This window comes from Arachis hypogaea, chromosome 3, assembly GCF_003086295.3.
Source record: "Arachis hypogaea cultivar Tifrunner chromosome 3, arahy.Tifrunner.gnm2.J5K5, whole genome shotgun sequence".
Taxonomy (NCBI): Eukaryota; Viridiplantae; Streptophyta; class Magnoliopsida; order Fabales; family Fabaceae; genus Arachis; species Arachis hypogaea.
In genome coordinates this window covers 114,712,928-114,785,016 of record NC_092038.1, presented here as the reverse complement: position 1 = coordinate 114,785,016, position 72,089 = coordinate 114,712,928, and the positions used below count along the sequence as shown (strand labels likewise).

Sequence of the window (72,089 nt, the reverse complement as noted above, 5' to 3'; positions counted from 1 at the left end):
AAGTTGTCTCTAACATTTTAATCGTCCTATTTAAGTCCCTAACGTTTCAAAATTGACTCAATGTTGTCTTGCCGTTAGAGATCCGTTAACAGAATTGATGGAGGGACAATATTGAGAAGATTTAAAACGTTAGGGGCTTAAATAGGACGAAAACGTTGGGGACAAAAATGATACATAGAAATAAATTTTAGTTTTATCCTTCAATAATATCAATTTTTTAATGTACATAGTATTCAATTATTTTTTAATCACATCTAAGTAAATTACACTTAATCACATTACTTTCATTCTAAATAAATTTTTTTTATAATTTTACACTTAAAATTATAAGTTAATATAAAAATATAAAAATATTAGTAATCCTAATTAGTAATCCTAATTTTTGTCTCTAATTCGAACCCTTTTTTTTCTTCTAAACTCATTAGTAGTCTCGATTTTGCATCTCTTTCTCTAACTCACTTTCTCTATCTCTTAAATCTGTCACCATGTCATTCAGTCTTATCCCAAAAATTTATGTTATATTATTATGTATGTTAAAAAATGTTTTTATATTTTTTAAAATATTATTTTTTATAATAAATATATTATAAATTGTGTTATTTCTATGAAAATGATTACTTTATGATTATTATATTATGGTTTCTTTATTAATTTTTTTCAAAAAGTTTTAAAGAATATCCATACATAACCATATGTATCTGCATTTCTTAAGAGGATAATTAAATAAAGACTTGCGATGAAGATGGAGAGAAGACGAGGGATATTTAAAAAAAAAAGAGTGAGGATCAGAACACGAAAAGGGGTCTGCCGAACCTAAACGAGTATCTTACCATTTCTAATTAACAATGAAAATTTAGGTTCAGCCAATTTGAAATAGGATACATAGACTTCTTCTGCATTAGGTGTAACACCCTATCACGTAGAGCCTTACGCTTAAATCGTAAAGCAGGTCATGAAGAATTATGACCTCTAAAAGAAAAGACGTATATAAATATAGTTGAAAGAATTTTGTAACTAGGAGCCTTGAAGCAAAAGCTAAGCAAAAGTGAAAAACAGAAAATCGTGTATTCGTAAAATTGATAGGTAAGATCAAAAGAAGGCTAAAAACATAATATACAGATCAGTGTTTCAAAATACGGATATCAAGCTCCACACTCGTCCTGCGAAGCTAAGGCCGGCTAGAGTATGTAATTATATATATATATATATATATATATATATATATATATATATATATATATATATATATTTATACAGCCCAAAATAAAACTCAAACAACAGAATAAACACCTGTTTCTCCAAGTCAACCTCCAGAAGGGACAAAATACAAAATATACATGCGGAGATTCTATATACATATATCTATAGCCTAAAACAAAATATAATAGCTCAAGAGACAGTTCTTCGCTTGTAAGGAGGGTCTCCAGACGCTCAATGAGGTGCTTCTCAACCTGCATCTGAAAATCAACAAAAATATGTATGGAATGAGAACCGGGGTTCTCAGCATGGTAAAGGAGCCTATATAGTTAATATATAAGGTCCCGAAAAAGCCAGAGGCATTCCTAAAACTCTGACACTCAGATTTTTAGCTTAAAGATCCAACTAAACCAAAAATTAAGTAAGTTATCTGAGGTATTTCAAGTTCTGAATTTAACTTTAACCTAATACTTCACTTTCTATCTCCTCCAATCCTCCGAATCACCGGTGGAATAACTCCCCCCTACACCTCCACCAAAAGGAATCTCTCAGAAAATATACCCATACAATTCAAACAAGGAAAATACAGGTAGAGGTGTAATTACAGCAAGTAGAACAAGTAGCAGATAAGTAGAGTTAAGAAATTAAGCAAACTAAAACAATGCACACTCAAGCAAAACATACAAATGCACATCATGTATGCCTATCCTATGGCTAATGAGTCTCATCTGTCGGTTATACAGCCAATCCAACATGTCCTGGTAGCTAACCATTAGACAATCCCTCTTTACGCGCATCCCCAAGCTCAAAAATATCCATGGGAGAACTCAGAAAGTTAAAGTGTCTGGTCAAATCTTGTGACAGATGGTCAACAATTAGTCTCAAATATGCAAGCCATATAATAATCTTTTTCTTTTTAAAATAACACTTTAAATCAAAACTCCAATTTTTATAAAAATTTCAGCGGCATCTCCTCTAAACCTCGAATTTCTACCACCCTTCAAGGGTCCCAACCACCAAACCTGTAACACCCTCACTATCCGAATGTCACGCTTCCGGCTACGCCACTCTGATAGCTTGGGTATTACGATAACTCTAAACATATTTAATACTAAAGTAGGAACCTGTTTAAAACTTAAAACCGCATAACCTTTCAAAAACACTTTTTTGTTGAAAACATAAACATACATGTTCATACAAACCAAATACAATACCTTAAGTTATATATATATATATATATATATATATATATATATATATATATATATATATATATATATATATATATATATATATATATATATATATATAACACTAGCTTACAAATATGCATATCATAATTTCATATCCCTCTTACAAACTTATTAAAGCTAAAGGCGAGGGAAAATAATAACTAAGATAATACAAAATTACCAAATAAACATAACTCTTCTGAAGCTTCGTCGTCCATATCCTGAAAAGGAATAACCTGTAGGGGAGTGAGAACGTCGTCCTCGCTTGTTCTCACTATAGGATTTACAAAAATTTCTATAACAAGATACGCAAAAAAAATATTCTTAGAGTACAGTGATCATTGCTTGTCTTATGAGTCTTTCCAAAAACCTTGGGTACACATTCGAAATCCAGAAAATCCCTTTTTGAAGACTTGATAAATTTCTCAAATATTTTAAAACAAAACCTTTTTCGTTTCTTGCAAAAATCTGAAAAGTTTTTCCTAGACAGTATGAATGACCAACATGTCCCAAACATAGGTTCAATTAAGTCTATGCTGTAAGAGTTTAATTTTTCATACTTTTCTAGACCGCAACCATGAAAGCAGTTACCTACGTGGTATAAATGATCATCCCGTTCCAAACATAGGTTCATTAAGTATATGCTGAACCGGTCAGATACTTTATACAGAAGAACTCAATATACCAATCATGGCCTCAAGCCCATCCAATCTGACATGGCCCCCGACCCAAACAACTCAATCATCAACCAATTCGTCACAAACCAACCAATCAAACACAATCACAATTAATAGCAATTACGACAATTATAGCCGTTAGCAGTTAACATGAGTATTCACAAAGACAAACCAATTACAATATTCACACCCAAATAATGTCACATAAATGCATACGATTTATGCCTGTCCTACTGGTCATGAGCTCACGCATCGGTTACGTTGCCAAACCTGACTCGAATAAGTGGGATCCAACCACCGTCCTTACCCGTAGGTCCCACAGACAAGCGGGATTAAACCACCGTCCTTTCCTGGAACACACAAGCGAGATTAAACCACCGTCCTTGCTTCCACCGTAAGTGGGATCAAACCACCGTCCTTACGCGGGTGCTGCACCATTGACAAGCGGGATTAAACCACCGTCCCTGCAAGGTGCCAGCGACTTATCAACAATCTCATCTCAGCATAAGCGGGACGAACCCGGCCCTTATGCCTACCAAATAATAACTCATCAATCTTGAGGACATCCATAATCAATCAGGCTCAATAACTCATTTCAAATTCATTCTTGGCCCATTTTCTGTTAAATAACAAACGTATTCAATTCACATCTTGCCAAGAATCACTTTTCAAAATGGAGCCACTTTCCACATCTTTCCAACACTTCCAAACAATCACAAAACCATGCCAAATTCAAAATCTCTTTGAAAGACTCAAAATCATTCATTTCTAAATCAAGATTTGGTCGTAAAATTCCTCAGCAGAGTCTCAAGAATTCAGAGGAGAATAACCTAACTCATTTCTTAAATTCATTGAAAACCGCCGAAACTTTAACTTCTTGATTTGAATAAATAGAAAGAATTTAAACCGAAACCAAATCGTGTTTCCAATTATTCCGAACCAATTTCAAAACTAACTAAACTTAAGCCAAAACCAAATCATTTTTAAACCGAAAATCAATTTCAGATTCATTCTTAAATCTGTCTCCAAAGGCTCAGAAAGTGTTTCAATTTTACTAAGTCAAAGTTTCAGAAGATATTTCAAACTCTTCCTAAAATGTCGTAAAGTGAAATTAGTTAATCGAACTCCATTAAAACTCCTTCAAATTTTCTTATTCAATCAAATTCCAAAACTTGATTCTTTTTGTCTTTAAATCGACTTTAAAACATGATTCTTTTCTAAAATAGTTTACATTCAAAATATAACAATTTTTTTAATAAAAGGGTTCAATCTAATTCTTTTATCGGTAATACAGTTCAAGGCATAATCCGTTCCTTCTTAAAATACCGTTTCAAATAAAGTCTCAGATTTTATAGAAATTTCAGCAGCATCTCCCCTACAACTTGGACTTTGCCACCCTATCCAGGTCCCAACCAAACCAATTCTTAACTCTTTCCAATAGGTTCAAGACCAAATCAGTTTCCAATAAAACAAAAACTCAAACTTTCAGATTATAAAAAAAACCATTTAAAATCAACCAAATCCAGAAATCTCCAATTTATCAAAGCAGACATTATTTCAATCAAATAGGCAACCATATCCATTCAAGACAAAATCAGACAATTCATAAGACTCACATAATCACCAGAAATACATTCCGTACACCATATCTATTTATAACAATTTCTAATTTAAAATAAAATAGTTTGTATAAAAAACCCCTACCTCGACCCGTCGAAACCATAACCCAAAATGCGTCAGAAACCTTTTCTCTTAACCAAATTCAACAGCAATCTACAAACTCAATCTTTGATCACTTCCATAGCACTCAGGCAACTTAAAAGCGACATTCAACATACAGAACTCGAATCTACGTTCTCAAACCTCAGAGTTTATAACCAAACATGATAGGATACTAACGCAGGGGTTTTCGAAACACAAATACTTACCAAACTAAGAAAACGGAACAGCGGCGGTAGCTGAACCAGCTTAGCGGCAGCCCCGGCAACCACCCAAACGACAGCGACGACCAGAACTTCGATGACGGCGGCTGTAACAAACAGGCAGTGATGATAAAGCTCCCAAAAACTCAAAAGGAATGAAGACCAACTTAAACCCTTGCTGGCAGTGACGTTCCCAGTGGCAGAAGCTCGGCCAAAAGCTCTGGCAGTGGTGGATCTGGCAGCGATGGCTTCTTAACGGCGACTGGACAGGTCGTGGCCCTTCCTTCTTTGCAGATTTCTTTCTCCTCTGCTTCACCCATGGACGACGGCAATGTTGGCTCCCTGCGGCAACGTTGGCGACGCGGATAGCTACAGCAACGATGACGGGCTTCATGGCGGCAGCTCCCACGCAGCGCATCTCTCTCTCTCTCTCTCTCTTCTCGTGAAAGACGGCGATGGCGTCTTCTCTCTGCGTGACTCCCTCTCCATCGTTTCTAGTCTTCCTCGCGATGGTGATAGGTTGGGATGGATGGATTGGCGGTGACGGGTCAGAGAAGCGGCCTTCCTCCAAGGACTGACAACAGCGCGACAGCGGTAGCAAGTCCCCACGACTCCCCCCTCTCTTCTTCTCCCTCTCCGGGTCTTCTTCTCCACGGCCTCCCCCCTTTCCAGCTTCCTTTCTTTCTTTCTTTCTTTCTTTCTTTCCTTCTTTCTTTCTTTCTTTTCCCAGCAGTAGCTGCTGTGTTGTGTGTATGTGCATTACTGAAGGAGAAAGGGGTGGCTAGGGTTTCTTTTGGGGTAAAGGGAAAAATTAGTTTAAATAGGGTTAGGATTTGTGTATTAAATTAGGGATTTTGGGACTTAATTTGAAAACTAATTGAAACCTTAAAATTACTCTAAAAATATATTATTTGTTGCATCAAATTGCTATTTGATTTTTACTCATACTCGAATTGAAAATACATAGTAATATAATTACTTTTTTTATCCTTAAAACTTAAAGTATTGAATGATATAAATATAATCGATATAAAATCAAATCATATAAAATTATTATTATTTCATAACTACCAACTTCGTAACTTAATTATGGAAAATAATCCAATAATCATAAATTAGATGAAATTCTTATTTAAATAGCCAAACCTCCTTATTTTCGAATTTCTAAAACTTTAAATCATAAATAGAAAAATAATTCATAAGTATAGAATTTGGATAAATACCTTAATTTATTTCAAAATCCAATTAACCAAAATTACCTTTAATTATTTTCAATAAAATGACTTCCTGAAAATAAAACTGTGAATAATTATATGGTTTGAGATTTGTTCAAAATATCACTCTTCAAAAATTTTGGATCTTGCAAAACCAAATACCTCTCGGTCATTCAAATCATTTCCAGTATCAAATCATTTCAAAATCAAATCAATTCCAATATTAAATCTTTTCCCAAGACTAACCAACTCCAGTAGCAAATCGTTTACAAAATCAAACCACGCATTTCTCAATCAATCCATTCAATTCAATTTCACAAACCTACCACAACCCTCAATACATCAACAATCATCATTAATTTATATTACCCCAATGTTAAGTAAGTGAATAAGGGGATAAAATTATCCCAATGTTAAGCTTTATTAAATATCAATGCACATGTGATAAAAGTAAAGAAATATCAAAAATTTGGTACATGAGTATGGAAATTATACAAAAGTGGAAATTATGGGTAGCTGGGTGTGATTTTTAGAACTACATAGAATGTGTGTGTGTGTGTGTATGTTAGGTGAAAACTTAGGTTAGTCAAAGATTCATATTATAGCTCACTTGGCCATACATATATCCTCACCCTTACCTTAGCCCCATTACAACCCTGAAAAGACCTCATGATGTTTGCATTGGTATGCTAAATATTTGTTGATTGGTTAGATGAAGAACAAGGTTGAGAAAGCATGACTAGGGAAGAGTAGAGTGATTGATCCTAGACACTTGAGAGTTAGAGTAATATACACTACCAGTAAGGGTTCAGTGCTTGATTCTATGTTCCCTGCTTTCATGAGCTATCTTCTTACAAGTTTACTTGTTTTCACTGTATAATTTGAATTAGTGAAATTTGGTTTGTATTTGTCTTAGAGAACTTGTTTGCTTTTAACCAAGTAGGTAGAAACATTTTGCATGTAGTTGCATTCACATTCATAGGTTGCATTGCATGAGTCTTGCCTTTTCCCTACCCATTTATTTTATCTCCTTAAAGTAAGCATGAGGACATGCTAATGTTTAAGTGTGGGGAGGTTGATAAACCACTATTTTATGGTTTATATTGTGTTTAATTGAGTGGTTTTTATCAAATTCTTGTCCACTTATTCATATGATTTGCATGATTTTACAATTCCTTCCTAGTTTAGTTCTATGGTTGAAAAACTTGCTTCCTAGAGATCTTTTAATTACGTATTTTAATTCCCCTTTATACCATTCGATGCCGTGATCCATGTGTTAAGTGTTTCAGGCTTCATAGGGCAAGAATGGCTTAGAGAATGGAGAGGAAGCTTGCAAAAATGGAAGGAACACAAGAAATTGAGGAGATGACCAGCGAGAAGCGACGCGGACGCATGGCTCACGCGACTGTGCGAAATGGAGAAAATCACAGCGACGCGCTCACGTGTCTGATGCGAACGCGTGGATTGGAGTTCGCGCAAACGACACGAGCGCATGCCTGACGCGCACGCATGGAGAGGAAAATCGCTGAATGACGCGTACGTGTGACCGACGCGTACGCGTGACATGCGCGATCTGCAGAAATTACAGAATACGTTGAAGATGATTTTGGGCCGCATTTTGACCCAGATTTTGGCCCAGAAACACAGATTAAAGTCAGAAAACATGCAGAGACTCAGGATATCAGATCATACACACAATTTTAGGTTTAGATGTAGTTTTTAGAGAGAGAGGTTCTCTCCTCTCTCTTAGGATTTAGGATTAGGATTCCTCTGGAATTAGGATTTCATCTTCTTCAATCACAGGTTCAATGTTCTTTTTATTTATTTCCCCAATTTAGTTTATGAACTCTTTATGTTGGATTTGATTTCTCTTATTAATATTTGAGGTATTTCAGACATATGACTTTTATTTAGTTTCTTATGTTCTTGGTTCTGGTTGATTAATTGGTAACTCTTGAGTTGTCAAACTCATTGTGATTGATAATTGATATCTTTGCTGATTGATTTAGATTCCTATAACTCTAGTCTTTCCTGAGGAGTTGACTAGGACTTTAGGTGTTAATTTAATTTAACCACTTGACTTAGTGGGAGAAAAAAATATAATTCTCATCACCATTGATAAGGATAACTAGGATAGGAATTCTGATTTTCATACCTTGCCAAGAGTTTTATAATTATTAATTTATTTTTCCTGCCATTTATTCTCCTTGTTCAACCTTTCAAAAATCCAAAAGTATTGTTTTTACATAACGAATAATAAACCATACTTCCCTGCAATTCCTTGAGAAGACGACCCGAGGTTTGAATACTTCGGTTTATAAATTTATTGGGTTTGTTACTTGTGACAACCAAACATTTGTACGAAGGGATTTTCTGTTGGTTTAGAAGCTATACTTACAACGCGATTATATTTTTAAATTTCTTTACCGATAGAAATCCGATCGTCAAAATGACGCGTTGCTGGGGAATTGCAAACGTGTGCCTTATTATTGGTTATTGTAAATATTTTTTAAATTTTTATCTTATCTCATCTTTTTTTTCAAAAATCATATCTTTTTCAAAATCTTATCTTATCTTTTTTCAAAAATCATATTTTTTTCAAAATATTTTCTTTTTGTTAGTTTTTGTTTCTATTTTCTCCTACTACTATGAACTCTCACCCCTTTGGCTGTGAGTCTGGTTACAACCTATGAAGCACGGATTCTCTCTTGGTGCCGGCGTATCCGTGTCGGACACGAATCCGACGCCGACACGCGGTGGATACTTCAAACGAGCGTATCGGCGGCGTGTCTTCTTGCGGTGCAGAATTTTAGTGGAGCGGTTACAAATCCAAATGAGTCCGACCCGATTAAGATATTCATGAAATTGATCTTTCTGCTGGACTGCAAATCTTCAATTGATTTTGTGATTTTATGGCCCGATTAACCAATTTTTTCTTTCTAATTTTAAAATATTCTAAAATTAAAACAAATCAAAATTTAAATTTAAAAATAAAATAATTAATAAATCAAAACCTAAATCTATTTACCGTTTGTCTTTGATAGCTTACTTACTCACTAGCTTAGCCGTTCTTGATTTTCCACGTTATATTGAAGAATAAGAATAATAGAAGATACAGAGGTTGAAGACGAACTGAAGAACTACAATGTGTGGTGCGTGGTGTTTGCAGATGATGGAAGCTGTGGTGTTTGCAAATGATGGACTTAGAGGAGAAGAAATTGATACATTTTCTGTTAACGAGATGGCAAGAGTAGATTAAAATTTTTTATTTTTTTAATAATTACATAATTTTAAGACTTTTTTATGCAATTATATTTACTCTTATATTTACAATAAGATATTTTATTAATTTAATATATTATTTAAATTTAAATTCACAATGTATCCTAAACATATCGTATCTAATTTTTTATAAAAAAAAACGTGTCGGCGTATCCGTGTCATGTCGTGTCCGTATCCCGTGTCGTATTGGTGCTTCCTAGGTTACAACTATGTTACAGAAAGAGGAGATTATAATGAGAACATACACCAAGGATGGAACAATCAAAGATGGGAGGAGTCACAAGAATTTTATCAACTCTCATGGCAACAACCACCTCCAATGGACTATCAACAACCATTCTGTAATGCATATCAAGGCAATGGATATGGTGAGCACTCTTTTGATTATCAACAACCACCACCATATGCCTATGAACCCCCTCCTCAACATCATTTTAGACCACTATACTCACAAGCCCCTTACCACCAAACACCCTTATATGATCCTAATCCTTATCCACCACACCAACCACCTTATGAGCCATATGAACCATATCTAGAACCACCCCAATTTCAACCCAATCACTCCCAGGAACCACCACCTCCATATACAACATGTCCATGTCCATCTATCCAAGAGCCATATGATCCTAATCATGCAATTCAAGCGGAACAAGAATCAAAGGATCATCTCAAAGAATTAGTGGATCGATTTCATGCAACTCTATATCAACTAAATCAAGCGATAAGTCGATTAGCTTCCCAACGCTCGGACACTCAAAGTGCTCCCATGGCTACATGTGGAGAATCAATAAAAGAGCGTAGCATAAAGGAGACACTAAAAACTCTAATGGACAATGAGGAACATACCTTTGTATTGGAACAAGTGGAGGAAATCGTAATAGCTGAAGAAGAGGAAGTGGTTGAAGATTTAGGAGATGCGGAACCTCCATGGGAAATTAAAATCATAGAACCTCCTTCCAAGCCATTTGAATTTGATGTTGAAGAGGGTGTACAACCTCCAAGGCATATCATGGTTGAAGACTTGGAAGAGGTTGATCAAGAGATGGAGACTAAAGAAGCAGAAGCACAGCCTCCCATGCCCTTGGTAAGCAAAGAAGAAGAGATTAAATTAGAAGAAAGCTACCAAGAAGAAGAGGTTGATATTGAAGAAGCTTGCAAAAAGATGGAAAGTGTCAAGAAAGCACTCACGGGAGTAATGCCTGCAATTACCTTGCCAAAGTTGTTGGAGACCCCTCCCCTAAGTTGCTATCATCCTTCACAACATTCAAGTGGGTAAAATTCATATCCCTTAGCTTTGTAATTCCACTTGAATATGGGCTACTAGAGACGGATGGTCAACTTAGAGCTCTTTGTGGCATTAAGAGTAAGAGGAAGATGGTTAATGGTTGGAGTTGTAAAGCAAGGTTCAACATGGTTGTGTGCTCAAAGTTTAAACGCAAGGGTTGGTGTAGATCTCAATTGAATGGGTCTAGGATGTTGTTTGGCCGCTTTAGTGAGAATTCACACTGCTTGCCACCCGGATGGAACAATATTGCTCAACAAGAAGACGGGTGCAAAAGCAAGATTTGGGACCCCGGAATTCATTCTGGCAATCAACACTCTTGGGGCCTTGTCACTTGCTTTAACTTACTTGAAGGCTTTCTGTGCCTAGTTTGGGATCCCGGAGGTTACTGGAAGTACAAACACTGGTGGGGATTCTTGGATGAATACAAGCACAAGCCACCATAACAGGGAGCTCACCAAATGTCTAACTTAAGGACTCTAACTAAAAATACTAGGTGGGAGACAACCCACCGTGGTATGATCGTTCTATTTTCAATTTTATTTAGTTTTGTTTATTTTTAAGTTTTATTTTATTTTATTGAACTTGGAATTATTCATAACATCTGCATCAGTATTTGCATACTACATTCTGCATTTTGCATAAAAAAATGCACGCGACGCGTGAGTGTCGATGACGCGTTCGCGTCACAAGTGCATTAGGATGAAAAGAAAAGTGAACAGAAAGTCACGCGAGAGCGTGGCTGGAGGCGTGCCACAGGCACAAATACGCCCACGCGACCGCGTCGCCAACCCGTTCGCATCATTTGCGAAATAGCCTCCCCACGTGTCTGCGTCACTCAGGCGTACGCGTGGCCCTGTATGTAACACCCTACCATACAGAGTCTTATGCTTAAGTCATAATTCAGAGATGGCAAGGTATTACGACCTCTAAAATAAAAATTTAGTACGTATAGTAGTATGAATGATTGATTATAACTAGGAGCCTTTGTAGAAAAAAGGGGTAAACAAAAATCGCAGCTCAAAAGCGCAACACTCCGATCGATAACGTAACGAATAAGGGTAACCAACGCGAGATTATATATATCTACAAAGAAGTATCAAAAACAGGAATATCAAGACTCAAGATCTGGCTGCGAAGATAACCGGTCCGAGCATAGCGATATATACATATGATAAAAATAAGGAAAACCCCAAAGGAAACCCAAAAGGACACAAATACATAAAACCTAATCTCCAAAATCTCCCATAAGAGGAGTCATCATAGTTTGTATTATTTAATGGAGATAAAAGTATCTAAGCAAAACATATAAACCAAAACATAGCTCCGAGAACAAAGGATTTTTACAAATCTAGAAGTCTCCAGCATGCCTCAGCGGGAAACCTCACGTCCTGCATCTGAAAATCACAAAATCCGCATGGGTGAGAACCAGAGGTCCCCAGCATGGAAACAGCTTCCACATATATAATACATAATAATAGAGGAAAGCCGAAGGCAATCCTAGAACTTCCTCCAGATGATATTAAAGCTTATAAACAGGCTAAACCATAAAGGGCATCTGACTAAAGATTCTTCAGTCTAACTAATACTTCCCTTTCCAATTCCTTCAGACCTCCCAACCACCAGCAGGAGTATAATGTAGCAAACACAGTTATATCAAGCAAGAAATATACAATTAGGAACAAGTAAGGCATTTAGACAATTAGCAAGTAATATACAGTCAAATAAGCAATCTCAAACAATTCATATAGTATGCATATGATGAATGCATGTCCCTAGTGACTGATGATATCATCTGTCGGTTATAGAGCCAACCCGACAAGTCCTGGCAGTTAACCATTGGACTGTCCCTCTGTCGTGTCTCCCCAACTTGAGTCATGCTCATTATAACTTGATCATAATCATGATCCATATCCATCACCCTCACTGGTGAATATTTATCCATCACCATCACTGGTGAATATTTATCCATCACCATCACTGGTGAATATTTTTGGAGGTGAGCTCGTCCGAGAATTTCACAGTGCCCGGCCACCCTGACGACATAGGGTCAAAAGAGCTTCAAGTCTCGACCTGGAGCACATGGTGGCTAGCCACTGCTTTCTCCCAGGGAAACTCTCATCTCCGATAATGGAAGTGCAACATTCACAATTCATTCAACATCATATATATGCATGTATACATAGCCATAATCATGGCTCCGCCGTAACACGGCAATAATCCAGCCATCCGGCTCACGGTTAAATCCATAACCAGCCGTTTCATTAACAATTACAGCCTTTCGGCCTATGGCATAACAAGCACTTCCACCACCATCCTCCGCATCTCACATAATCATGCTTGATCCTCATTGATCATTCATTTTCCCTTGTTTCACTCGCAAGTTAACACATTCACTAGCCTTTCTTCTCATAGCTAGACATATCATAATGATTTAAGATATAAGTGGTGAGATCGGAGGCTTAGAAGTATGAAATTTGGCTTTTAAAACTCAAAAATCAACTTTGGGATGAAAACAGGTCCACGCGTACGCGCACTCCACGCGCACGCGTGGATGGCCTCGAAAACTCATCGACGCGTAAGCGTCATGCACGCTAACGCGTGGATTGAAAACTAGTCAAACGACGCGCACGCGTCAACCACGCGTACGCGTGGGTACTCTCGTGCCCCAGGCACAAAACTGGCACAGTTCTGGCATAACTCTCTGGAAAATGGCTGGGCATTGGGTGCAGCACATCGGCGCGCCCGCGCACATCACGCGCACGCGTGGATGGCGCTTTCAAGAAGAACGGCGGGTACGCGCCAAGTGCGCCTACGCGTGGGGGGTCATTCTGCTAAAAATTTTATAAGTTAAAAGCTGCAGAATTCACAGTTTCAACCCCCAATCTTCCGACGGACATAACTTCCTCATTTTAAATCGTTTTTCACCCGTTCTTCGAACGGCAGGGACATCCTGGATCCAATTTCCTTTCTAAATAGATTTGGTACAAAATAGAGATCCGTAGTCCAAGTTATATCCCGTCAAAGTATGCCCAAAAACCATGTTTTTCATACAAAACCACAACATGCCATTTTCAAAACAAGCCATATTCAACTCTTTTCAAAATCAATCAAAACATGCCAATTTCATCCCTTTTCTTTGAAATCAATCAATATATATCAAATTCAACATCAAGCCTCCTCAACTCACACATTGACACATTACCACAATTTACAAAATCACTATCTCATCATTTTAACCCACTCCACCCAAGTGGCTCAAACTCAAACATATCGACATATCATATACTCTTCCTCATGCCAATTCTCAACAACACCAATTCCAATAAATCATCATTGTACATAATCAATATCATACTCACCATCAACATGGTTCAACCCACAATTCAACCATAACCAATCATCAAGCATATATCACAATATGCATATTTCTCATACATCATACCACCAAGGCATCAATAATCATCATCACATATATGACCACATCATATATCTTAATCATTCAACAACATCAACCATTCAATGCCTATCTTAGGGCCTCTAGCCTAAGTATTTCCTACCACATTACATATTAAATACGGAAAACCGAAACCATACCTTAGCCGATTTCCCAAGCTCAACCGGAGCACTTTCAAATCACTTATCCACAAGCTCTCAAGGCCTCAACACCTCCAAGAACAGATTTTCACCACCAAATCCCTTTTTAAGCTTTTCAATATCACCAATCAAGCTCCAATATTTACACATACACAACCTAAGCCACAATCATCATACCCATACACAACATCTCAATACCCAAACATCATAGAATCAACAATTTACACTAGGGTTGAGAATCTTACCACACCCAAGGTCCAAGGAGACAAGATTAACCTTCTCCTTCAAGAGAGTTGGGTCCTATAACATCAAAGAGCCCAAAATCTCAACATTTTTGCTCATAAAACTCGAAAACAAGGCTGGAATTTCGAAGAGTAAAACGTGGCTTACCTCAAGATTAATTGTATGGGTTTTGTATAGCTCTCCGCGGTGAACGCATGGCCGCAAACGGAGCGGCAATCGGAGCTCTAGATCAAAAGTTATGGAGGTTTGAAGATCAAGAGAGAGAAAGAACTTGAGAGAGAGTTCTCCCCTCCATGGCCTCCATTTTCAGCATGTGAGTGTGTTTAGTGAGGAGAGAGAATGCTGAAAACTAGGGTTTTGGTTTAGTTATGTTGGGCCAAGGGCCCACTTTGGGTCCGGTTGGCCCGGTTTGGCCCGTTCGGTCCAATCTTGGCCCGAATTCTATAAAATTGGTACCGAAATTCTCGTCTCAATCTCCTCTATCATATTTAGCCACAAAAATCACATTTTGGGCTTTCTAGAATAAATTCTCATTTATAGGCTAATTAGCCGTTAATTAACCGGGTTTTACATTCTACCCACCTAATTGGGAATTTTGCCCACAAAATTCAAATGCAAATACCTGAGAATAAATGCGGATAATCCGTTCGCATCTCCGACTCAAGTTCCCAAGTGTGTTCCTCAACACCACCTCGACTCCATGTCACTTTGACTAATGAAACCTCTTTTCCACGCAACCGTTTGATACTAGTATCATCAATTCTGACCGGAGCCACTGGAAGCGTCAAATCTTCCCTTAACTGAACCGACTCAGGTTCTAACACATGGCTAGCATCAGGAGTGTACTTTCAAAGCTGCGACACGTGAAACACGTCGTGCAGATTCGAAAGATGAGGTGGTAGAGCCATCCGATACGCCACCGGTCCAATCCTCTCCAGGATCTGAAATGGACCAATGTATCGAGGATTCAACTTCTTTGCCTTAATCGCCCTACCTACTCCTGTAGTCGGAGTAACCTTAAGGAAAACATGATCTCCTTCCTCAAATTCTAAGGGCTTTCGCCTCTGATCGGCGTAACTCTTTTGACGACTATGCGCCATAAGCATCCTATCACGGATTTTCTTGACTTGTTCAGTAGTCTCAGCTATCATTTCCGGCCGCAACAAGCTTTTCTCTCCAGCTTCATACCAACATAGCGGAGATTGACATTTCCTCCCATACAAGGCCTCATACGGTGCCATTCCGATGCTCGCATGATAACTATTATTGTATGCAAACTCCACCAATGGCATATACCGATCCCAACTCGCCGGTTGGTCCAAAACACAAGCTCTCAACATATCCTCCAGTGTTTGGATTGTCCTCTCGGATTGACCATCTGTTTGAGGATGGTAAGCCGTGCTCAAGCTTAATCGGGTTCCAAAAGCTTTCTGAAATGCACCCCAAAACCTTGAAGTGAAACGAGGATCTCTATCAGAGATTATAGTAGCAGGTACACCATGAAGTCTCACAATCTCCTTTATGTATAATCGTGCTAGCTCCTCAAAGGTGTAAGTCATCTGAATGGGCAAAAAGTGAGCTGACTTCGTCAGTCGGTCCACAATCACCCAAATAGCATCAAAACCAGCCCTAGTCCTTGGCAATCCCGACACAAAGTCCATTGCAATACTTTCCCACTTCCATTGTGGAATCTCTAAAGGTTGCAACATCCCGGAAGGTCTTTGATGTTCAATCTTTACCTTTTGACAAGTTAAGCACTTTGAAACATATTCTGCCACATCATTCTTCATACCCGGCCACCAGAACATTGCCTTTAAATCATGGTACATCTTAGTACTTCCCGGGTGAATGGAGAATCCGCTTTTGTGTGCCTCCTTTAAAATATCTTGCCTCAAAGTGCCAACATCCGGCACAATGATCCTACCCTTGAATCTCCATAACCCATCTTTTTCTTCCGACACTCTCCATTGTTTTCCTTGCTCAATAGCCGGTAACACCTTCCATAACGCTTCATCATTTTGATGAGCCTTTAGGAGTTCAGACTTAAAATCACTTGAGATCTCTAATCGGCTCAAACACAAAGTTCCGGATACTTCTCGAGCACCAATTTTCAGACTCTCAAATCCCTTAAGCAACTTCTCCTCTTGAAGCATCATCCAAGCCGCATATAATGACTTCCGACTCAACGCATCTGCCACTATGTTCGCCTTTCCCGGATGGTAATGCAACTCAAAGTCGTAGTCCTTCAACAATTCCATCCACCTTCTCTGCCTCATATTAAGCTCTTTCTGATCAAAGAGATATTTCAAACTCTTGTGATCGGAGAAGACTTAGAATTTAACCCCATAGAGATAATGCATCCACACCTTCAAGGCAAACACAACTGCAGCGAGTTCCAAATCGTGCGTAGGGTAACTAACTTCATGAGGTCTCAACTGTCGTGAGGCATACGCCACCACATTATGATGCTGCATCAGCACGCACCCTAGACCCTTCAATGAGGCATCACAATACACCTCAAATGGCTCGTTCGGCTCAGGTAACACTAACACAGGTGCAGTGGTCAACTTTTTCTTCAATGTCTGAAAGCTCTCCTCGCACTCAGGAGTCCAAACAAACGGAGTGTCTTTGTGGGTTAACTTTGTCATTGGAAAAGCTATCTGTGAAAAGCCCTTGATAAACCTTCGGTAATAGCCAGCTAAACCCAGAAAACTCCTTATCTCTGTTACGGTGGTTGGTTGCTTCCAATCCATCACAGCCTCCACCTTAGTTGAATCTACGTCTATTCCCTTCTTACTCACCACATGGCCCAAAAACTTCACCTCACTCTTCCAAAACTCACACTTAGACAGTTTTGTATAGAGTTTCTTCTCCTTTAGAATCTGCAACACGGTCCTCAAGTGTTCCGCATGCTCCTCTTCAGTCTTGGAATAAATCAGTATGTCATCAATGAAGACAACAACGAATTTATCCAGAAATGGACGGAAAATTCTATTCCTGTAATCCATGAATACCGCAGGAGCGTTCGTCAATCCAAAAGACATTACAGTGTACTCGTAATGACCATAACGAGTCCTGAAAGCGGTCTTAGGGATATCCTCACCCCTCACCCTTATCTGGTGATAACCGGATCGCAAATCGATCTTGGAGAAAACTCCAGCTCCTTGTAACTGATCCATGAGATCATCAATTCTCGGCAATGGGTACTTATTCTTTATTGTAACCTTGTTTAGCTGCTTGTAATCCACACAGAGCCGCATACTCCCATCCTTCTTCTTCACCAGTAACACTGGAGCACCCCACGGAGAGACACTTGGTTGTATAAAATTCTTTCCCAACAAATCCTCTAATTGAGACTTTAGCTCGTTCATCTCTAACGGTGACATCCTATAAGGAGCACTTGAGATTGGTCCCGCCCTGGGCACCAATTCAATAGCAAACTCAACCTCTCGGTTAGGTGGAAACTCATCAATATCATCAGGAAACACTTCCGGAAACTCACACACAACCAGAATCTGTTCCAACCTTTGATCATCACCCGAAACGCCCACGGTTAACAACATGATACCCTGACATTCGGTTCCGAAACAGTTCACCATCATCGAATTCAAGTAATAATTATTCACCACGACCGGCCCTTCAGTATCTTCCGACATAAAGTACACCGACTTTGTAGAACAATCTAGCAGAACATGGTTCTTAGATAACCAGTCCAATCCCAAGATAAGATCAAGACCGATCATCGGTAAGCAGACTGAATTATGAATAAAATCACGCTGCTTGAACCTAAAGGAAACTTCCGGGCATCCTAGCCTAGTTATCGTGGCTTCATGGGTAGCATTGTACACTCTTAGATCATAACCTAAAGTTACAATCTTCAGTCCTAACTCATGGGCTTTCTCAAATGCAATGAATGAATGCGATACTCCCGACTCAAATAAAGCATTTAAAGTTTGACCAGCCATTTCACAATTACCTCTAATGAGTGTCTCAGATCCCTCAGCTCCTATAGCTGAAATGGTGAACACCCGACCAGTCTGTTGTGCTTTCCCAGCACCTTGTTTCTGCTTCTCAGGACAATTTGCGGCTTTATGCCCCGCCTTTCCATAATTGTAGCACAAACCCCATCCGGCCTTGCATGGTGCTCCCGGATAGTGACTTCCACACCTAGTACAAGCTTGATCATTTTGAGGCTGCTTTCCATACCTTTTTCCTTGGGAGTTGTTGTTGTTGGGCCTCTTGAAAGAGCTTCCCCTCTTGAAAGACAGACCTCTAGGTGCAAAGCTCTTCCCTCGGTTCTGTAGGAATGATCCTTTGTGACTCCCTTTCTCAGCAGTTGCCCTTTTCACACACTCTTCAGCAACCCTACACTTGTTCACTAATTCGGAGAAAGTCCTAATCTCCATTGGTCCCACTGAACTAAAAATATCGCTCCGGAGTCCTCCTTCATACTTAACACACTTCCATTCCTCATATTCCACCGGAGTCCCTTGGCACATACGAGAGAACCTGAACAGCTCCTCAAACTTGTCAGTATACTCTGATATGGACATAGTACCCTGCTTCAGCTGCAGTAACTCAAGTTCCTTAGCTGTCCTAGTAGAAGTCGGAAAGTACTTCTTATAGAACTCTTCTTGGAAAACATTCCAGGTGATATAGTCATCACCCTGCTGCAGAAGACGTCGGATACCTTGCCACCAATGCGACGCTTCACCTGTGAGCATATAGGTAGCAAACTCGACACGCTGTCCTTCAGGTACCACTTGTGCTTGCAGTGCTCGCTCTATAGCCTGAAACCATGTATCAGTCTCAGTCGGACTAGCAGTTCCCTTGAACTTAGGTGGATTAACCTTCAAAAAGTTTGCCAGTGTTATCGGGCCCTGAACTCCACCTCCATCATTACCATGGTTGTTCATCTGTTGACCAAGAGCCTCAGCAGTGGCTTGCATAGCAGCAGCCATGTTCTCTAACGCAGTCATAAAGTTCACCGGGTCATTAGGGTTATTCTCCGGTGAACGAGTGTTAGTACGACCTCTACCACGGCCTCTACCGCGTCCACGAGGCGCCATCTGGTTCCTATACGCACCAAACAATCGATATTAAGTTAATCAGTCTCAATATCGGAAGTCTAGTGCTTCAAAGTCCCAAATACATGCTCATGAACGTTTATGCCAAATATATCAAGCAGATATACTAATAGCACATAACACACATACAGAGAATGCACAGAAGCATAGTCAGTCCATCCCTCAGGCTCTACAGGAATGAACTGCTCTGATACCATAATGTAACACCCTACCATACAGAGTCTTATGCTTAAGTCATAATTCAGAGATGGCAAGGTATTACGACCTCTAAAATAAAAATTTAGTACGTATAGTAGTATGAATGATTGATTATAACTAGGAGCCTTTGTAGAAAAAAGGGGTAAACAAAAATCGCAGCTCAAAAGCGCAACACTCCGATCGATAACGTAACGAATAAGGGTAACCAACGCGAGATTATATATATCTACAAAGGAGTATCAAAAACAGGAATATCAAGACTCAAGATCCGGCTGCGAAGATAACCGGTCCGAGCATAGCGATATATACATATGATAAAAATAAGGAAAACCCCAAAGGAAACCCAAAGAGACACAAATACATAAAACCTAATCTCCAAAATCTCCCATAAGAGGAGTCATCATAGTTTGTATTATTTAATGGAGATAAAAGTATCTAAGCAAAACATATAAACCAAAACATAGCCCCGAGAACAAAGGATTTTCGCAAATCTAGAAGTCTCCAGCATGCCTCAGCAGGAAACCTCACGTCCTGCATCTGAAAACCACAAAATCCACATGGGTGAGAACCAGAGGTCCCCAGCATGGTAACAGCTTCCACATATATAATAAATAATAATAGAGGAAAGCCGAAGGCAATCCTAGAACTTCCTCCAGATGATATTAAAGCTTATAAACAGGCTAAACCATAAAGGGCATCTGACTAAAGATTCTTCAGTCTAACTAATACTTCCCTTTCCAATTCCTTCAGACCTCCCAACCACCAGCAGGAGTATAATGTAGCAAACACAGTTATATCAAGAAAGAAATATACAATTAGGAACAAGTAAGGTATTTAGACAATTAGCAAGTAATATGCAGTCAAATAAGCAATCTTAAACAATTCATATAGTATGCATATGATGAATGCCTGTCCCTAGTGGCTGATGATATCATCTGTCGTTATAGAGCCAACCCGACAAGTCTTGGAAGTTAACCATTGGACTGTCCCTCTGTCGTGTCTCCCCAACTTGAGTCATGCTCATTATAACTTGATCATAATCATGATCCATATCCATCACCCTCACTGGTGAATATTTATCCATCACCATCACTGGTGAATATTTTTGGGGGTGAGCTCGTCCGAGAATTTCACAGTGCCCGGCCACCCTGACGACATTGGGTCAAAAGAGCTTCAAGTCTCGACCTGGAGCACATGGTGGCTAGCCACTGCTTTCTCCCAGGGAAACTCTCATCTCCGATAATGGAAGTGCAACATTCACAATTCATTCAACAGCATATATATGCATGTATACATAGCCATAATCATGGCTCCACCGTAACACGGCAATAATCCAGTCATCCAGCTCACGGTTAAATCCATAACCAGCCGTTTCATTAACAATTATAGCCTTTCGGCCTATGGCATAACAAGCACTTCCACCACCATCCTCCGCATCTCACATAATCATGCTTGATCCTCATTGATCATTCATTTTCCCCTTGCTTCACTCGCAAGTTACCACATTCACTAGCCTTTCTTCTCATAGCTAGACATATCATAATGATTTAAGATATAAGTGGTGAGATCGGAGGCTTAGAAGTATGAAATTTGGCTTTTAAAACTCAAAAATCAACTTTGGGATGAAAACAGGTCCACGCGTACGCGCACTCCACGCGCACGCGTGGATGGCCTCGAAAACTCATCGACGCGTAAGCGTCATGCACGCTAACGCGTGGATTGAAAACTAGTCAAACGACGCGCACGCGTCAACCACGCGTACGCGTGGGTACTCTCGTGCCCCAGGCACAAAACTGGCACAGTTCTGGCATAACTCTCTGGAAAATGGCTGGGCATTGGGTGCAGCACATCGGCGCGCCCGCGCACATCACGCGCACGCGTGGATGGCGCTTTCGAGAAGAACGGCGGGTACGCGCCAAGTGCGCCTACGCGTGGGGGGGTCATTCTGCTAAAAATTTTATAAGTTAAAAGCTGCAGAATTCACAGTTTCAACCCCCAATCTTCCGACGGACATAACTTCCTCATTTTAAATCGTTTTTCACCCGTTCTTCGAACGGCAGGGACATCCTGGATCCAATTTCCTTTCTAAACAAATTTGGTACAAAACAGAGATCCGTAGTCCAAGTTATATCCCGTCAAAGTATGCCCAAAAACCATGTTTTTCATACAAAACCACAAGATGCCATTTTCAAAACAAGCCATATTCAACTCTTTTCAAAATCAATCAAAACATGCCAATTTCATCCCTTTTCTTTGAAATCAATCAATATATATCAAATTCAACATCAAGCCTCCTCAACTCACACATTGACACATTACCACAATTTACAAAATCACTATCTCATCATTTTAACCCACTCCACCCAAGTGGCTCAAACTCAAACATATTAACATATCATATACTCTTCCTCATGCCAATTCTCAACAACACCAATTCCAATAAATCATCATTGTACACAATCAATATCATACTCACCATCAACATGGTTCAACCCACAATTCAACCATAACCAATCATCAAGCATATATCACAACATGCATATTTCTCATATTTCTCATACATCATACCACCAAGGCATCAATAATCATCATCACATATATGACCACATCATATATCTCAATCATTCAACAACATCAACCATTCAATGCCTATCTTAGGGCCTCTAGCCTAAGTATTTCCTACCACATTACATATTAGATACGGGAAACCGAAACCATACCTTAGCCGATTTCCCAAGCTCAACCGGAGCACTTCCAAATCACTTATCCACAAGCTCTCAAGGCCTCAACACCTCCAAAAACAGATTTTCACCACCAAATCCCTTTTTAAGCTTTTCAATATCACCAATCAAGCTCCAATATTTACACATACACAACCTAAGCCACAATCATCATACCCATACACAACATCTCAATACCCAAACATCATAGAATCAACAATTTACACTAGGGTTGAGAATCTTACCACACCCAAGGTCCAAGGAGACAAGATTAACCTTCTCCTTCAAGAGAGTTGGGTCCTATAACATCAAAGAGCCCAAAATCTCAACATTTTTGCTCATAAAACTCGAAAACAAGGCTGGAATTTCGAAGAGAAAAACGTGGCTTACCTCAAGATTAATTGTATGGGTTTTGTATAGCTCTCCGCGGCGAACGCGTGGCCGCAAACGGAGCGGCAATCGGAGCTCTAGATCAAAAGTTATGGAGGTTTGAAGATCAAGAGAGAGAAAGAACTTGAGAGAGAGTTCTCCCCTCCATGGCCTCCATTTTCAGCATGTGAGTGTGTTTAGTGAGGAGAGAGAATGCTGAAAACTAGGGTTTTGGTTTAGTTATGTTGGGCCAAGGGCCCACTTTGGGTCCGGTTGGCCCGGTTTGGCCCGTTCGGTCCAATCTTGGCCCGAATTCTATAAAATTGGTACCGAAATTCTCGTCTCAATCTCCTCTATCATATTTAGCCACAAAAATCACATTTTGGGCTTTCTAGAATAAATTCTCATTTATAAGCTAATTAGCCATTAATTAACCGGGTTTTACACTGTAAAATCGACGTAAATGGGTGTATGGCAGCAAGTTATGTTGGAGTTGGGATGGAATGGTGCTAGAAGCACAACGCCCTATCGCGCGAACGCGTACGTCACGCGTCCACGTCATTTTCAAAAATGGCCATTCACGCGATCGCGTCACCCACGCGAACACGTCACCCAGATTTTTAGCAAAATGAGTTTGAAACAGAGAGTTGCACGAACGCGAGGCTGCACTCGCGCCAATCGCACAAATTAGGCCACGCGATCGCGTGACCCACGCGTCCGCGTCACCTGACCTTATTGCACATTACGCGACCGCGTCCCTTGCGCCACACAACTTATCCTAATCAGTGCCAATTATCTTATCTTTTCTTTTCTAATCATAATTTCTTCTATCTTTTCTTCTTTCTTCTTTCTTTCTTACTTTATCTCTTTAACTTCTCATCCCTCTTCACTTCAATTCTATTTTACTTAATTTATTTGCATATTTCATTCATTGCATTTTAATTTTGTGCATATTTTTATTTTCTTTCCTAATCTTATTATTTTTCCATTGGTATTACTTGTTCATATTCAACTGTTGTATCTTTTCTGGTATTATTTTGGTGCTTAGTGACTTGTTTTACACTGTTGGGTAATATTATTTAAGTCAAGGCTAATCTTTTATGATACTTGTATTAATTTTGCATTGACATGAATTTATATTGTCTTTTATTACCCACACTATTCCCCCATTGTTGCAAATTTTTGCACTCTTGATTTGCCATGTGCCTCTACTGTTTTCTCACTTGCATGTTGTAGCTACCATGTAATTGAGACCCTCATTATTTGGCATTAATACCCATATTTTACTTGTTTTCTATCTTTATTTTTGGGTTACTTTTCTTTTTTTTCCTTTTCTTTCAGGATGGCCACCACGAAGGGAGAGGAAAAGCCTCTTAATAGGGAGACAAACAAGTTCATCTGCTCAATCTTTGGAGAAAAGTATCAGTTGAAACAACCCATCCACTTGCACATCTTGGCATGCACCGAGGACGGTGCAATCTTTAAGTGTGGGAAGGTCGATACCGACTTCCAGGGGTTAGTTACCTTCTTTTCAACACCAATATTCTATTTTCTTTGTTTATTCATTGTTGCATTTGCATATTTGATTGCATGTTTGTTTGATTTTATGAATTTAGTTACTACTTGGTTGAAGTAATATTTTCTTTTTCAAGAAATTTTTATAGTATTTCACTAATTTAAATTGAAAATTTTTTGTTAAATTTGTTTGAAGTTGTATTTGGAACATAGTTTAAAAAGCTAAGAACACACAACTCGTGAGATTTTGAGCTTATTTATATGGTTACATTATTTAACTATAATATTTTATTCTTATGTGTTTTCTTCTCTATGATTGCAATCTTTACTTTGTTTCAGTCTATATATCTATTATTTAGTGTATTTACATGCATGCATATGATTGAGGCCATATTTGATTATTAACTCACTTATCCTAAGTAAGCCTACCCTTTTATGTCACCATTGTTAGCCACCTTGAGCTTTTAATCCCCATTAATTCTATAACCACATCACTAGCCTTAAGCAGAAAAATAAATTAAATATCACAATCGAATCTTTGGTTAGCTTAAGATAGAGGTTGTGCATCAACTAAGTGTGGGAAAACTGTGGGAACTTGGGTTAATAAGAAAATGTATCATGTCTCTAATTTATTTTAACATTGGGAATTTGGGAACCTACTCATGTAAAATCAAAAAAAATTAAAAATTCATGTGCATTGATAAGTTATGTTTAAAAAAAATTCAATAAATAAGTGAATAAGGGGATAAAATTTATCCCAATGTTAAGCTTTATTAAAGATCAACGCACATGTGATAAAAGTAAAGAAATATCAAAAATTTGGTACATGAGTATGAAAATTATACAAAAGTGGAAATTATGGGTAGCTGGGTGTGATTTTTAGAACTACATAGAGTGTGTATGTATGTTAGGTGAAAGCTTAGGTTAGTCAAAGATTCATATTATAGCTCACTTGGCCATACATATATCCTCACCCTTACCTTAGCCCCATTACAACCCTGAAAAGACCTCATGATGTTTGCATTGGTATGCTAAATATTTGTTGATTAGTTAGATGAAGAACAAGGTTGAGAAAGCATGACTAGGGAAGAGTAGAGTGATTGATCCTAGACACTTGAGAGTTAGAGTGATATACACTACCAGTAAGGGTTCAGTGCTTGATTCTATGTTCCCTGCTTTCATGAGCTATCTTCTTACAAGTTTACTTGTTTTCACTGTATAATTTGAATTAGTGGAATTTGGTTTGTATTTGTCTTGGAGAACTTGTTTGCTTTTAACAAAGTAGGTAGAAACATTTTGCATGTAGTTGCATTCACATTCATAGGTTGCATTGCATGAGTCTTGCCTTTTTCCTACTCATTTATTTTATCTCCTTAAACTAAGCATGAGGACATGCTAATGTTTAAGTGTGGGGAGGTTGATAAACCACTATTTTATGGTTTATATTGTGTTTAATTGAGTGGTTTTTATCAAATTCTTGTCCACTTATTCATATGATTTGCATGATTTTACAATTCCTTCCTAGTTTAGTTCTATGGTTGAAAAACTTGCTTCCTAGAGATCTTTTAATTACGTATTTTAATTCCCCTTTATACCATTCGATGCCGTGATCCATGTGTTAAGTGTTTCAGGCTTCATAGGGCAAGAATGGCTTGGAGAATGGAGAGGAAGCTTGCAAAAATGGAAGGAACACAAGAAATTGAGGAGATGACCAGCGAGAAGCGACGCGGACGCATGGCTCGCGCGACCGCGCGAAATGGAGAAAATCACAGCGACGTGCTCGCGTGCCTGACGCGAACGCGTGGATTGGAGTTCGCGCAAACGACACGAGCGCATGCCTGACGCGCACGCGTGGAGAGGAAAATCGCTGAATGACGCGTATGCGTGACCGAGCGTACGCGTGACCGACACGTACGCATGACCGACGCGTACGCGTGACATGCGCGATCTGCAGAAATTACAGAATACGCTGAAGACGATTTTGGGCCGCGTTTTGACCCAGATTTTGGCCAAGAAACACAAATTAAAGTCAGAAAACATGCAGAGACTCAGGATATCAGATCATACACACAATTTTAGGTTTAGATGTAGTTTTTAGAGAGAGAGGTTCTCTCCTCTCTCTTAGGATTTAGGATTAGGATTTCATCTTCTTCAATCACATGTTCAATGTTCTTTTTATTTATTTCCCCAATTTAGTTTATGAACTCTTTATGTTGGATTTGATTTCTCTTATTAATATTTGAGGTATTTCAGACATATGACTTTTATTTAGTTTCTTATATTCTTGGTTCTGGTTGATTAATTGGTAACTCTTGAGTTGTCAAACTCATTGTGATTGATAATTGATATCTTTGCTGATTGATTTAGATTCCTATAACTCTAGTCTTTCCTGAGGAGTTGACTAGGACTTTAGGTGTTAATTTAATTTAACCACTTGACTTAGTGGGAGTAAAAAATATAATTCTCATCACCATTGATAAGGATAACTAGGATAGGAATTCTGATTTTCATACCTTGCCAAGAGTTTTATAATTATTAATTTATTTTTTCTGCCATTTATTCTTCTTGTTCAACCTTTTAAAAACCCAAAAATATTGTTTTTACATAACCAATAATAAACCATACTTCCCTGCAATTTCTTGAGAAGACGACCCGAGGTTTGAATACTTCGGTTTATAAATTTATTGGGTTTGTTACTTGTGACAACCAAACGTTTGTACGAAGGGATTTTCTGTTGGTTTAGAAGCTATACTTACAACGCGATTATATTTTTAAATTTCTTTACCGATAGAAATTCGATCGTCAAAGCTTCCAAACGTCAATTCCTCAATCTTAATCACTCGAATTTCATTCTAAACTGCCAAATTGAACTCCAAATCAACAAGAACACAATCTAATTCACAGAATATCATTATAATCATCGCAGGATTCACTAATTCAATGATTTACAAGGATTCAGCAGTTTCTTACCTTACCTACAAATTAATTAGACAAAACCCAGTGATTACTCGCTGCTAGAGTTCACCTAAACCATCAAAATCATTCAATTTCTCAACAAACTCAAAATTCACAAAATTGAGGAGAGGAAGAACTGGGCAAGAAATGCAAATTTCTTACCACTTTGTTCGTATTGAAGTGAAGAGAATTTCGAGACGAATACATGACCAAAAACGGCTCGTCAATCGGAGTTGGGAGTTATGAACGATTGAATTTTTGGAGGTGATGTTAGGGTTTTAACACTATTTCTCTCTTCTTCAACGTATCCAGAGTGAAAAATGGGGAAGAAAGCTTCATTTGGGAGTTTTACAGGTTGGGCCTTGGGTCCAGTTTGAATCCGGTCCAATCAATTTGGCCTGTTAATCTAATTTTATGCCAAAATCTTTAAAATTAATGTCAAAATTCGTATTTTAAATATTTCTACCTCTCTAAATTATAAAATTTTATTTTTTTATTTTTTAAACAATAATTAATTTATTAGCTAATTATTATTAATTTCGCGGGGTTTATATTGGGCCCTAAGATAATAAACCTAATTTGGATTTGAAATCCTAACAATGGACCTAGGTAGATCTTGCTCACTTGAGTTAATGTTTTGAATCATTACTATATCAAATACTATACTATTAAATATTATTATATTTAGTATATATAAAAGTTAGATATACTTACAAGAGAATTTTTAATCAAACTAAAAAAATTTATAGTTTTCTTTTTTTCTTTTTTTAGTTTTAAATATTATATACTAACGTAATAAAAAAAATAAATAATAATTACTCACATAATTAAAATAGATCATCCTAATATATACATGACACTACATATATTAATAATTATTATATATGATAATTTTTTTGTAAAAAAATTTATGTGTAAACTAATCTTTACAACATAATTTTTCTCCTCTTATTAGGATAAATTAATAAATTTAATATGCAAAATATATTTTATATTATTTAAATAGTATAAACATGATTTTTTGGTAAAAATATATAAATATAATAGTATAAATATTTATTTATTTATTTATTTATTTCAAAAAATATATAAATAGTATAAACATGATTTTTTGGTAAAAAAAAACTAATAATAAAGGTTATTAATTAAGTTAATTACATAATAAAAAATTATAAATAATTTTTTAAATAATAATAAAAATAAGATAACTATTTTCATGTACTACAAAGTTTATAAAAAAAGTTTTGGACAATAAACTAATCCTCAATAAATTATGCATTAAACTTGTCAAAAAATTAAATAAATTATATATTATATATATATGTGTGTATATGTATGTATTATCGATTATTATTATTATTATCAATTATTAAGTTATAATTAATTTTTAGTTCAATTTTTGGTAATCAAAATTTAAATTATTAAAATTATTAAATGACAAATATATTGCACCTAATTAATTTTGTTTTTGTTATTAAATTAAAAAGGGTAAGTTGTTAATTTATTATAAATTCAAATTCAAATTTGTATAAAAAATTATTTTAAATTTTATTTTACTAACCAGAATTAATTTTAAAATAAAAAATTACTTTGTACATTATATTATAAGATAATATAATTATTTTTTTTAATGATAATTATTGTCAAATGAAATAGTGTAAAAAAATAAGAAAATATTACCAATTTAAAGATAATGATTCATTTTCCAATAGAATAAATTATATATTAAATAATAAGTTATCATTGTTTCTTTTCATAAAAACTAATATTCAACAAGGATGTTTTAGTAATGACATAAGACTAAGTTTAAAAACTTAAAAACCATATCATAATGTGAAATTTTAATGGAAGATGACCACTTACCCAGTTCAAATTAGTTAAGACAAAACTAATTATTTTTTATATTTTTAATATTAAAATCGTTAAACTTTGATTTTAATTATAATTTTGTAAAAATATTTTTAGTAATAATTATTTTATATATTTTTATTTAATTTTTAATAAAAAATTTCATAATATTTATTAATTATCTCGTGCAATTTACAAAAAATATACACCAATTTAATCTTATAAAAACGATAAATCTAGAGAATTTTATAAATGTGTAGCATTATTAATAGTAATACGGAAATAATAGTTGGAGCGTTTTAATTGTAGCACTCTAACTTTTAGCACCTCATGATCGCATTAAAAGTTCAAGCGTTACTTACATTTATACCTTTTATTTAGTACTATATTTATTTAATATTGAACCTTCACAAAAATACAGCCGGATTTTAATTATAAAAACGAATGTCTTTATTTTAAACCACTTGACACATAATCATATTCCCATAGTACATAATATATAGCATTATTCAACAATCCTCAAATACAAGTCCTGTCCCTCTAAAAACTCAAAATGACAAATGATGAGGAGAAAAATCTTAATTAAACAAAAAACAGAAAATACAAATATATATACAAATATATATATAAAGTTTGGTCACGGCTTCGTGCCAAAGATTTCTGAACCTGTCACTGAAATATTGGGTATAAAAAGGGATGAGAACAAACCACACGTTCTCGGTAGGAAAAAGAATACCATCAAAGCAAAGAAATACTTGCAAATAGAAAGAATTTCATTATAAAAATAGTTTATCTTTGAAATAACCTTTTGAAAAAGTTTTGTAGGAAGACTTACTTTGAAAGGTCGTAAAGAAACTCTTTTAGTTTACAATTCTGTAAAGTAAAATGTTTATAAAAAGGAAGGACCAAAAATGCGCCTAAGGGCTTCCTCCCCAACAAACTTACATTGCTCATTCCTATCCATCCAATACATAAACTAGAGAAATAAAATAATACCTAGTTCAATCTACCTCAACCTCCCTTACCACAACAGAAACAACCCTCAGCTTCACCACCGCCAGCATAAAGGATCTCTCAATTTTCAAACATATACAAAATATACAAGGAATACACAAGTATGGAGAGCAGATACAGCAATTAGATCAAGTAGCAGGTAAATACAATATAACAAGTAAGCAAGCCAATTACCAATGAACTCCCAAACAAAATATATAAATGCAAATGATGCATGACAGTCCTATGGCTAATAAGCTCATCTGTCAGTTCTATAGCCAAATTCGACATGCCCGGTAGATAACCCGGATATGGAACACCACAACACAAAATAGGTATTACTCGTTTACCCATGCTGGTGTTTCACCACAATTTGGAGTAGGCATTACTCATCCACTCAGGCAGGTGCTTCAAACCATAAGCCGAATAGAGATTACTCATCTATCCTCAGACCATGACTCGGATAGGAATTACCCATCTATTCTCAAAACCATCACTTGAATAGGAATTACATATCTATCCTGAAAATCACCATCTCATTCAACCATATCAACTCATCGTTAATTCAATCCTTCACTTCTCAATCTCTTTCAATATCAATCTAATACTCCCAAAATCTTCAACCATTATCTCATAATTCTTATAAATCACAACTTAACTACATATTCTACAGTATCTCTTTTCCCTTCAACCCCATTGCTTAACTCTAATAACATTATCTCCGTTCATATTTCCTAGACCCGAATCCGTGGATTAATAAGTAATTTAACTTTTTAAAACTTCAACTAAATAAATAAATCCCTTTTTGTTGTTATTCAAAATTAAATAAGTTAAATTATAAACCAATTTCAAAATCATTTCAAACTTTTAAACTTTTTCACTAAGATTCCAAGCCATATTAATTTAAAACTGAAAATCTTAATTAAAAAACCTCAAAAGCATTTATCCTCAAATCCATTACTTTACTTGCTTTAAAATCTTAAAAAAGTACTCAAGCCATATTTCTTTTGATGAATTAATCAAACCAAACTCATTTTTAAAACCATAACCAAAGCTTTCAAAACCCTTCGATTTTTTCAAAAATTCCGACAGAACCTCCCCTAAAAACCGAAGTTTACCACCCTTCATAGGTTCCCTCAATTCAACCTTAACCAACAAAATCAGCATTTCAATTCAACATTTCCAGGTCCGTCACAAAATCAATCATTATCAATTTCAATCTAAAATTCAGAATCAACATGACCAAACATCATAATATCTATCTTTCAAACACAACATATTCAATCACAACATAAAATCATTTACATCACAAGCATTCATTCATTTACATTAATCTACTAAACTTGTAAGGTATTCAAAGTCCAAAGCAATTTTATTTTAAAATAATCCCATACCACGAGGAATCAAGTCCGCAGCATTTTTAATACAATAAACCCTTTATTATCGTTGATTCTCAACAGCGGCAACAACCTCAATGATCTCCAAGCAACCGCAATGATCACAGCAACAACATATCTAACGTAGATTTAAATTTAACGCGAAAAGTGAGGTTAAGCGAAACTAGAATAAATTACTGTGGCGAAGAGGTAGAATAGATTCGATCTTACCATGAGGAACAACTAAGAATGCTATGGCAGCAATTCCAGCAGCCACAAACACAGAATGCAACAATAGTACACAACCCTACGACATCCGATACCTTAAATTCTTTAACAAGTTATAATTGAACACTAACTGCGACGGTCTGGAATAAAATACACTTACCGTAACAACAGAATGAAGCAGCAACAACTTCGAACTAACCCGGCAGCAGCTCCAACAGCTACCTCAAGTGACTGCGGCAACCAAAAATGCCGATGACGGCAACTGTAACAGCCATGCAGTGACAACAAGGTTCCAAAAATTCAAAAGAATGAAAACTAGAAGCAAGAACACCATTACTGGAAGTTAATCCCGGCGACCGAGGCTCGGCGATGCAACCCGCAGCGACGGTGATGGCTGGGCAGTGACAGAGCTCCCGCGAAGCATCCAATTCTCTCTCCCGTTGGACTCTTGGTTCGTCTCTCTCTCCTTGGGCCTCCATCATTGCGACGGCGGTGACTTTGAAGCTTCGGCGGCGGCGATGGATTCTACGACGACGGCGACAGCTCGCAATGAGGACGGCGATGATAGCGACTTCTCCTCGGCGATGGTGACGTGGACGGGATCCTCGACGGTAGCGGCTTGGCGGCGAGGCAGCTTCTTCCTCTCCTCGCGGTGGTTCTCTCCGTGTGTCTCCCTCTCTCTTCTCCGTGAACTCTCTCTCTCTCCCTCTTAGTGACAGCGACGGCCACGGCAGCACCGGCGCCGTCTCCCTCCTTGCCCCTCCTTCTTTCTTCTTCCTTCCTTTCTCTCTTTTCTTTTCCCATGTGTGTGTTACAGTGGAAGGTGGGTGAGGGGTGAGGTGAGTGCGGCGTGTGTGTTAATGTGGGTAAAGGTGAGTGAAAATTAGGGTTAGGGTTGGATTTGGGAATTTTTGAGTTAATTACGATATATGAAGTACGAATATTTGTTGAGTTGTCATATTCGCATGTCGAATATATTTTGAACATGATATTCGTCTGACACGCTGTTGTGTCCAATCATATTTTAATAAAAAGTAAAATATTCTTTTCCAAATATGTTTGAACACACCTAAATAACATTATGTCTCAGCATATCAAGTCTTATTTTTAAGATATATTCTTGAATTAAATTTAGATATAGTATATATTATTATTTATTAAAATAAAAATATTTTAAATACTTGATATAATTAAAATAAGACATTAAAAATAATTAAAAAAATTAATTTATATTTTACTATCAATAAAATAACAAAATATCATTACAATTTATCTCAAAAATACTTTATATTTTATATCTATATATGTTCCCATAGCCAACCCCACATAGTGGGACAAGGCTTTGTTGTTGTTGTTGTTGTTGTTGTATCTATATATATTCCCGTGTCTTATAAGATTTTAGAATTCGTGTGTCGGTGTGTCCTGTATCGTGTCATATCAGTGTCCATACATCATAGATTATAATAAAGTAATTTTAATAAAATTAGGATATAGAATATTAATTTGAAATCTAATTTAATCTCTTAAAATTATTTTTAAAATATTATTATTTATTTATGTTATTAATTGGCTTTCAGTCAAGTATTCTAATTTAAAATATAAGATAATATAATTAATTTTTTTATTCATAAAACTTAAAGAATTAAATTTTAAAATCTCCTTATTTTTAAATTTTTAAAAATATAAATTTTAAATAGAAAAATACTTAATAATTATAAAATTAAATAAAAATTTTAATTTATTTTAAACTCAATTTATCAAAGCTTGCTTTAATCACCTTTTGTTCATATTCTGGCCTAAATTATAAAACTAGGCCCAATAAAAACACAAGGTCCACCTCAAAGGATGGCTTCTATTGGATACCCGACCTCTTTGAGAGGTCAGACACGACGAAAGGGACTGGCTTGCTCTTATCTAAATAAGTAACTGCCTCCCCAAATATCTTTTACTATCTCTATCTCATCTATAAGATAAGATCTCAACAAACTCCTAAGATATAAAATAAGATAGAACTACTGCTACTAGGGAGGTCATCAAACTCTACTATAAATACACTGGCACCCCCTAGGTATGACTCACGTTCTAATCTACTAAAAATCTGCCTAAACCACATGCTAACTTAAGTATCAGAGTCTCTTGCAGGTACCACCACCCACCTCCTCACGAGAAACTTGGACAGAAGGCACCACAACATCAACAAGTCGAATGCTACCACTCGAAGGGACCTGGACCTCACGTTTAGACTCAACGCAACGTTTCAAGTAACCCTCAAAACATTAGCGCCGTTGTCGAGGTTCTGGAGCTCAACCCTTGATAATGGCAGATGATCAACAAGATGGTCAGACAAACCACTTGACACGAATAGGATGCAAGCATATTAAAAAGAAGCTAGAATACCATTTTTATGAATACCAGAAATTCCGTAAAAACTTTTCTCAATAGGCAGAGGATATCAAATAGGGATGATGATTCTGTTTTTACAGTTAAATTGGATTAAATATACCAAACAACAGAGACAAGGATAATGCACTCATAGACACCAACCATGGATGGGAAGCCGCAGATTCATCACCATCAATCAAAAAAAAAAAGGAAAAAGGAACGGGACCGATCCCAATCTCCTCGTGGAATAGGATGGACAATGACATCTGTACCGACTCACAACCTCAAAAAGACTCATAATACCCACTCATGGTAATGGAGCAATTGCATGTTCCAAATTGAAGGAGGAATAGAAAACATTATTGGTAAAAATAATGAAACTTTTCCTCCCAACTTATTTCAGAAAATGGAGTATCAGCCAATTTGAATGCAACCCAATCAAAAGATCTTCAAGGCACATATTTTCTTGGTTACTCACAAATTGCATCACCAATAAAGATAGATGGCATCTAAAAAGAAAGCACACCACAACCAAAACAAAAGAGTAGAAAGCACCGTCCTAAGGTCAAAGTAGAAAACAAACCAAAATGAACTTGAAAGCCAGCTGAAGAAAAGAATGTTCAAAGAAAACTCAATTGGTAAGAGAAAATATGTGAGAAGGAAATGAGTAATTAAGACCCTTACTACTCTAGCAAAAGAAACAACTAGTCTGATTAAAGACTTAATGGCAGAATCTACAAAAGTTCTATAGAAGGACTTTGTTTGACGGATTTGCTGAAAATACAATTGCACAACCAAGTACAGTAAAATTGGAGACAACATAAATGTAAGTCTTTCTTGTGGTATAATCACTTCCATGAAAGAGGCATCAAAATCATCAAGAGGAAAAAAATAGAAGAAAGTCAAACTGTCAAGAGAAAGTATATAACGAAAAAAATAATATTATCACGCGAAGAATATACTCCAACAGCAGAAGGGGGCCGAGGAAAGAAATCGTCTAATAAGTCTTATCCAACAGAGGCTACAATAGGATTCAATGAACCATTAATACTTGGATCTAACACAAAATCAAGAAGTAGCAAGAAAATAAGAGGAGAAAGCTCTACTATGAAAGGGGAATGGCGTGTGTGAACCAAGAATGCAAACAAGTCTTTCAAAGTAGTAGCCTCTGCACTATTCAAAGGAGACGACGTCGGGCAAAACACGCCTACTTCATCAGCAAGGCACTATAACGAGCTGAACTCAATTATCAAAAAATTGAGCAAGTTGTATATACTTTGGTCTTGGCATCATAGAGATTGTGGCCCCACTCTCAAGCTTACACCACCAAAGCCCGAGCTAATCAGACCATGAAGCATATCCTCCAAAAAATGGATATTGCAGGGTGGATCCTACGGTGGGCTGTGGAGCTGTCCGAATTCGATTTGAAATACGAAACTCAGACAGTCATCAAGTATCAATGCTTGTCTGACTTCCTTGCGGAATATACTGAAGAGCAAAAAGGGAGCTCCACAATTGAGAGATGGATCATCAAACAAAGCTGGTAGGGGGCAGGGAACATCCTTAAGAAAGAAGAAGGAAAGGTCAGGCATATAAGCCAAGAGTAGAATGGTCGAGCTGATGCCCTCTCCAAACTAGCCAGTATAAAGTCTGGGACAATAATAAAATCCCGATTCAAGAAACACTATAGTCACCTTCAGTACCAAAAGAAGTCAACAAGACGGACATCCTCAAGAGTAAAGGAAGGCAAGGAGATTAATAAAAGAAGCTCAGCACAACATCTTAGAGGGATCTCAACACCTCTATCAAAGTACGTCATGACTTCGAATACAAGAGGTTCTAGATGAAACCGAAAGTAAAATCCGTGGAATTCATCTAGGGGCAAGTCACCGACAAAAAGTGTTACGAGCTGGCTTCTACTGGCAGATTTTTTAGAACTCACACAAATACTATAAGCATATGGAATGACTCAAACCATCACTAAAGAATCCCCCTTTTGACATGTATATGGCACAGAAGCCATGATTCCCATTGACATAAATAAAGAAAACTCAAGGACAACATTTTACAATGAAAGAGCCAATACCCAAGTACAAAAAAGAGCTCGACCTCCTCCCAAAAGTTTTAGAAAGAGCTCAGATTAGGGAGGAAGCTCTAAAACAGCGGATGTCCCTAAGATACAACCAAAAGTGGTCAAAAGGAACTTCAGCGTCAACGACCTCATCCTGATCCGGAAAGACATTGGGGTACAAGAGTCAGGAGAAGGGAACCTGGCCACTAATTGGAAACGACCTTACAAGATAGTAAAGGTCCTAGGCAAAGGCTACTACAAAGTGTCTAACCTCCAAGGAAGGGAGATTCCAAGGTCTTGGCATGCATGTAACCTAAGAAGTTTCTTGTCTAAGAATGCATTAACTTAAGCTCAACAAACCGCAAAAAATCATTGTCTGACCTAAATAAGGTCAACAAGATGAGGCAACGAGGTCCAAGTTAATATAAGAGGTTACATAAACAACTTGTATAAAGTGATCTCAATGAGATCGGATAAAAAACAGGTAGTAAAAGTAACTTGATAAAGGTCGATTACTTGAATTCGGACCTATAAAAGGAAACTCATTGTCCTAAAGTCGCAAAACAGACAAATCAGAAAGTCGACTACGAAAAACCTAGCTTCATTTCAAAGGCAGAAAAGTTCTTTGGGAAATAAAGAGATTAACTTTGAACAAAGTTGTGGAAACAACTAAAAGAAAAGGTAAAAGTGTTCAAAGGACTACCAACTATTACAGAAAAAGAAAAGGAAAAAAAGAAAAGCCACAATACTTTTATAAGAAACAAAGGATAACGGGCATAATAACTCCTCTATTAAAACGTGTGCACAAATCAAGGAAATAGCCGTGCCGACCTAGCCCCTCATTTAAAGAGGGTAACATTCAAAATTTTGAAACACGTTAAGTACTCGACTTCAGGAAAGGCAGGGCACCCGACGTCCAAGCAAGAGCCTCGAGATGCTTGAGCCCGACTTCTAAAATGCTCAGGACTCAAATAGGGACACATTATTCATACTCTGGCCTAATAAGGAAGAAAGGACCAACATTGGAAGGTGGCCACTCATCTCGTTCTAGATTCCACAATATAAGGACAACTCGGTTTAAACGAGTTGTGCCAATCAACCATATTTTTAACAAACTTGTGTGTGTCAAGCACAAGTCGTGTCAACCTGAAAGCAAAGCTTTAAAAAGTGATTTGTATCAAAAAAATCATTAAAAAAATCTTTAAAAAGTGATTTGTATCAAAATGAATCACTAAAACAAAGTTAAAACAACTCGATACAAAATGAGTTGAAAAAAAAATCAAAAGGATAAAAACAAAAATCCTTCGACCAAACGACTTGTACAAAAAATGACTTGGAAAAGAAAGGAAGGATGGTAAAAGCGTTTCAAAATCGAAATGTAAAAACAATCCTCCAATTAAAACAGCTTGGGTAAAACGAGTTGTATCATACACAAGGATAAAAACTTTGTAAAAACTAGAAAGGGAAGGGAATAAGCATATAATCCCTTCACCTAAGTTGCCAATTTATTCTCGACAAACCACAAAAATCACGAGCCGGCCTTCTTATTGGTTGCTCGGATAAAGCGACAAGATTCAAATTGGTGTCCAATGGTTATAATACGGCTTGATGATTTGAAACAACCCAAGCTCATGACTTAAACGAAATCGAGTAAAAAATAACCATATGGTCTAAGCAATTTGTATTAAAACAAATTGCGCAAAACAACTTAACTACAACTCAATATTTTGACTTGGTTATCTAATTGCTCGAGCCCGACTTTGTAAAACTTGTACTCAAGTAGGGGCATTGTTCATACCCTGACCCAAATTATAAAGCCAGGTCTAATAAAGACACAATGCCCACCTCAAAGGATGGCCTCTACTGGATACCCGACCTCTTTGAGAGGTTGAACACGACGAAAGGGACCGGCTTGTACTTATCTAAATAAGTAACTGCCTCCCCAAATCTCTCTTACTATCTCTATCTCATCTAGAAGATAAGATCTCAACAAACTCGTAAGATATAAGATAAGATAGAACTACCGCTATTAGGGAGGTCATCAAAATCTACTATAAATACACTAGCACCCCCCAGGTATAACTCACGTTCTAATCTACTAAAAACCTACCTAAAGCCTATGCTAACTTAAGTATCGGAGTCTCTTACAGGTACCACCACCCACCTCCTCACAAGAAACTCGGACAGAAAGCACCACGACATTAACAAGTCGGACGCTACCACTTGAAGGGACCTAGACCTCACGTTCAGACCTGACTCAACGTTTCAGGTAACCCTCAGAACACCTTTAATAAAAAGAATTTGTGAAATTAAAATCTTTAATAAATAAGTAAATTAAAATTAGCTCATAATAAGATTTTTCAAAAATTCTAGGTCTTACATTAACAACATAATATTTTGTTTAAGATTATAAAAGATATAGTTAATATTGTAAAGTCAACACAGAATCACTCTATCATTTATTTCACAATATAAAAAATTTTAAGAGATATGCTACACATCCAAGCATTATTGTCATCCAAGTTCAACACTAACAAAACCACTCTCATTAAAAGAGCGTGATTACATGCAGGAGCGTCTTCTTCTTCTTTTTCGTGTTCTTCTTCCTCCTCCTCCTCCTCCTCTTCCTTCTTCTTCGCATTCCTCCTCCTCCCCCTCCTCCTCTTTCTTCTTTACGTTCCTCTTCCTTCTCCTCTTTCTTCTTCGCTTTCCTCTTCCTCTTCATCTTCTTCTTCCTCTTTCTCCTCCTCCTCCTCCTCCTCATCCTCTTCCTCCTCCTTTTTCTTCTTCGCTCTTTTTCTCTTTTTCTTTATTTTTTCTCCTCTTCATTCTTTTTTTTTTCCATTTGAATTTTTTTTCTCCCACTTTTCTCTTCTCTTCCATCATTAACATTATCGTTATCGTTATTGCTATCGAAGATCTCTTCATTTATCTTTTTTTTTATCAAAATTTTTAAACCTGAAACTTAAATTTTCGTGAAAACTTAAAAATTATCTCTGGAAATGAAATTATCTTTGAAGACTTTCACTTATCCACTTTTTTATCAAAATTTTTAAATTTGCAACTCAAATTTTCGTGGAAACAATTTTGTTTTAGCACATTATTTAGTTGTAAATAATACAAAAATTTTTAGTGAATGCACAAGAAATATTCAAAGGATCACAAATCTAGAACCTTAACTCACTCAACCAACAAAATATATTCAAATATATTTTGGATTTAAAAAATATATTAAAAATAAATTCAAATGTGACACAAAAATAACACAAAAACTCACTCAAACAACAAAATAAATTCGATACCACAAACAGTATGATACAAAAATACATTATTTAGTTAGAAATGATATAAAAAATTTTTATTAATAAATAAAAAATCTTTAAAGAATCATAAATCCAAAATCTTAACTACTCAACTAATAAAATAAATTCAAATATATTTTGGATTCAAAAAAATACATCAATTAGTTAAAAATAATATAAGAATGGCTAGACTTATATATAAGTTTAATGCTACTCAATTAATTCAGCAAAAATGACACAAGAATCTTTGATGAATAACATAATCTTTAATAGACCACAAATTAAAAAAATTTATGATGATTTATAATTGATTAAGAAAATTTTATATATCACAGTTAATAAATCCCTGTGCTGTTTTTTCAAATAACTTATAATTAGTTAAAAAAAATGTCATAATTAACAAAAATTCATAATATTGTTTTTCATCTTCTTGTTTCACCTTTTCATAATTTTTTTTGTTTTATTATTTTAATAAAATAAAAAAATAAATCAACCCTTTAATAAGAATAAAGAAAAGAAAAAAAATCAAAGGAAAAAAAGAAAAAGAATACGTGAATATGCAAAGTAGTAGGGGTGTTCAAAACCGATCCGGACCGAACTAAATCGATGGACCGAACCGAAAAAACTGAAAATCGAATTAACCGAAAACCGAAAAAACCGAAAAAGTGATGTTTTGCGATTTTTTGCGGTTCGGTTCGATTTTCGGTTCTTGCCACCAAAACCCTAACCGAACCGGTTCTTCAGAAAATCCTAAAATTAAAACTACCCCAACCCCACCCCCCCAAACGCGTTACACTTTACAGGCTGCGCGAGTCCCTCCCCTCCCCCCATGGAAACCTAACCCCGCCGCCCAAACCCCAGATCGGAGCCACCACCCACGCACCCACGCACCCAAACGGCCAGCAGTCACCCACCTTCTTCACTCCTTGTCCTTGATACTCGAAAAGTCGAAGGCAGCAGTCACCCACCCACCGCGAACACGAATACCCAGTCACCCACCCACCCACCCACAGGACCTCCGACCTCACCACCTCCGACGTCACCGCCTCCACCCAGAAAGCCTCCACCCAGCAGCGTTTCTGGGTTTTGTAGGGTCACCTCACCACCTCCGACCTCGCCGCCTCCACCCAGAAAGCCTCCCACACAGCCACCGATTCAAGTGCATATGGAGCCCGAGCCATCTATTCAGGTAAACTTTACTGATGCATTCTTGCCTTGTTGTTGGTATTGCTGCTTGGTGCTTGCTGGTTAATGGTTATTGTTCAATGTTCAGTTTGTTCAGTTTGTGACTTTGTTCAATGTTCAGTTTGTTCACATGAATACAGAAACGGGCAAAACAATGGGAAAATAGTAAATAGTTTGCCTTTTGCTTCAGATATAGGTGAATGATTGGAGTTGTTTTTTTTTCAATTTATTTGTAGGATCAAAGTTTTGAATTTGGCTTCTAAAATAGAGGCTTTCAGTTTCTGGTTCCTTGCTTGTTTATTGTTTGGTTTATTGCTGTTTATTGCCAAGTTCAATTTGTTGGTATAAAGGTTTATTGCTTGTTCATTGCTTGTTTGGTTCATTGCTGGTTTAATTTGAGATTATCAAGTTTTGTTCTGTTCTGTTTAGTGTTTAATTTGCCAAGTTCAATTTGTTCATTGCCAAGTTCAATTTGCAAATTCTGTTTAGTGTTTATTGCTGCCTTGCTGGTTTAATTTGTTCATTGCTTGTTCACATTATCAAGTGCCAATTCTGTTTGGTTTATAGCTGGTTCAGGGCTGGTTTAATTTGTTCATTGCTTGTTCACATTATCAAGTGCCACTTGTTCACATTATCAAGTGCCAATTCTGCTTGGTTTATAGCTTATTTATTGTTTATTGTTCACATTATCAAGTGCCAATTTGTTGGTATTCTGAAATTATTAAAAATTATCTTAGACCATCATCAATAGGCCATGTTTGGTTAAATGTTGTGGAAGCCATGATTTAATTATGCAGTTAGCTAGCATGCATTGTATATGAATTAAACAGAAGGTTTTGTGGGCGTGGATGTGAACATTTTAGAAGGTTCTGAATTTTATTGAATTCAGCTACACTTTCTTGACTTTCCATTTTTCCTATGAACCCTTTATAACATTCCTTCAATTCCCTCTTAATCAATTCATTTTCATTGAAACCAAAAAAAAAACATCAATTAATTTTCACTATTCCGCTAACTATATATATTTTCCTTCTGTGTGTACATTTTATTTACTTATTTATCTTCCTATATAAGTATATTATATATATGGGCTAATTAAAATGTTGGGTTAGTTTACCAGTTCAACAAGCAGATAAGCAAAATGAATCTCTAGTGAAAGTGACATACAACTTTATAAGATCGTATGTAATATCAAGTGCAAATTCTGTTTGGTTTATAGCTGGTTTAGGGTTGGTTTATTGCTGCCTTGCTGGTTTAATTTGTTTATTGTTTGTTTTATTGCTTGTTTATGTAGTTTGACGTCAGTTCAAGTGAGAATATGGGCGACATTGGATTGCCTCCAGTTCCTATTCCGAATGAATCAACAAGCATCAGATCTCCGACTGCTTTGCCTTCTGCTTTAATGACAATTTATTTTTATTTTCAGTTGTGTTGACTGTTGAGCTATTAAACTTCTTTAATTGTCGTATTTGAATTCTATTATCGTTATATTTCATTAGATCAAGACTTTGTTAGCTATTGTGTATTTTGGCTTGTTGATTTCAATCTTATGACATTGCATAATAGTATGGTAGAATTTTTTTTATTTGATTGAAAAAACCGAACAAACCGAACCAAACCAAACCGATTTTAATTGGTTTGGTTTGGTTCGGATGACCTTGAAAAAAAAACCGAACCAAACCGAACCGCAGCTTAATTAAACGATCGGATCGGATGGCTTTTCCTTCAAAAACCGAACTAAACCGCACCACAAACACCCCTACAAAGTAGTACGTGATATACGCACGTGTGAATAATTTTGTCAGGACTAACTTCTTTAAACTTATTGACAAAAGTACTCGTATGCATAGCAAAACCATATATTATAATGTAATTATGCTAAGAATTATATTTATTTTTTTTAAAATAACAGTTTCCCCGCTTTCCAGCCCCTCAAATCCTTGCCGCTTTCCTGGCAGGAACATGCGGTCCCCTCATCTCACTTTTATGTTCTAAAGCAGGTCCTTTTTAATATTTTTTTTCTCGAATTATTCTATAATATTGCGAATTTGTTGACTGTTTTTGCCACTTAGTTTCTGAATCCAAGCTGTTCTTTTAGTATGACTCTCGGGAATGCATTGCCCCGTTTGTTAGTGGCTCAAGATTTTGTCCCATTTAACCCAAAATAAAAAAGGATTATGTAATTCACACCGGTTCCAACCGGCCCACTTATAGTCAAAATTAATCTCATCCGAGATAAAATATATACAAAATAATTGGGGGGAAAATATCAGTATATCCTATCTCAAGGAAAACTATGCAAATCCAATCCTTACAAAAATGCCATCACAAGAAACGCAGGTCCGTCTTCATCTATCTAGCAGACGACTTCTTTTCCAGGAGCCTTACCTTGTCAAGCAGCTCCTGTATTGTGTTTGATGCATCCTACAACATAACACAAATCTTGTAAGCCTCATCCAAAAATACCAGAATTCAACAAAGTCTGGATTAAACAGAGAAAGACAGTGGAACCTGAAGCTTCTTTCTCAAACTTTTTTCTTCAGCATCCCGTCGATCCCTCTCTTCTGAGAACACGTCGATTAGATTTTCTTGCTCCTTATTCAAGTCTTCAATCTTTTTTCCTGCATCACGAAGCTGATAACAAGATATTGTATGAAACACGCAATCAAGATTTTAAAAGGGCACCTCTCAAATATGTCCAACAGCTTCAGAAACGGAAATCCATGTGCATCTTTAGAAAAAGGCAATAATAATAATAATAATAATAATAATAATAATAATAATAACAACAACAACAAAGGTGGTCAGAATCCAACAAGCTTGATTTCAGACAGAATTCCAAACATAAATCAATAAAGAAAAATCAGAATCCAAACCTGAGTTTCCAGAGCTTTACACCTCTCTTTCTCGTACTGCAGTGCCTCCAATACTTCTCCCAATATTTCTTCCTCCTTCTTCTCTAATCTTTAATCCGGAAAGTGAACAGATAGGAGAATAACGAGTTAATAAAGTCCAACATAGAAACCACAACATGCTATGAAAAGAAGGAAGTTAGACGCCTAAAATTACAATGTACCTTTTCTTCAACTCACGATTCTCTTCTTGCAACTTTTCCAGAGTAAGTGCACCAGAATCTGATACTGGATGTTCACCATCATTTACATCCTGTACCTGCGAAGTTCAACCCCTTTGAGGATCAATTCTTGAAATAAATATAAACCAGGAAGGAAAAAAATCAAGAGAATGAATCAAATGGAGAACCTTCCTGGATACTCGTGCTGACCGCAAGCTTCTTCCACTAGATGGGATGTCCGGAAAACTTCCATTTTCTTTTCCAAATGATTTTTCAGCTAGAGATGTCCTCTGACTGCTCCCTTTTGCTTGTTTCTTGGGTACAACAGTAATTTCATCACTCTCATCCTCAGCAGATGACGATTGTCCAGATGAGTTTGGCATCCTTGATGTCGAGCTCTTGTAGGCACTATATTTTTCTGATTCTTTTCGGCTCCGTTTCTGATTTAATTGTGAATGTGGTTGATCTGATGTCAATGGAGTTCCCTTGCCATTTGTGGCAGAATACTTCCTTTTTGAAGCTTCTGGGACAAAATCAGGTGATGCCTCTACAAAACAGGATTCATTCATAAAATATCACTAGGCTATTCAAACCAAAAAACAGAATAAATGTTACCCACAATGAACAATAATTATGATTGTGAATGAAACTAAAATAAAGCAAGGGATGAAGTCATACCTCTGTCAACTGAACTGTTGTTTTGTTTTCTGGTTCGATTGGAGACATAACCAATTTTATGGCAGTTAGTGGCCCTAAATAAAGTAGAAAATAAATTCAGTAAAACAAAAACAACTCATGCTTCAAGCAAGCTATATTATCATGAAAGAACCAATGGAAAATCAAGAATCACCAGTAACTTTTCTGCATCTGTACCAATTTCGCTTCCAATCTAGATAAAACTAAAGTCCTCTCAAAGCCTTGTTTATCATGAGCAGGTTCAACAAAGTTGGCTTCTAAAACACCTGTAAATAGAAGTGAATCTTATCATGAATGAGAATAGTCAAGTTACTAAAAGAAGCTTAAGAAAGGGAGAAAAATCCTACCTATGACCCCACGACCACCACTTCCTGCAGGATTCCACAGCCTCCAGAATGGCTGACAACCATGAAAAACGGCTGTAAGAATAATTTCTAATGACCATATCTTCCCAAGTTAAAGTTCTAGATGATTGAACAAAACAAGGTATCAGAAGATATAAATTTGCTTTGCAATTGCAAACAGACATGCAAATTCATCTGGTCCAAATTTACAATTTATAGCTAGGACATGTTTTTCCCAGTTCAGAATGAACCCAAAAAATACTACAAATCAATCAATTAACATTGACAACAAACAGTACACAAAGTCTGATGATTCTCTAGTAATAAAATGCCAATACCAGTCACTAACAACATTGCTTCTTGGCAATCACTAATTTTTTAACTACACATAAAAGTTTGGCATTAATTTAAAACAAACAAATGTGAATTAAATTCAACATAAGCAAACTTCGACTTGAAAGTATATTTTGTTACCTGAGTAAATAGCCATTTCGCATCGTGAAAGATTACAATCTTCACAAAATGGACCTCAAAAAATACAAACAACAAAATGACTCCCCAAAGATATGCTCTATTTGACAAAATAAACCAAACGTATATAAATATATAAGTAGACTAAATGTCAGGTTTAATTTGACAAACAGAACATATCTTTGAGAGTCATTTTGTTATTTAAATTTTTTGGGATTCATTTTGCCAAAATCATGATCTTTCATGGGTCAAAACGGTTATTTACTGTTGTCATTGCAAAATCAAGTGGACATAGAATAATTGAAGCAGCAAAAGAATAATAAGGAGAGAAGGGGAAGGGAGTACTAGCTTTGCATGCAACATTACATTCATAGCCACCTCAGAAAAGATGAAAAAGATGTGTTTACCATGACAAACCCTACCTTAATGAGGCGATTCTTATGATAGACATTGAACCCTGAAACATCAATATGATGAACTGCGTCCTTGACAAATCCAATAGTAACAATAGCAATCATCTGTTACAAGATCTAAATTTTAATTGCACTGATCCACAAGCAAGGAAGATTAAGCCTTAAACATTTTATGGAGATTTTACATTTGAATCCTTCGGGATCCCATCAATCCCAGCTTGTGGCCTGTATGTCACCTCCTGAGACAACATCATGTCATTCACTATATTGTGATGCACAATATCTTTCCCACGAAGAATAATTCGGAAGCCTGGAGGAAGCCTCAAATATAAAATTGAGGCATAACTCTAAATAGACAAAAAAATAATGAGAAACATACTTAAACAAACACAAAACTTTAGATATGTAGACATCTATATTGAACGCTAAATGAACACTTCTTCATTTAATCAACGTCTAATCAATTTTCTCTTTTTAAGGCCTCAAGTGTCAACTTTCAAAAGTTTCAAATAATAAACATTGCTAGCAAACCATGATTGCAATATGCTGTGTTTCTAAAACAACTACGAACAACAACAACAACAACTTACCCTTAGAGAGTGCCTATAAGTTAAGAAGTGTCTTGAGTTGGGATACTCTTTAGCCATCTGTATGTTTTTCTCCTCTCTGTTTACGCCTCTGATTTGAATATCCTGAGACAAACCATAAGCATGTCAAAATTGAACGAAATATGTTCCAGAATAAAGTGGATCACTACTCTCTTTTGCTGTATGGGGGCAACAAAATATTGATTATCAGACATACATGTGGATCTGCATCAAAATCAAGCTCCAGCTCTCCTTGGTCATCCTCCCAAAGATTGTATATAATTACACGTGTGCCGTGATCCTTCATCAGATTGAACTACAAGTGTAACAGTAATGGCAAAAATTTAATCCACATACTCATAAAACTAGGCAAGATGCCCCAGTAAATGATGAGATGAAAGGACAAGATGCGCCCCCCCCCCCCTCTCTCTTTCCCCCTCTTTTTTTTCCCTTTTTCCCGGCTCTATCTCACACACACAAGAGAGAATGTCATTACCTGACGAAGAAGATCTGTTTCACTTGAAAACGGTGACCAATGCACAATTGTTTCAACATTTTTATTCCAATCTTCAATAGAAGTCCGTAACATCTTATTCCATTCCCGTCCGCGTCTTTCATAGTCCAACTTTCAATAAGTAGGTATAACAACATTCAGAAGGGGGAAAAAAGAAACAAAAGACAACGACGAAGAAGTAGTCAAAGAACTCGAAACCAAAACCACTAACAATCAACAATCCCTCAGAACTTTAGAAGCAGCAAGGGTAAGGTCTCTTGTAATCTATTAATTAAGACTTGATAAAATTTAAAGATAAAAACAGTAAACAAAGAAATTACCATGGGTACTACAATGTCTTCCTTCCCAGTACTCCTCAAAAATGTGTAAGACAGCAAGCCTATGCTTTGTGTAGCACTAGTAACGAAGATAGATCACCCAGTTAGAAATAGAGCATGAATTGTAACTAATGATGTAACTTGTATGTATAATAGCAGTAGACGTAGAAGGAAGACAAATTCAACTACTACTAGTGTAACTGACTTAGTGATACAGTCCAGAAAGCCTAATATACATGGTCTGCTCATCCCAGCAAAAATAAATCATCATAATCCAGGAAAAAAAGAACTGAAACTGACAACTACAAGTACTACTAACTGAGTGATAAACCAAGGCACCCAGAGCATGCTTCTCAAAATTACAAAAATTTCTTCCACCAATATGCAAATGATAAATATGCTTTTTATCCTTTAAGCTTTTGAAATTCTTCAAAATTACCCTCATTGTTTAATTTGATTCAATTTTAGTCTCATCTAAGAAATAAGTTTCAAATTTACTCCTATCATTAATTTTTTGAAGTAAACTGTTAGTCAATCTTTTTTTTTTTGAATTTTACGCTTAGTCACGTCATCCCAAAATTTAGGTACTAACTGTTGACCATCCAAAAATTTAACATAGGGGTAGACTTAGAACTTGTTTCAAATGTTGACAGTAAAATTGAATCAAATTAAACATTAGCAGTAGTTTTAAAGAATTTTCAAAACGTTAAAGACAAAAGTATACCTTACACCGTAATCTACTAATCTTAGCTTATGAAATAAAACATGAATCTAATTTTCATGTACAGGGAGTGAAAAAGAATTTTACGCAAACAACCAATTGTGTATTGCCACATCAACAAAAGTTAACTAATTTCAAACCCATTACATAAAAGTTAAAAAGGCATCTAAATGCATAAATCTGATTGGATGACCGTGTAAAACTCTCTATACTGTGAGTGCATCAAAATTAAACTTAAAAAAAAAACATTATCTCTTGATAACATAACATTCAACTGATATCATTTAAATGCTTGATCTCATCCACAACATGCAACCCAAATCAAACAAAAGCTAAAACATAAAATAATGATATTATCTTGATATGTTAGAGGACAATACAACTATCAAACAACTAGGTCATAGTTTTTCTTATCAATATGCATACTTCACATGTTAACTAGGAAAAAAAATTATTGAATGAAACAATGAGACCCTCAAACAAACCTCTTCCCATCTTTGCCAGAGCAGCGAGAGAATACTATCACATCAGCCCCAAGCCTCATAGTACTTGTTTTAAAGCCATTTCCATCTATCACATGAACAACAAAGGATCAGTATACCGTCTGAAATGAAATCGTCATAAGATTTATACTCTTCCCAAAATGATGTTTACATTGCCCAATTGTATTTGCCATTTTGCTTTTCACTGAATACCCCAGTGACATGCATTGACGCATTTTATCTGGATCCATTCCACCACCATTATCTGGAAAAAGAATTAGCAATCCAACATTTGAGATTCCAAATAAAGAAAGAAAAAAGAAAGAAGGGAGAGATCAAAATGCTTCAATGCTTCTATTAGGAATACTCATACGACATCCTTAAAATCATAGATGCAAAAGCTTTTAACACATATTTGTCACATTACAACTGGCTTTTACTTACTTTATAAACCCCAAATGAACTTTTGGCAGAATAAAATGATGCATAATATCCAACACATGTTCAGCAATTTTTCCGTGCTACTACTTTTCAGTTTAGCAGAAGTACTTTTGACATAAAAGCTTACCGTAACACTTGCTGAATGACTAAAATTAATTTTTGTTTTATCTTAACCAACTAAAAGTCAGTATTTAAAGTTACATCTAACATACTCCAACTCAATTACAATAAAGAGATGCACACCTTCAATCAGCAACATCCTGGTTCCATCTTTCTTATTTACAAGCATATCTACATTGACATATGTAGCGCCATTGCAAACCTAAAGTCAAATTCAAATAAGTAGGCCGGAAAAGGAATAATCACAACAAGTGCGTCATTATTCAAAACAAGTGAGGCATACCTCATCCAACGAGTTATCCAAAAGCTCAGCAAAAGCTGCATAAAAATATATTTATATAAGAATGCCTAGTAGTGATAAATATCCAAGAACCAAACGGAAAAATTCTGAATTCAATGAATACATTTTTGTACCATGAAAATGATTAACCATTCAAACAAATTAACAGACATCTACAATTTACCTCCTAGAGCCCACTTATGACTTGTGGCATTAGAATGCAGAAACTTCGGATGAACTCTGACGTGGTCCATTCCAACTGCACATTATTTAAGAAATATCATGTTATTATTTCTTTGTCAAAAATAAATAAAAAAAAAATATATTAAAGAAAAACAAAGAGGTTAACCCAAGGAACCTCAATTACGAGGCTCAAACAATCTACACAACAACTAAAAAATGAGTAAAAAAAGTCTATACAAAATTTTAAAAGCAGTTTTCGGATTTATCCAGTGCATAATTAACAAACAGAATATTCACAATAAATACTTTATTGAGTTATGGGCTTATGACATGCAATTAATGTTAGTCAATTATTGTCAAAATTCAAGGGTATCAAATCAAACCTGATCCCATAATGACCGAGTTGAGGATAGGTTAATAAAATACCTACTTTGGAAAAGAACTGATTGCTGCCATAGTGAAACAAATAAATCAACAATGATGATAGTTATACCTAATGGGAGGCATGGACCAAAAGTTCAACTCAGTAGAGCTTTTTGTTCAAATAAACAATAGGTTATTAAAGTTACTGCTTTGCAAAAGAACTGACAGCTGCAATGCTGCTATAGTGAAACAAATAACTCCACAATACAGGTATACCTTACAGGAAACATGAATCAAAAGTTCAACTCAGTACATCTTGTTTGTTCAAAAACACAAACAATTTCAAGCTCATATTGAGCTTCATTATCTGATAGGTGCAAGCACAGCCAATGTAGTCCAACCTGTAAACTTGGCTTATTTGCAAGAGGAAGCAGTCTTGTAGAGAACTGCTAGGCATGAGTTTTAAATGCTTGACTTTGCTTGGCTCCTTTTCCTCCCTTAAAGGAAACATTACTCCCCTAAACATTCTCTCCCTCGCCTCATCTTCAAGTAAGATCACACTTTTCTTTCAAAAATTGGGACACAATGTTTGGACTGCCTAGACAGAGGTATAGTTGTGTGCTTCACCATGTGATGGTTTGGCCTTCATAATTACCACAGAGCTATTGGAGTTGTCAATTTAACAGATGAAACTAATGGAGACTCTTGTATTCTCACACTATGGATAATAGAAGATGAGGGGAAAGGTAAGGATGGAAAGAAAATATTTTTCTTGTTTTGGACTGTATATATAAATTGGAACCGAGAGGAATCTACTACTCATTTTCTTCAAAAAGCCAAATTTTATTTAGTAAGAGGGAAGCTAGAAATTGTAACTTATCTAAACAAGATAAAGGAATTGTATTATGTTCTCTTATTAATCACCCAAACAAAGAATAGGAGACCTCCAACATAGTCCTCCTCTTCCTTTTCTAGTCCAGTGCTGCTAAATCCATTCCTTTTCAATCAACTCAACTTTTTCATTTATTTTTTATTTTTTATTTTTACATCTTTAAGAAAAGGCAAGCTAAAGTACAATATATCTTTTTATACACAAATAAGATTCAATATTGTTTCATAGCAATAGTAGCTAATCATTTAATTGGGTGACTAAGTAAAAAAAGAAACCACAACTATATAACTGAACTTATTAAACGGATTTGCCTGAGGACTACAGTCAATTCTATCATGCTTACATGCACATAAGCCATAAGGACCCCCCACTATCCCCAAAGAAAACTATCTTAACTCTAATACAACAATATAACTTCACCTTGCTAAAAGTACAACATGGTGAAGGTTTTAGGATTTAAAGCTTTAAATAGAGAGCACATTTAAAATAAAAATATAAATCTTAAATTTCCAAAGGAAATTAATTAACAACAAAGAGTAATAAATGCTATTTTTAACTATTAGGAATCCTGAAGGTAAAACACTTGACGTTCTGCATTCCAAGTTCATAACTGCAGAACTGATGCAATCTTAAGAATTGAAAGCATATCCAGAGGAGAAACATTTTAAGGTAAGAAGATTGCATCTGATAACCAAGATAAAATGAACTCCCATCTCTCCCAAAGTCAACTCATAACATGAAATCTAGAAGTTTATATCACAAAAATCTCAGCATTAAGGTTTCCCTCCATCAAAATCTCCAGTCTCATCTATACCTCAAAATTGTAATGTTATGCCCGGTAAAATGGCATCTTTTTCTAAACAAAGAAATTGTAACTGTAATATGATATAAATCAGAAAAAGTAATATCATCTAATATCACATGGCCATAAAATAAACAGGGTTTGAAATTAGAAAGCAGCGATAAAACCCTAACAGAAAAACAGATACGCACCGGTTGAAGATGATTCGAAGCTGCTGGAAGGAGCACCGTCGAAATCACCGGCTTTCCAAAACTGCCTGCTTCCCCTAGTAGTCGGCGCCACGCTGGTGCTCGTGGTCCCGTTCAGATGCGCCGAAGAAGAAGCCCCCTGCGGCGCCGGTAACGACAGCACCGCAGGGGATGGCGATAAGGGCGGAGGGAGAGGGCTCAAAAATCCAAGGGGAAGAACCTCTCCATCGTCATTCATCTTGCGCCTCTTGGTCGGACTCCCTCCTCCGGGCGAAATGGTGCTTTCTACTACCCCGGCGACCAAACCGTCCAAATCCGGCTCCGAATCGGAATCGCTGCTGCTACTGAGTTGAATAACTGCGGAGCCAGGAGGAATGGGTGAAACGGCACCAGTTCGGGTCCTCCCTGGGGGCACATTGGGAACATCGCCGGTGAGTTCCTGTTTGACGAATGCATCCATCTCTCCAAAGAAGCGAAAAATAGAAAGTGGCGATGCAATATTCAGCAAGATTCAACAACGCCTATGCAAGAATATATGCTCGACGAAAAGAAAAGAAAGAAAGAATAAGAACGATTGAAGAAATGTGAAGGTTTACAAACTGAGAAGAGAATTTCCTGAATGAAAGGGGTTAGAGCAACAAAGAGAACAGAGGAGGGGGGGGGGGGAAGTAAAATAGAAAATAGAAACAGAAAGGGGCAAGTCAAGAGTCCAGAAAAATGAAAAAATGAAAAATGAAAAATTGCTGGGCTCACAAACGGTCAAACGCGACTTTCTAATATGTTTATTCACTTTATTGTTTATTTTTTTTATATTTTTCATTATTATGGAATTTATATCGTTCGGGAAGACTCTACAGTCTACTGTGTTTGCTCTGGAGGGAAAAGCGTTTTGTTTTTGAAAGGTCCTGGGAGTTTTTAAAAAAATTGTATTCGTGCCACTTTTAGATAGACGTGTTTTACATTAAAAGCCTTGATATTTTTTTGAGTTACTGTATGACTTCTATCAGTGTATTTAACTGTGTATTAATAAAAGAGCAATACTAGAAGCAGTAATTTTTGTGATTGTTAGCCATTAATTAGTTATCAATGATAATTTAATAGTGTGAAATTAGTGTAAAATTTTATCGAATGGCTCACCTTTTTCTGCTGATTACATGCTGGCCAAAATTCAATAAAACTGCTGGCCCCTAGACTTTTTCTTAATAAAAGAACGATTAAATATGATTTTGGTTTTTAAATTATAGGTTAAAAAAATTTTATTTTTAATTTTTTTGTATAAAATTGTTTCTAAAATTTAAAATCAAATTTTAAAATCATCTTTTTTATTTAAATTTTAAATTTTACACTAAATTATCGATAAAAAATATAAAATAAAAAAATAAGAGAAATCAAAAATAGCAGAAAAGAAGAATATAGTATCTGTTACTATATTATAAGAATGTAGTGGATAGGTTGCTGTTCGACAAGTTTTGTTCTTTGTGTTTGACAAGTGCATAACTTCACTGGCTGACACGTGGAAACTAAATAGTAGACAGTTGTGTGAATTAAATAATGGATTGCCGTGGTAAAAAACATATTCTCATCTTCTTCAAAATTTAAACTTGCCTATATAAAAGGTTGCTCAGGACACATCCTCAACCATTACCCCTGAAACTATTTGAGAGTGTTTTCTATTCCAAAATAGTGAGTTTTTTGTTCCGAACCTGCATAAACATGGCAGAAATATATGATATGTTAATGGATGTCAATCCAACAAAACTTCAATGGAATTTTAAGGTTTATGTTGTGCACTTATGGGAAGTCCCAAACAGATTCAATGACAAAGAAATCAATGGCATTGAGATAGTTCTTCAAGATATCAAATTAATTGTGTTGGATATATAGTATACCTAATTATTTTGAAGCTTCTAATCGTGTTTCTACTACTGACATGCTGTTTTCAAAATTTCTAGGGTGGTAGGATCCGTGCTTCAATTCCAAAACCATTGGTCAAGAAGTGGAGAAGTAATATTTTGGAGTTTAGCATGTACGTGATGTCTAACTTCATAGTGGTGGATAAAAAAGAGAAAATCAAGATACTACAAATAGATAGACTATTAATTTTTCACAGAAGATCACTGTTCTTCCGGTACCTCATCCCAATTTTTTTCTAGAGACATTTTCTTTTAAGCCTATTGTGAAGCTGCTTCAAGCTGACAAGATCGATGATTCAATACTCATAGGTAATGCAAATTAAAAAAAATGATACCATTGGTGGATTTATCTAACAAACGTGTCATGTGAGAAAATTAATTTGTTTTGGACTTTTCATTGTTGTGTAGATGTCATTGGTGAAGTGGTTGGAAAAGAAGATCCAAGAGAGTTGATTACTAACAAAGGCAGAGAGACAAAGCGTTTGGCTATTTTGATCGAAGACCTTGAGTAAGAGTTCTCTATAGTAGTTTGATTTGTTCACTTTTGTTATGACTGTACTTAGTAACAATTTTTATTCTTCTAACATTGTGATGCAGAAATAACAGCATTGAGTGTGTATTGTTTGGAAACATGGTAGACCAAATTCTACCATATCTCAAAGGAGAAAGGGTGGAGCCTCTGATAGTTATAGCTCAATGCTTTAGACCGAACAAGTGGAATGGTATATGTTTACATTAAATAAGTTATTGTTTTGCTTACTATTAATGGCATTAACAATTCAAGAACATGTAGCTCACAATAATCTATATTCTCTTATAGAAAAAACATCAGTACAAAGTCACTTTGAGTATTCTAAGTTACGTATTAATCCTGATTTGGAAGAGGTTAGAGATTTCTCTAACAAGTTAGTTAACATCCACAATGAGTGATTATGCAAGAAGAAAATTCTTTTGTGTATGGATTGTGATGTCGGTATTTATTAATTTTAAAGGAGGCTTTCTGAAAAACCGGCAAACTCGGCCAGATTAGTCAAGTTTCATCCCATGGCCCGGGATCTGGTGCCGACGAGCTAAAAAAGGGAGATATTACTGTTAAAAATATAGAAGAAGCCATCAGCTCAACACAAGCGAGGACAATTAGTACAAGAATCTACTTAGTCTATTTTCATTGCTATATATTAACATTTCCATGCTATTATTTGCAGGAAAGCCCTATATGAATTGCCAGTACAATAGTTTCAATTAAATCTGGCAAGGATGATTGGTATTACAAATCATGTTAAAAATGTCCAAAAAAAGTAGAAATCCCTATTAGAAATAGATATGAGTGTGATAGATGTGGTCACACCCATGGAGCTGCATCACTTAGGTGTGTGTGACATATATGTTAAATTTATAAAATGCATGTTTTCTGTTTCAAGTTTATTGATATTATTTTGGGTTCCGACTTCGTGTCATTGATGTTTTGATGTGTTTGATTCAGGTTCAAAGTTGAGGTGATGACATGTGACAGAACGGGTAGCATAACATTGTTAATGTGGGATAGGGAAACGATCCAGCTATGCGGGAGGCAAGCTGACCAGATCAAGAACGAGGTATTATTTAAATTATAACTGAATAGTACTACTTTTTACATTGTCGACATGCTAATTAACCTTCAATGTAAGTAAAATAATTTTATCAATGTAACTGATGTATTAACCCTCACAAGTAGAGCTCAATGATAGTTTAGGTTATCCTATTTTATTTGCTGCAGTTATCAAGTAAAATAAAATGTGTAACTTAGCCAAACTTTATCAAACTTATTCAAAGAAAAATTAAGGAAAATTCATTATATGATTTTGTTCATACAATAAACAAGTATAGTATGTAAGATATGCAGTTGATCTTTATTTTTTTTAACAAGTATATTGATTGAATTTTACAAACATCCTAGGCTTTTGATGGAGATGGATACCCCCGACTTTGGAAACCATGGTGGATAGGAAGTTACTTTTCAAGGTTAACGTTAAATCATCGAACATTAAACAATATGACCAGGTCTATACTGTCATGAAAATATGTGATGATGAGGAGATTATAGAGATGAATCACCCCAAGAAAATACATAATCTCGCCTTTGATGTTATAACTGTATGTGCTTTAGTTATTTCATTTTGACAATGAAAATATTAACTATGCTAGCATGTATATTATAATGTATAAGTAGGATTTTTGGGTGCCTATTTATAGGACAATAGATGCAGTGACTCGATCAATGTGTCGGCAGTTTTGGCCAATATGCAAAATGACACTGATTCTATTTTTTCTATGGTGAGCTTATATAATATAATTGCTAACAAGGCATCTTTTTTTACAAGTATTTTTTTTATATACATAAAAGTGAAATTATAATTTTGGTATTATCAGGATGGTATTGAGGACAGTGTCACCAACCTCAAAGAAAAAACCCAGCTAAAAGAGCTATCATGGAGATGAAACAATCTTTGCCTATAAATATTGACAATGAAGATGAATTGGGATTTTTCACGAACAAGTTCAGTCGCAAGGGTGGAAAGAGGCATAAGATGCACATTAGTGAGAGTGATAATTAGACATAATGTATGATTAATAGCATGGTTGGATCTTAGTATGTTATTTGGTTTGCGTATTATTTTGGTTCCTATATTTTGATACAGTTATGGAATCAGATTGACAATGTTTAGAGGTTTCTGCATTTTGATATGTGTAATATTTTGGTTTTTGTATTAGTTCAGCCATAAGTATGCTAATTTATGGTACTTGGTTATTTTGAAGTATGGTGAATGACTTTGGTATGAAATTATTAGACTAATGCATTTTAGGGTAAATGTTATATGTGACTTTCATGTGATCAGTGTAGCAGTACATTATTTATAATTCCAATGCAGTATTTACATTAAGCTTCATTAGCAATATATTTGTGAATTTGGACTGTAATTGTTAATATTCTAATCTCACAAGCTTGATATCCAGTTAAATGTGATGAATAAACATTTAGACTAATGAGTTCTATATAAAATTCTAAAGGATTTTTTTATTTAGACTCTAACTAGATATAGTACTACTTTTCACATTTTGGACATGCTAATTAATTAACCTTTAATATAAGTCAAATAATTTTATTACCTGTAACTGATGTATCTGCCCTCACAAGTGGAGCTCAATGACAGTCTTGGTTATCGTATTTTATTTGCTGCAGTTATCAAGTAAAACAAAATGTCTTATTTAGCCAAACTTTATCAAAACTTACTCAAAGAAAAATTAAAAAAGATTCATTATATAATTTGTTCATACAATAAAAAAGTAATTCTGATATATGATTTTAAAAAAATATATTCATTATAAATTAATGCTATATAGTCCTTAATAGCTACAAACAAGAGATTTTTTCTATATCTACTAAGTTGAATCAGGAAGTGAAGTTTCGACCAAGGAAAAGTAGCATGAGACATCAAAGTTTAAAATATTAATAAATTTAAATACATTGGATCCATAGATGGTTGAATAACGGTATAAGAATTTTTTTATTCGAAAAAATATATGGTCCAAAGAGAGGTACTAAGCACTTTCTAAAAATTGTAGAAAAAATGGTACATCATGGTAGGTGTTGCCATGAAACCGTATAACAAGAATGACATTTTTTTTATATTTGAATTTTTATCCGTTTCAAGAAGTAAGATATCTTCAAATACTTTGACTCATTGAAGGGGCTATCTTTTAACTACTTTATGAAAACTTATTCGAAGGAAAATAAGGAAGATTCATCACATGATTCATTTATACAATATATTCCATATAATACTATTACATATCATGATAGGCCATCACCTTGCCTAATATGAGAGTATTACTAAAGAAACAGGGTTTGGTAGAAATAAATATGTGTTTTAACAAATTAGTAATGACTTTAGATAATAGGGATCCTTGGATAAAAGAACAAGGGTAAATGGGTAAGTTTCTTAAAATCTAAATACTTTTTTTGTTATAAGAAATTTTGGATAACTATTTCATATTTTTTTAGATAGACCCCCTCAGTGGATGGGACTAGAGATTTATTTGAAACAAAAAATATATGGATATCAATCACAGATAAAGAGAAGTAGAGACATGTATCTATTTTCAGCAGTGCTATTTTAATATATAAGATCTGATTATCACCGATGAAGGACTAACCTCTTTTTAAAAGATCAAGAAGGCCTAATACATTGTGAAACATGTTGGCATGAATTGTGGGTAAGAAAAAAAGATACTTCTTATCTCTATTTTTTTTTTTCATTTTCAACACACAAAAAATATTGAAATAATTTCAAATGACAGACACCCTAACCAATTTTTAAAAGTCAATTTGAACTTTTTCGAAGAATGTAAAACCTACATGTCTGCTTTTTTTGGCCTAAAGAGTCTCCACTTTCAGCATATGTTGTATAGACTATATCAATAGTCTAAAAATTAAAATGAAATACACCCTAATAAACTTCCAAAAGTGGAGTTGAACTTATTTGTGAATTGTCAAACATGCTGATATGATAGAAAATTTTTGACTAATTTGTATAACAACAAGAAAAAATCTTATCTAAAAATTTTATACCAGTATCAAAACCAAGATAGATGGTATACTTTGACCCATAGTATATATTAGATAAACTTTGTGCACCCTTTTTCATACTGTAAAGTTTTTTTGCACCAAATTGTTAATTGTGTGATTTCAAAAGATTGAGATCTAGATAAATAGGATAGATAAGCAATAGGATAATACGCTTTGACCATAGCATATATCACATAAATTCCATACACTTTTTTGGATACTCAAAAAATTTTTAACACCAAATTATTAATTGTCTTTTCTCACAAGACTGATATTTAGGTAGATAGGATAGATAGATAAATGACTAATGTCAGACTGAATATTCTCTCAAAAAAGATCGGGAAAAGAAATCTTAAGGCAAACTCATCAAAGATATTTCACCCAGTAATTAATTATTAAGCAAGAGGAATTTTAAAAACTTGCATCAGTAAAACAAAAAATCAAACCATTTACAATGTTTAGAACCCACCACTAATGTGTTAGGATTGATTAATAGCCTCCATCACCAACAACGTCATACATGATTAGTAAAATGAACAGAGATCATAACTAAATAATTAACATTAAAATATATACTGAAAATTTAAGCTGATAATATAGTCAAATACATATATATTTATGCCATCTAAAATAGATTAGCATATGTATTCAATTAAATTGCTAGATGTTATAAGATTCAATCACTTAAAAACATCAATTTTAACCGTTGGATTATAGCAATTATTTATGCCTTTTAGTGGAAATATTTGTAGTAGGTCATTACTTATAAAGTTTATGTATAAAATACTATATATGCAGGTCCTACTAATCCATATACCAAAACCTAGCTAAATAGAAGTAAGTCTCATCATTACTAATACGCTCAAAATATTAAGTATAACGTGTTGAATTCATAATCAGAGACATATAAAAATATAGGTCTGATATAAATGTGTGCAATAATTATCTTTAGTTGTTGAGTTAAGAAATTAACTAAATAAATTAAGTGATGACAAACATTATTTTTGGACAAAATAAATAATTAGTGTTGATTAATTATAATTACATGTTACTAATTATTTATAAATTGTTACAGGCCAAAATTTAAATTACAGCCCAAATGGAATGAAGAATACAATAACCAAGTTGGTGGGCTGAAAAGCAAAAACAAAAGCCCAAAAGAAATAAAGCCAAAGAAATCAAAACGGGCCAAGAAAATCATATTCATACCCAAGTCCGAATTGAGTTCAGCAAGCTTTTTCCCTCTCACTTGCTTTCACAAACTCAACATTACTTTTTCTCTGATCATGTCAAATCACAGAAGCAAGAGAAAGTGCTTAGCTCCTAAACTATTCAAAGAAGAGGAAAGAAAGAGAAGGTCAGGCAAGAAAGGCTTAGGTCAAATCAACAAGTTCAAGCCAAATCCGGTTTTAGGTAAAAGTAATCCATTTCTGTTTGCGTGCTTCATATCTTCTTTTCTACCTCCCAACACTCTGCTCTATTCGAAATGGGACACAAGGGAAAGAGGATTTCTGTTCTTCTCTGCTGTGTATCTACGGTCTTATACAAGACTTGGGGACCAAGTTGGTTTTCAAGGGCTCAGATTAAGTTAACCATTGGAAGATTTCTATGGTTGCTGTTTTATGGCTTTCGGCCAAGATGAGGAAGTCAGAAGGAGAGTTTATATTCTGAGGATTATTGAGAAAAAAAAAAGTGAATCTGTGGTTGGTGAAGCTCAAGGCTCAAGGTGTTGACCTTGGGAGAAGATCCCAGCAACATGCAAGGAGAATAAAAGAAGACTTCTTGCTCATTCAGAACCAAGGAGAGAAAACCAGAGTGTGAGAACTGTGTTCAAAAGTTCCTCTACTTGGATAATGCTTACTTTCAAAGAAGCATTCGGCCAATATTGAATAACTGCATCTGAAGTTTGAGAATCTGGTTTTGCACATAGCAAAGAGGCTGCTGATGAAGTCAATCTCCTTCATGTTTTTACTGATTGTAATGTACTTTTCCAAGTTTATCTTTCTGTAATTTCTTGTGAGAAAAGGCATTGTGAGAAAGCTCAAGTAAAAGCCATGAGTGAAAAAAAGCTGAGTGATACACTTGAGAGAAAAGTCTAGAGTTATTTTTCTGATTTTTTTAGGTTGGCTAAGTGTCTTGTATCTTGTACCTGTTTGGTATCCCTTTCTTAGTTGGGTTAGCACTAAGAGTGAATAGTTATGAGTTAGCATAGCCAATGTCAAGTTAGGATAGAACTTGAGTGTGAAATTGGTGTATGTAATTCTGTTAACTATAGTGAAATTCTTCCATAATTGTGGAGGAGACTGGATGTAGGTTGCATAACACAAGGCAACCGAACCAGGATACTTGCTGGTGTTAGCTTTTCTTTTCTCTGCTGTGTTCTGTTTTCTGATAATCATGAGACAAAAATAAATTGTCTCATAAATTTTCGCTGCTGAGTTCAAATAGAATCAGAATTGCAAATCTGTTTTAAAGGGGTAATAACAGCAACTAAAAAGGAAGGCATAGATTCAACCCCCTTCTCTAAGCCTACCACAACCTTCAATTGGTATCAAAGCTAAGGTCTCAAGAATCAAGCTTAACCGCTTGGAGCAAAGATCCATTGGCAAACAACTTGGGCACAACCACAGTTGCTTACACCCTCACTGAAGGCTAGTCAAACAACCGGCCACCTTTCTTCAACGGAAAGAACTATTCCTACTGGAAAGAAAGGATAAGGATCTTCATCTAATCCATTGACTACAACATATGGAAGATCGTTGTAAGCGGTCCAAAGATCCCAACAAAAACAAGTGTTGATGGAGTGGTGACTCCAAAAGAAGAAGCTGAATGGAATGAAGATGATAAGAAGAAGATAGAGCTGAATGCTAAAGCAATCAACCTTCTTCACTATGCTATCAGCTTTGAAGAGTACCGGAAAGTGTCTAGATGCAAGACAACCAAAGAAATCTGGGAAAAACTCCAGGTTACACACGAAGGCACCAAACAAGTAAAAGAAACGAGGATTGATATGCTGTGAAAAGAATACGAGATGTTTAGCATGAAGGATGGAGAAAGCATTGATGAAGCGTTTGAGAGATTCTCAATCATAATCAACAACCTTGATGCTATGGGTACAAACTATGCAGAACAAACCTTGGTGAGAAAACTCCTTATAAGCCTCACAAAAGAGTGAGAAAACACTGCCACTGTCCTAACCGAGAGTAACAACATAAGTCCCATAACCTATGATGAGCTGAGAGGAAAACTCCTTGCCTATGAAGCCACACACACAAACACAGACTCAAAGAAAAAGGGAATAGCCCTCAAGTCACAAATAGAACCAAAAGAGTGTGAGTCTAGTGATGGTATTTCAGATGACGAGCTTTTGTTTTTTGCTAGGAGATTTAGAAGGATGATGAAGAGCAAGGGAAAATACAAGGGTTCAAGTTCAAAGGAGCACAAGATAGACTTGAGCAAGGTGACGTGTTGATGAGCGGATAATTTGTACGCTTTTTGGCATTGTTTTTAGTATATTTTAACTAGTTTTTAGTATATTTTTATTAGTTTTTAGTTAAAATTCACTTTTCTGGACTTTACTATGAGTTTGTGTGTTTTTCTGTGATTTCAGGTATTTTCTGGCTGAAATTGAGGGTCCTGAGCAAAAATCTGATTCAGAGACTGAAAAGGACTGCAGATGCTGTTGGATTCTGACCTCCCTACACTCAAAGTGGATTTTCTGGAGCTACAGAAGCCCAATTGGCGCGCTCTCAACGGCATTGGAAAGTAGACATCCTGGGCTTTCCAGCAATGTATAATAGTCCATACTTTTCTAGAGATTTGATGGCCCAAACCGGTGTTGCAAATCAGCCTCAGAATTCCCAGCGTTTAACGCTGGAACTGGCATAAAAATTGGAGTTAAACGCCCAAACTGGCATGAAAGCTGGCGTTTAACTCCAGAAAAAGTCTCTACACATGAAAGCTTCAATGCTCAGCCCAAGCACACACTAAGTGGACCCAGAAGTGGATTTTTACGTCATTTACTCATTTCTGTATACCCTAGGTTACTAGCTTACTATTAATAGGATCTTTTGACATTGTATCGGTACCTCATGACACTTTACACGTTTCTTTGTGTACTTCCTACGGCATGAGTCTCTAAACCCCATGGTTGGGGGTGAGGAGCTCTGCTGTGTCTTGATGGATTAATGCAATTACTACTGTTTTTCATTCAATTATGCTTGCTTCCATTCTAAGATATTACTTGTTCTTAAACTGGATGAATGTGATGATCCGTGACACTCATCATCATTCTCAACTATGAACGTGTGCCTGACAACCACCTCCGTTCTACCTTAGATTAAGTAGATATCTCTTGGATTCTTTAATCAGAATCTTCGTGGTATAAGCTAGAACTGATGGCGGCATTCAAGAGAATCCGGAAGGTCTAAACCTTGTCTGTGGTATTCTGAGTAGGATTCAATGATTGAATGACTATGACGAGCTTCAAACTCCTGAGGGCGGGGCGTTAGTGACAGACGCAAAAGAATCACTGGATTCTATTCCGGCCTGATTGAGAACCGACAGATGGATAGCCGTGCCGTGACAGGGTGCGTTGAACATTTCCACTGAGAGGATGGGAGGTAGCCACTGACAACGGTGAAACCCTTGCATACAGCTTGCCATGGAAGGAGCCTTGCGTGCTTGAAGAAGAAGACAGTAGGAAAGTAGAGATTCAGAAGATGGAGCATCTCCAAAACCTCAACCTGTTCCCCATTACTGCAGAACAAGTACTTATTTTATGTTCTTTTACTTTTCACAATCAACCTTGATAATTATTGATATCCTGACTAAGATTTACAAGATAACCATAGTTTGCTTCAAGCTGACAATCTCCGTGGGATTGACCCTTACTCACGTAAGGTATTACTTGGACGACCCAGTGCACTTGCTGGTTAGTTGTGCGGGATTGCAAAGTGTGATTGCAATTTCGTGCACCAAGTTTTTGGCGCCGTTTCCGGGGATTGTTCGAGTTTGGACAACTGACGGCTTATCTTGTTGCTTAGATTAGGACTGTTTTATTTTTGTTGGTTTAGAGTCTTTTAGTTGAGTCTAGTTTCATATCTTAAGTTTGGTGTCAATTGCATGCTTTTGTTTTTCTTCTAATTTTCGAATTTGCATGTCTTTAGTCCCTTTTTGATCCGTAAAAATTCTAAGTTTGGTGTCCTCTTTGTGTTTTTTTTTCTTAAAATTTTCGAAAATTAGTGTTTGATTTTCTAAAAATTTTAAGTTTGGTGTCATTTTGTTGTTTTTCTCTTTCCTCATTTCAAAAATCAAATCTTTTTCACAAAAATTTTTCAATCATATCTTTTTAATTGCTATTCTCAAAATCTTTTTAATTAACTAATTGATTCAGTTTTCAAATTTGCTTTGATCTTATTTTCTTTTAATTTTCGAATTTTTGTTTTATTTTCCTTTTGTTTTATTTTATTTTTTTTTCGGTTAATTCAAAAAAATAAATAAATATATTTTTATCTACTTGCAATCCATATCATTTCCCTTTATCCATCATGGACCTAAGTGGAATTGAACAGTCTAGAAGGACTCTGGGGTCTTATGCTAACCCCATTACAGCTGCATATGGGAGTAGCATCTGTACACCTCCCATCAAGGCAAGCAGCTTTGAGCTAAATCCTCAACTCATTATCATAGTGCAGCAAAATTGTCAGTATTCTGGTCTTCCACAGGAAGAGCCTACTGAGTTTCTGGCACAGTTCTTACAAATTGCTGACACAGTACGTGATAAAGAGGTGGATCAGGATGTCTACAGACTATTACTGTTTCCATTTGCTGTAAAAGATCAAGCTAAGAGGTGGTTGAATAACCAACCTACAGCAAGCATAAAGACATGGAAACAGTTATCAGACAAATTCCTGAATCACTTTTACCCTCCAAAGAGGATGACACTGCTAAGGCTGGACATCCAAGGCTTTAAACAAGAGGATAATGAATCCCTTTATAATGCCTGGGAGAGGTATATAGGTATGCTAAGAAAATGCCCCTCTGAAATATTTTCAGAGTGGGTACAGTTAGACATCTTCTACTATGGGCTTACAGAAAAAGCTCAGATGTCTTTAGACCACTCAGCTGGTGGATCTATACACATGAGGAAGACAATTGAAGAGGCTCAAGAGCTTATAGACACTGTTGCTAGAAATCAATATTTGTACTCTGGCAATGAGTTCTCTCCAAAAGAGGAAGTCATGGCAGTAGCCACTGATCCTAATCCTCAAGAACAGATGATTGAGCTTAATCAACAATTACACATGATGACAAAACAGTTAGCAGAATTTAAAGAGATGCTCCATAAAACTAAAACTGCTAACAAGAACATAGAACTGCAGTTGAATCAAGCAAAACAGCAGATATCTAAACAGACAACAGAAGAATGTCAAGCAGTTCAACTAAGGAGTGGGAAGACATTGAATAACACTGCTCAAGGTAGCAAGAAGCCAAATAAGGAACAATTGACAGAGGATAACCAAACCACTGTTCAAAATCCCTCTGAGGACAGTAAGAGCCCAGAGAGGATTACTTTTGGCGTTCAAACGCCAGAAAAGGGGAGGAAAGCTGGCGTTAAACGCCCATTCCCTGCCCAGTTCTGGCGTTCAAACGCCAGAGAAGGGAGAGAAGTTGGCGTTAAACGCCCAATCTTCACCCAATTCTGGCGTTCAGACGCCAAGGGAGGATCAGACACTTGAGAGTGCTGACAGTAATCCCTCTAAAAAGGCTTCTTCAACCACTTCTGTAAGGAATAAACCTGCAACATCTAAGGTTGAAGAATATAAAGCCAAGATGCCTTATCCTCAGAAACTCCGCCAAGCGAAACAGGATAAGCAATTTGCCCGCTTTGCAGACTATCTAAGGACTCTTGAAATAAAGATTCCGTTTGCAGAGGCACTTGAGCAAATACCCTCTTATGCTAAGTTCATGAAAGAAATCTTAAGTCATAAGAAGGATTGGAGAGAAACTGAAAAAGTATTTCTCACTAAAGAATGCAGTGGAGTCATTTTAAAAAGCTTACCAGAAAAGCTTCAAGATCCAGGAAGCTTTATGATACCATGCACATTAGAAGGTGCTTGCACCAAGACAGCCCTGTGTGACCTTGGAGCAAGTATCAATCTAATACCTGCATCCACTATCAGAAAGCTTGGGTTGACTAAAGAAGTCAAGCCAACCAGGATATGCCTCCAACTTGCTGATGGCTCCATTAAGTATCCATCAGGCATAATAGAGGACATGATTGTCAAGGTTGGGCCATTCGCCTTTCCAACTGACTTTGTGGTGCTGGAAATGGAGGAGCACAAGAGTGCAACTCTCATTCTAGGAAGACCTTTCCTAGCAACTGGACGAACTCTCATTGATATACAAAAAGGGGAAGTAACCCTGAGAGTCAATGAGGATGAGTTCAAGTTGAATGCTGTAAAAGCTATGCAGCATCCAGACACACCAAGTGACTGCATGGACGCTGACATTATTGACTCTCTGGTGGAAGAGATCAATATGACTGAAAGTCTAGAATCAGAGCTTGAGGACATCTTCAAAGATGCTCAGCCTGATCAAGAAGAGTCAGAGGAAACAAAGGAATTTTCGAAAATTCCTCAGGAGGAAGATAAGCCTCCCAAACCTGAACTCAAACCACTACCACCATCCCTGAAGTATGCATTTCTGGGAGAGGGTGACACTTTTCCAGTGATTATAAGCTATGCTTTAAATCCACAGGAAGAGGAAGCACTGATTCAAGTGCTAAGGACACACAAGACAGCTCTTGGGTGGTCCATAAGTGATCTTAAGGGCATTAGCCCAGCCAGATGCATGCACAAGATCCTGTTGGAGGATAATGCCAAACCTGTGGTCCAACCACAGAGGAGGCTAAATCCAGCCATGAAGGAGGTAGTGCAGAAAGAGGTCACTAAATTACTAGAGGCTGGGATTATTTATCCTATTTCTGATAGCCCCTGGGTGAGCCCTGTCCAAGTTGTCCCAAAAAAGGGAGGCATGACAGTGGTTCATAATGAAAAAAATGAACTGGTTCCTACAAGGACAGTCACAGGGTGGCGTATGTGTATTGACTACAGAAGGCTCAATACAGCCACCAGAAAGGATCATTTTCCTTTACCATTCATAGACCAAATGCTAGAAAGACTAGCTGGTCATGATTATTACTGCTTTTTGGATGGCTATTCAGGTTACAACCAAATTGCAGTAGATCCTCAGGACCAAGAGAAAACAGCATTTACTTGCCCTTCTGGCGTGTTTGCCTACAGGAGGATGCCTTTTGGTCTATGTAATGCTCCTACAACCTTTCAGAGATGCATGTTATCCATCTTCTCTGATATGGTGGAGAAATTTCTGGAAGTCTTCATGGATGACTTCTCAGTATATGGAGACTCATTCAGCTCATGTCTTAATCACCTAGCACTTGTCCTGAAAAGATACCAAGAGACTAACCTAGTTTTAAACTGGGAGAAATGTCACTTTATGGTGACTGAAGGAATTGTCTTTGGACACAAGATTTCAAGCAGGGGAATAGAGGTGGATAAGGCAAAGGTAGAGGTAATTGAAAAATTACCACCACCTGCCAATGTTAAGGCAATCAGAAGCTTTCTGGGGCATGCAGGATTCTACAGAAGGTTTATAAAGGATTTTTCGAAAATTGCAAAACCTCTGAGTAATCTGCTAGCTGCTGACACACCATTTGTGTTTGACACACAGTGCATGCAGGCATTTGAGACCCTGAAAGCCAAGCTGGTCACAGCACCAGTCATCTCTGCACCAGACTGGACATTGCCATTTGAACTAATGTGTGATGCCAGTGACCATGCCATTGGTGCAGTGTTGGGACAAAGGCATAACAAGCTTCTGCACGCCATTTATTATGCCAGCCGTGTTCTAAATGATGCACATAAGAATTACACAACCACAGAAAAAGAGTTACTTGCAGTGGTCTATGCCATTGACAAGTTTAGATCCTATCTAGTGGGATCCAAAGTGATTGTGTACACTGACCATGCTGCTCTTAAATACTTACTCACAAAGCAGGACTCAAAACCCAGGCTTATAACATGGGTGTTGCTTCTGCAAGAGTTTGATATAGAAATAAGAGACAGAAAAGGGACAGAGAACCAAGTAGCTGATCATCTGTCCCGAATAGAACCAGTAGCTGGGGCGTCCCTCCCTTCTACTGAGATCTCTGAGACTTTCCCAGATGAGCAACTCTTTGCCATTGAGGAAGCTCCATGGTTTGCAGATATTGCAAATTATAAAGCTGTGAGGTTCATACCCCAGGAGTACAGCAGAGTGCAAAGAAAGAAATTAATTTCAGATGCCAAATACTACCTATGGGATGAGCCATATCTCTTTAAGAGATGTGCAGACGGAATGATCCGCAGATGTGTACCCAGAGAAGAAGCACAAAGGATCCTATGGCACTGCCATGGATCACAGTATGGAGGACATTTTGGAAGTGAGCGAACAGCCACTAAAGTCCTCCAATGTGGCTTCTACTGGCCTACTCTCTATAAAGATGCCCGAGCGTTTGTGCGTAACTGTGACAGTTGCCAAAGAGCTGGTAACTTGCCTCACGGATATGCCATGCCTCAACAAGGGATATTAGAGATTGAATTGTTTGATGTATGGGGAATTGACTTCATGGGTCCATTCCCACCATCATACTCAAACACTTACATTCTGGTGGCAGTAGACTATGTATCTAAGTGGGTAGAAGCAATTGCTACACCCACTAATGATACCAAGACCGTGCTGAAATTCCTCCAGAAACACATCTTCAGTAGGTTTGGTGTTCTCAGAGTACTAATCAGTGATGGGGGCACTCATTTCTGCAATAGATAGCTATACTCTGCTATGGTCAGATATGGAATTAGCCACAAAGTGGCAACTCTGTATCATCCACAGACAAATGGGCAAGCTGAAGTCTCTAACAGAGAGCTAAAAAGAATCCTAGAACGGACTGTGATAGCCTGAAGAAAGGATTGGGCAAAGAGTTTGGATGATGCTCTGTGGGCATACAGAACAGCATTCAAGACTCCTATAGGAACCTCCCCATACCAACTGGTGTATGGGAAGGCCTGTCATCTGCCTGTGGAACTGGAACATAAAGCCTACTGGGCAACCAGATTCCTAAACATGGATGCTCAATTAGCTGGTGAAAAAAGATTGCTCCAACTAAATGAGCTAGAGGAGTTCAGACTCAATGCCTTTGAAAATGCAAAAATTTATAAGGAAAAGGCAAAGAAGTGGCATGACAAAAAGTTGTCATCTAGAGTCTTTGAGCCAGGACAAAAAGTTCTGCTATTCAACTCTAGGCTCAGATTGTTCCCAGGAAAGCTTAAATCTCGTTGGAGGGGTCCGTATGTGATTACAGGAGTATCACCATATGGATATGTTGAGCTCCAGGATGCTGAGTCTGACAAAAAGTTCATTGTTAATGGACAGATGATCAAGCATTATCTTGAAAACAATTTTGAGCAAGAATGCTCAAAACTGAGACTTGAGTGATTCTCAGTGAAGGTCCAGCTAAAGACAGTAAAGAAGCGCTTGCTGGGAGGCAACCCAGTCATTAGCAGGTTATATGTTTTATTTCTACAGAGGCAATTATCAAAATTGAAGGAATTCACAGAGTTACAAAAGGATTCAGTGCAAAAAGCAGAGAAAAAGAGCTTACTGGCAAAAAAAAACGCCAGTAAGGGGCATTTTGGGCATTAAACGCCAGAATGGGCACCATTCTGGGCGTTTAACGCCAGTAAGGGTGCCATTTTAGGCGTTAAACGCCAGAATGGGCACCATTCTGGGCGTTTAACGCCAGGTGTGCAGCATCCTGGGCGTTTAGCAAAACGCCCAGTGACAAAGGGAATTCTGGCGTTTAACGCCAGCCAGGGCACCTGGCTGGGCGTTAAACGCCCACATTGGCTAGCAAATGGGCGTTAAATGCCAGAATGGATGCCATTCTGGGCGTTTAACGCCAGAAAGGTGGGGGACCAAGATTTTACTTTCCGATCAAATTTTTTCAAACTTTCTTTTTTTTGACCCATACTTTTCTACATAAACACATTTCAACCTTTCATCATTCACCTTCAAATCTTCAAAAATCAAAATCATTCTTCAAATCTCTCTCAAATCAATCCCAAATCTTGTTCAAAAACTCACCCTTCTCTCAAAATCTCTCCACATCTTCTCAAATCTCCTTCCAATTTTTCGAAATCTCTTCTCCCCCCCTTATAAAAACACGTTCGGCCTCCTCATTCCCCCACACCATTCGAATTTGCTCTTCTCCTCTCTCTCTTCCTTCCTTTCTTTTGCTTGAGGACAAGCAAACCTCTAAGTTTGGTGTGCTTTTCCGTGATCACTAAGCCAAGATTCATCAAGATCATGGCTCCTAAGGGAAAACAAACCAATTTAAGAGGAAAGAAAGAGAATAATCCAAAGAATCTTTGGAATCAAGAGAAGTTCTCAACCAAAGAACATGAAGACCATTATCACAAAATAATGGGTCTGAGGTCAGTGATCCCGGAAGTTAAATTTGATCTGAAAGAAGATGAATATCCGGGGATCCAAGAGCAAATTCGAAACAGAGGATGGGAAGTTCTTTCCAATCCTGAGATAAAGGTTGGAAGAAATATGGTTCAGGAATTCTACTCAAATCTGTGGCTGACAGATAAACAGAGAATGAATGGAACTGCTTACCATACTTACAGAACCATGGTCAGAGGGAAAGTTATATACTTCCATCTGGACAAAATAAGAGAAATCTTCAAATTGCCTCAACTGCAATATGATCCTGAATCCTTTAATAGGAGAATGGTGAGAGCAGATAAAGGGTTGGATCAAGTTCTAGAGGACATATGCCTCCCTGGAACTAAGTGGATAACCAATTCAAAGGGTGTCCCAAACTAACTCAAGAGGGGAGACCTCAAACCAATTGCAAGAGGTTGGCTAGACTTTATTGGGCGTTCCATCTTGCCCACTAGCAACCGTTCTGAGGTCACTATCAAGAGAGCAGTGATGATTCATTGCATCATGCTTGGAAAAGAAGTGGAGGTTCATCATCTGATTGCTTGTGAGATCTACACAATTGCAAATAAGAATTCCACTGAGGCCAAACTGGCTTACCCAAGCTTGATCTCCTTGCTCTGTAAAGAGGCTGGGGTAAAGATGGGAGTAGATGAATTCATACCCATTGAACATCCAATCACCAAGAAGTCAATGGAAGGACAAATGCAAGACAACTCTATCAAAAGGAGGGCGCAGGAGTTCCTCCCTGAATTTCCTGAAATTGGCTACTGGGCCAGCCTAGAAGCATCTATCACCAAGTTGCAAGAAACTATGGAGCAACTTAAGGAAGAACAGCAGAATTAGAACTGCATGCTCTGCAAATTGCTAAAGGAACAAGAGAAGCAGGGGCGTGAACTTCAAGAACTGAAACGCCAAAAATTCTCCCCTCAATTTGAGGGAGCATCCACTTCTCAAAATCAAGGTTGTTGAGTCCTAACTCTGTGAAAACCTCTATCATTAGGAGCCTATTTAAATTTTTGTTTTCTATTTTTTTAGTCTCATCTTATATCTATTTTTGAGTCTTGTTGTTAATTCATAATTAATAAAATTTAAAATTCATGTCTTAAAGCTATGAATGTCCTATGAATCCATCACCTCTCTTAAATGAAAAATGCTTTAATCACAAAAGAACAAGAAGTACAGGATTTCGAATTTATCTTGGAAACTAGTTGAATTAGTTTGATGTGGTGACAATATTTTTTTAGTTTTCCGAATGAATGCTTGAACAGTGCATATGTCTTCTGAATTTGTTGTTGTGAGAATGTTAAAATTGTTGGCTCTTGAAAGAATGAGGGAAAAAGAGAAATGTTATTGAGGATCTGAAAAATCATTAGATTGATTCTTGAAGCAAGAAAAAGCAGTGATTCAAAAAAAAAACGAAAAAAAAGAAGAGAGAGAAGAAAAAGAAAGAAATAAAGTTGTGATCCAAGGCAAAAAGAGTGTGCTTAAGAACCATGGACACCTCTAATTGGGGACTCTAGCAAAGCTGGGTCATAATCTGAAAAGGTTCACCCAAGTATGTGTCTGTGGCATGTATGTATCCGGTGGTAATACTGGATGACAGAGTGCTTTGGGCCACAGCCAAGACTCATACACTAGTTATGTTCAAGAATCATTATACTTAACTAGGAGAATCAATAACACTATCTGAGTTCTGAGTTCCTATAGATGCCAATCATTCTGAACTTCAAAGGATAAAGTGAGATGCCAAAACTGTTCGGAAGCAAAAAGCTACTAGTCCCGCTCATCTAATTGGAGCTGAGTTTCCTTGATATTTTGGAGTCTATAGTATATTCTCTTCTTTTAATCTTATTTGATTTTCAGTTGCTTGAGGACAAGCAACAATTTAAGTTTGGTGTTGTGATGAGCGGATAATTTGTACGCTTTTTGGCATTGTTTTTAGTATGTTTTTAGTATATTTTAACTAGTTTTTAGTATATTTTTATTAGTTTTTAGTTAAAATTCACTTTTCTGGACTTTACTATGAGTTTGTGTGTTTTTCTGTGATTTCAGGTATTTTCTGGCTGAAATTGAGGGTCCTGAGCAAAAATCTGATTCAGAGACTGAAAAGGACTGCAGATGCTGTTGGATTCTGACCTCCCTGCACTCGAAGTGGATTTTCTGGAGCTACAGAAGCCCAATTGGCGCGATCTCAACGGCATTGGAAAGTAGACATCCTGGGCTTTCCAGCACTG

The 72,089-nt window shown here is 36.6% G+C and overlaps 1 protein-coding gene and 2 long non-coding RNA genes across 4 annotated transcripts; 1 reads left to right on the top strand and 2 right to left on the bottom strand.

The window, feature by feature from the left end:
- Positions 1-31,685: 31,685 nt before the first annotated feature.
- LOC140183833 (uncharacterized) lies at positions 31,686-32,790 on the bottom strand. Its single transcript, XR_011880097.1, has 4 exons — positions 32,276-32,790; positions 32,099-32,169; positions 31,942-32,017; positions 31,686-31,849 (listed from the first exon to the last, which is right to left on the bottom strand). It is a non-coding gene; the product is annotated as an uncharacterized lncRNA (long non-coding RNA).
- A 7,692-nt stretch (positions 32,791-40,482) lies between these two features.
- On the top strand, positions 40,483-42,446 carry LOC112790960 (uncharacterized). Its single transcript, XR_003196983.3, has 2 exons — positions 40,483-40,882; positions 42,173-42,446. It is a non-coding gene; the product is annotated as an uncharacterized lncRNA (long non-coding RNA).
- Positions 42,447-43,053: 607 nt separating this feature from the next.
- Positions 43,054-52,565, bottom strand: LOC112790959 (protein MICRORCHIDIA 7). Of its 2 annotated transcripts, none has more exons than XR_011880096.1 (20): positions 51,769-52,565; positions 49,522-49,596; positions 49,341-49,375; positions 49,181-49,259; positions 48,669-48,761; positions 48,500-48,584; positions 47,297-47,372; positions 46,959-47,087; positions 46,680-46,778; positions 46,466-46,567; positions 46,061-46,222; positions 45,885-45,980; positions 44,995-45,046; positions 44,802-44,913; positions 44,630-44,703; positions 44,140-44,498; positions 43,955-44,049; positions 43,755-43,842; positions 43,390-43,499; positions 43,054-43,302 (listed from the first exon to the last, which is right to left on the bottom strand). XR_011880096.1 is itself a non-coding variant. In XM_025833596.3 (20 exons), the coding sequence occupies exons 1-20, from the start codon at positions 52,223-52,225 to the stop codon at positions 43,231-43,233; spliced, it is 2,463 nt and encodes an 820-aa protein (XP_025689381.1). In that variant the 5' UTR covers positions 52,226-52,565; the 3' UTR covers positions 43,054-43,230. The 2 variants fall into 2 exon arrangements, 1 of the variants encoding a protein (XP_025689381.1); XM_025833596.3 differs by having other exon boundaries at positions 43,390-43,512.
- Positions 52,566-72,089: the final 19,524 nt, after the last annotated feature.

Coding starts and splice junctions, on each gene's coding strand:
- LOC112790959 (XM_025833596.3), bottom strand. CDS start 52,225: ATGGATGCATTCGTCAAACAGGAACTCACCGGCGATGTTCCCAATGTG. Junction 48,762..49,180: donor CAGGATGTTGCTGATTGAAG/GTGTGCATCTCT, acceptor TTCTTTTTCCAG/ATAATGGTGGTGGAATGGAT. Junction 44,499..44,629: donor CAACAGTTCAGTTGACAGAG/GTATGACTTCAT, acceptor CCTGTTTTGTAG/AGGCATCACCTGATTTTGTC.